The 71,874-nt window shown below is 41.7% G+C and overlaps 5 protein-coding genes across 8 annotated transcripts in view; 4 read left to right on the forward strand and 1 right to left on the reverse strand.

Annotated features, from left to right (window-relative positions):
* The window catches only part of LOC122049562, a 16,702-nt gene extending 15,697 nt beyond the window's left edge, over positions 1-1,005 (forward strand). The window contains exons 7-8 of one of the 2 annotated variants that reach the window (XM_042610938.1): positions 1-694; positions 781-1,005. The exon at positions 1-694 is cut by the window's left edge and continues 134 nt beyond it. In XM_042610938.1, the coding sequence (XP_042466872.1) occupies positions 1-694; positions 781-793 (707 nt within the window). In that variant the 3' untranslated portion in view covers positions 794-1,005. The remainder of the gene's footprint in view (positions 695-780) is intronic. The other variant, XM_042610944.1, reaches the window with a different exon arrangement.
* Positions 1,006-17,866: 16,861 nt separating this feature from the next.
* LOC122049578 (probable Histone-lysine N-methyltransferase ATXR5) lies at positions 17,867-24,458 on the forward strand. Of its 2 annotated transcripts, XM_042610951.1 has the most exons (6): positions 17,867-18,396; positions 18,475-18,555; positions 23,281-23,507; positions 23,583-23,683; positions 23,776-23,988; positions 24,091-24,457. In XM_042610951.1, the coding sequence occupies exons 1-6, from the start codon at positions 18,063-18,065 to the stop codon at positions 24,248-24,250; spliced, it is 1,116 nt and encodes a 371-aa protein (XP_042466885.1). In that variant the 5' UTR covers positions 17,867-18,062; the 3' UTR covers positions 24,251-24,457. The 2 variants fall into 2 exon arrangements, with proteins under 2 accessions (XP_042466885.1, XP_042466893.1); XM_042610959.1 differs by lacking the exon at positions 23,583-23,683 and having other exon boundaries at positions 23,789-23,988; positions 24,091-24,458.
* Positions 24,459-26,537: 2,079 nt separating this feature from the next.
* Positions 26,538-30,379, forward strand: LOC122049594 (probable LRR receptor-like serine/threonine-protein kinase IRK). The gene is made up of 2 exons (XM_042610967.1): positions 26,538-28,407; positions 28,493-30,379. Exons 1-2 carry the CDS (start codon positions 27,032-27,034, stop codon positions 29,955-29,957), a joined length of 2,841 nt encoding a protein of 946 aa, XP_042466901.1. The 5' UTR covers positions 26,538-27,031; the 3' UTR covers positions 29,958-30,379.
* Positions 30,380-66,316: 35,937 nt separating this feature from the next.
* On the forward strand, positions 66,317-67,021 carry LOC122026014. Its single transcript, XM_042584708.1, has one exon. It carries the CDS (start codon positions 66,317-66,319, stop codon positions 67,019-67,021), a length of 705 nt encoding a protein of 234 aa, XP_042440642.1.
* A 4,443-nt stretch (positions 67,022-71,464) lies between these two features.
* Positions 71,465-71,874, reverse strand: part of LOC122038581 (transcription repressor OFP2-like) — a 1,626-nt gene continuing 1,216 nt past the window's right edge. The window contains exons 1-2 of one of the 2 annotated variants that reach the window (XM_042598418.1): positions 71,826-71,874; positions 71,465-71,704 (exon numbers count right to left, since the gene is read on the reverse strand). The exon at positions 71,826-71,874 is cut by the window's right edge and continues 1,216 nt beyond it. In XM_042598418.1, coding sequence (XP_042454352.1) covers positions 71,614-71,704; positions 71,826-71,874 — 140 coding nt within the window. In that variant the 3' untranslated portion in view covers positions 71,465-71,613. The other variant, XM_042598493.1, reaches the window with a different exon arrangement.

The raw sequence follows: 71,874 nt of genomic DNA on the forward strand, positions 1-71,874 counted from the left end.
TGGAACACAGCCCCCCTGCTGGTGTGAATGATGATGCCACCGAGGAAGAAAAGATCACTTTACAAAAGTGGCGAGATGATGATTTGAAGGTTAAATATTATATGATTGCATCAATGTCTGATGAGCTTCAAAAGCAATATAAAAACTTATCACACGCATATGAGATTCATGTTCGCTTAGACAAGTTGTATGGTGCAAAATCTCGTATTAGAAGATATCAGATCTTAGGGGATCTCATTCAGACTCGCATGATAGAGGGATCTTCAGTACATGATCATGTTGTAAAGATGATCAATATGGTGGAGAAATTAGAGGATCTCGGAATTGGTATGGACAGCCACTTGTACATTGATTTAATCTTGCAGTCTCTCCCAGAATCATTCAGTCAGTTCATAACCAACTTCCTGAAAAATGGAATTGAGACATCTTTGCGTGGACTTCTAAATATGTTGAGTAATGCTGAGTTGACTACCAAAAGAGAAGCATCTGGCATGCTAAAAGGTTCGTCCAAACCCAAAGTTGTAGAGGAAAGTTTCCAAAAGAAGAAATCACCAAATATTAAAACTGAGATCAGGATGACCAAGCCACGTGTGCAGTCTGAGGCAAAATGTTTTCATTGTGGTAAACTTGGACATCTGAAGAGAAATTGCAGACTATATATTACAAAGCTAAACAAGGAAAAATCTAGATCCAGGTATTTGTTGTTTAGTTCAGCCATTCAATGATTATATTATATATTTTTCGTTTTTAATATCGAATACAATGTTCATACTTGCAAAGGCTTTGTAGGTGACGATAAGAGGAAGCTCTCACTAAGTAGTCCTTCACGTAGCGTCATCAAAGGTTATTTAAAAGCAAGCATGCAGTTATACACTCACGTGCTTTCTTTTGCTCTGTAACTTTTGCTGTGTACATAAAGTAACTAGAATATTTTCTCTACTCTCAAGTTATCTAATTTTTTGTTATAATGATTAGAAGAGAAAAAAATGAAAAGATGTTCCATCATTAAAGTCTTTTTTTTTTTTTTTCAAAAATAAAATAAAATAACGCTGAACATGTACTCATGGTGGTCGTTTTTTGTACTATTAAACTAATCGAAATGCGGCTTGTCTTCGATAAAATTAGAAAAAGAAAAGCAGATATCTCAACTTAATGGAGGCAACATTTAAGGACACATTATTATATATAGAAAAGGAGTCCATAGGTTGCTTCGACCATTAAGTAGTCTTTGCTTTAATTATTTCAGGTTTATCCTTTCAGTCATTGAGATCAGCCAAAATTAAAATCAATTTAAATTATTTGTTTTATTAATTAATGCTTTCTTTATTCTTTACACCAATATTATTGTTTATAACTTGTCACAAGCATGTTAAAGATTGTAGATTAGACAACTTGTCACAAGGCCAAAGTGCCAACTACAAAGTATTCCTCATTGTTTCACATTAGAACTGTTGTAGAAATCAAAGGCACTATATGGAAAGATTAACAGCTGCAACCTAACCTAACTCATTCCTAAATGTAAATTCCTGTGAGTATGTTGGTCGTGTTCGTGTGTATGTTTTTTTTCTTATCAAGAAAAATATCATGTGGACAACACAATTTATACTGATTTTAATCATATGACTGCAGAGTAGTTATGGTATCCAAGCATTCATTTCATAAATCTTCTACCTCCTCTATTCAAATCGACATATTATGTATCTTCAAGACTTCAACCATCTCAATCTGATCCCCAAAACAAAACTAGTTTTTTTATCATTGTTTTCCCCTTCTATTATTTTCTCTTCCATTCAATCATCAGCGGCATTCAACTCATTAATTTAGATCCACATCAAATACAATACTTAAGAAGATGATCTTTTTTATATTGTTCATATTAGCTTGCCTTTAGTCGGGATGTAAATCTCCGGTCCCTGTGTAACTCACCCCATTTGCCACATGCTCGCTCAGGATGTTGTGATTTACCTCCTTCGTGATGGTCTTGGGTCGGATGCGGCGGGGGCGAACGATTTCATCTTTTTGCCACATATTAGCTTGCCTTTGATTATGACTTTGTATATTTCATATACCATTGCATTATTCAACTAATGATAAGGTGACACCTTGAAAATAAATTAATTAAGTTAATGGTAAAAATTCAAGTACACGATGCCATATATATATATATATATATATATATAATTTAGGTATTCAGTTGTTACGGTTTGTTAATTTTGAAAGTGATTTATGATTGATTTAGTTTTATCAAAAATTTTTACTGGCTATTAGGTAAATTGAGAAGCATAGATAGGTTTTGATGAATGATACTGCATCACTAGTAATTCGAATTCTTCATGTGTATGTGTTTTGGATAAGATTCAAACTCTTATTGTCTAAGAAACATGTCCTATTACTTACCATTGGTAATGTGTTGTAGATGAGATTCAAATATTCCTTATCTAAGAACATGTCTTATCACTTACCATCACACTTGGGGTCATGATGCCTCAATTATCGAATCCTTCAATTATTAGATCAATACTTGCTTGTCCCTGATCCATTTACCTCTTATTAAAGAAGTTGAAGAAGATTGGAACTATCCATTTACCTCTTATTAAAGTTGAAGAAGGTTTGAATACGGGTGGAAAAAATACTAAAAATTTGACATATTATATATACTATATCGAATATATCGAATTATACTGATATTTTTTATATATCAAAAATTTTGATACAGTATTATCTCGTATTAAATTTTTTAATATTGATATCATTTTGAGATTTAATATCAGTATATCGTATTGTTATTAAAATTTTAATATAAATAATATGAAATTATACTATATCGAACCACCTAAGTTTAAATTCTAATTTATTTGATAGTTGAATAGGAGAAAAATATCCGCTTATTATTAAAAAAACAAAAGTTAATAAATATAATTTTTTCTCAAATATAAAATAATCCTATAACGAATCACTTTTATGATATTTTAAAGATTACTTTTTATCTCACCGAGTCTCTTTTATTGAATTTATTTCATTTGAACATTTAAATATAACATTTTATAAAAATTAATATTACTCAAAGATTTTTTATAAATATTTTTTATAACATTTACGAGGCGTTATAATAAATTTAATATTACTTAAAGATTTTTGATGAATATTTTTATAACATTTATAAGGCATTATAATAAATCACAGTAAATATTTATGATGATTTGATACAAATTGAATGTCTAGTTAGGCCATTAGAGGGGGAGGGGTAAATAATCTTAAAAGAAAGTTAGAAATTTTTTAATTTTTAAATTTAGTAAAGATACAATATTAATTAAATAATCAAAAGAAAATACATAAAAATAACTAAGAGGACATTAGAATTACTTGGTTTCAACTTATATAGTTATTAATATAAGACAAGTAAAAAACTCTAAATTTTTTTTTCATTGAATGTAGAGAAGCCTCTTATCATCTTTGAAAGCTTAGAAATACTAGAAAATTGAATACATTGATTAATGAATAATTCCTATCTCCAGAAGGTCTTTTATAACCTTTTAAAAAAAGTTATCGTTGTTTGGAGACGCCTCTAAAAGTATTTAGGATGCCTTCAAGAGAATAAACTTTTATCCCTTTTTGAACGGTAGCTTAACTATTACTGATTGGTTGGAGGTGCCTCCGAACTTACTCAAGGCGCCTCCGAACTTGCTCGAGGTGTCTTCGCACCTTTTTGTCCAAGGCACCTTTGCACCTTTTTGTCCAAGGCGCCTTAGACACTCTTAAGGCACCTTTGCCCCTTTGGTTCGAGGTGCTTCGATACAAGTAAGCCATCTCGAGTCTTCAATATCAACCTTTAAGTTGATATTCTTCTATCTTGTTTGCTTAGGTGATGTTTCGGTCATGCGGAATTGAGCTCATCTGAATCCAATTTTGATCTTTTCCTTGAGCAGACTTTCTCCCGGCTTCTGTCCCTCGAGTGCATCGCACATCTCTTCGTTCACCGATGTACTCTTTTGCAGCTTCTCGTTCCTCGAATACACTGAGCCGGTCAACTCGCTTCCCGTGCTATCCTTCACATCCATTGCGTCTTCCACTCGACTTCTAATATTCTTAAGCTCCTGTATACTCAGACATAAGATATCAACACTGCAGGATCTAACTTAATCGAGTTGACCACATCAAACTTAACCTGAAATACTTATAATCTCTTTATTTTTTATGTGCATCAATCCAAATTAAGTTAGGGTAATAAACAATAAAACAATTTAAGAACATAAATTTACAATTTATTACAAGTAGCAAATTTGTAATAAGAACAAGTAAAAAACAAAAATTTTTAATAAATTTTATACTACGTACCTCCGCTTAATTTAATTCCTCTCCCTTTTGATCATATAAAAAAATATTAGGAAAAATAGGAAAACTATGTAAAAAATATTGAAAATATTCTTTGAGGTTTTAAAAAGATTTTTCAGTAATATGACATTTTATTAAAAATAATTATGACAAAAATATTTTTATTTCGATCAAAATGATTATTTTAAAAAAATAATTATTTTTTAATTTAAATATTTAAAAATAGGTTTTTAATTAATTTTTTTAATGTTTAAAATACAACGTTTCGTAGCTGAAAAATTAGATATCTTAAAATTTATCTATGAAACAAAATTAAAATTTAAAATTATATTTTTGATAAAAATTCATAAAAAATTAGATAAATACTAAAAAATCTTGAAAATTTTTATTCTAATAGAAAATCTAATTATTTATTACAGAAAAATTAAGTGTTACAAAAATAATTTTTAATTTTAAAAATCTGATTTTAGTTAATAAAATCATAAAAAATAATTACTGATAAAAAATTTCAAATTTTTTTATACTAATAGTTAATACATTTGTCCACAGAAAAAAATTTCAACCGAAAACATAAATATACGAACTAATTAATTTTGTATGTAATATTAAAAATTAAAATAAATGAAATCTAAAGCATGCATAAATTAACTTTAATCATACTAAGTATGATTTAGAAAGCTAATATAAATTTTCTACTGGATTTATTAAAAAATTTATGGATATTATTTCTAGTTACTTTTTTTAATTAGATCCTACACCTAATATAACAATTAAGTCCATTGAAATTTAAAAATTTTAAACATGCATTATTCTTTTTAAAAATTCTATTTATTCTTTTAACTTATAATTTTTCATTTGAATTTTGTCAAAAAAATTCTAATTAGCTCATTTTGTTTTCAAATCAATATTTTCCTTTATTGCTATTATGGAGCTCCTCCTAGATTTATTAAATTTTTTAAATTTAATGACATTAAAATTGTTGAACTTATTATAAAAGTGAATAGCTTTAAAATTATTAAAATATTAATTTAATTTTCAGTAGAGATGATTAATTATAAAACAAAAAAGTTTAGGTAAATATAGACAAACTGAAAATGTATTAATTAAAAATGTAAAGGTGGATTTTGTAGTCATTAATCTTTCTAAATATCAAAAATCATTTAACATTTGATATTTTGAATAATTGTAAAATTAATGTTGAAAATGTCTCTCATTTTAAATTATTTTTATAAACTACAATAACTTTTTTACTTTTCTTTAATCTAACTTTTTATATAATATTGATCCGGTGGTAAGGTAGGGTCGACCCGACAGAAGGTCAAAGTGGTCAACGTCCTAGGCAAGCATCCAATCGGACGAACTACCTTCCCGATCAGCAGGAATAGTAACCGGTTCGATACTTCGACAACTCGGTCAGACACCAAGCTTCCGACGCTCATAAAGCTCAAAGTAGAGAGGGACGAAGGTCGAGCGGTCATCCCGCTCGGCTAGGCAGTGAACGCAACCTCGACCCGGCAGACAGGGCTCCCTCGCTCGACAGGGTGGAGTTGGACAGTAGATCATTGGCCGAGCGGACGCTCGGCCCGACCATTGTATCACCCTAACAGTAAACCCTAAACGACTCTCCTGCCCGACCCAATAAAAGACAAAAAGGGTAGTTGGCGATATCTTCCTAGGGGCCAGTGTCATCGACAGGCGGCATGGTCGGCGACATGATCAGACAAAGAATCGTACAGTGGAAGCTTCCACTGTCACGTCAGGGATATGCGCAGGCTGTTAAGGTATGACGTCAGACACCCTTTCCTGACACGTCCTTTCCAGGTATGCTTTGAGAAGCGTGCACATCTCGGGAAGCATGCACGCGCCTCCTGGGAGCCATATATAAGGATCCCCAGGCTTAGACGGAGGTATGTTCACTATTGTAGCTATAGTTACGCTGCTGCTCCTTTCTTCTCTACTTCATTCGCTTGCCGCCGGTAACTGACTTGAGCGTCGGAGGGTCATCGTCAGGGAACCCCTCCCTGGCTCGGCACTAACGACTTGTGGTTGTAAGCTTAGCTCGTTGGAGGTCCACGTCATTTTCAGTCAACACCCAGTCAACATGAGCGTCAACTCCCTAGCGTCCGTCTACTCACTCTCGGGCAGGATCAAATTTGGCGCCGTCTGTGAGAACCCACCTGAATCCGAGCCGAGGAGATGGAGGAAGCTGGACGTCTCCACACCGTGACGCCCCCTCCTCCTACAATGTCATTCTAGGCTGACCGACTCTCAATGAATTCTGAGCAGTCGTCTCGACCTTCTGCCAGAAAATCAGGTTCCCGGTGGAAGATCGGGTCGGAGAAGTAAGAGGAGATCAATCGGCTGCTCGGCGCTGCTACGTCGAAATGGTCAAAATGGAAGCAAAGTCCGCTCGGAAGATGCCCCGGCTGAAGGTAAGTGCCATAACCGAGAAGCCTCCTACGTTAATTTATGAAGAAAAGGAAGAAGTACAGATACATCTGGGCCGAGCAGAGGCGACAACCTTCATAGCATTCGACCTGGAGGCCAAGCAGAAGGCCGAGCTGATCAGATGCCTTCGATAGAATCATGATGTCTTTGCATGGTCAACGCACGAGCTACCCGACATTTCCCTAAGCGTCCCGCAGCATGAGCTCCACGTCCGACCAAACGCTCGACCGGTGAAGCATAGGAAGAGGGACTTTAGCGCAGAGCAGAATCTGATTATTCGGGTGGAGATTGAGAAGCTACTGGAGGCCGGACACATACGCGAGGTTCAGTTTCCGAGCTGGCTCGCCAATGTGGTGTTAGTCTCCAAGTCAGGCAATAAATGGAGGGTCTGCTTCGACTTCTGGGATCTTAACAAGGCATGCCCAAAGGACTTCTATCCCTTTCCTAGGATAGATCAGATGGTAGATTCCATGGTCGGGTGCGAGCTGATATGCATGATGGACGCATATTAGGAGTATTATCAAGTGTTGCTCGCCCATGAAGACCAAGAGAAAGTCAACTTCATCACTGCCGACGATACGTACAGCTACAACGTAATGTCGTTCGGCTTAAAGAATGCAAGAGCCACCTACCAGAAGCTGATGAACAATGTGTTTCGGCGACAGATAGGCCGCAACATGGAGGTATATGTCGACAACATATTAATTAAATCCCTCCGAGCTACTGATCTCTGTGTAGATATCAAGGAGACCTGCCAGACCCTCCGGGCGTACGGAATCAAGTTAAATCCTCAGAAGTGTCTGTTTGGCGCAGAGAGTGGGCGCTTCTTGGGATATATCGTCTCCGAGCGGGGAATTGAGGCAAACCCCAGCAAGGTGAAAGCACTTCAAAATATGCCACCACCAAGAAACTTGAAGGAAGCTCAACGTCTCACCGGTCAGATAACAGTATTATCACCATTCATCTCCAAGTCGTCCGACCGGAGCCTTCCTTTCTTCAAGATTCTACGCCGAGCCGCCAAGTTTCAGTGGGACGAGGAGTGTGACCGGGCCTTCGAGGAACTCAAGGCGTATCTGAACTCACTACCTGTACTAGCTAAGCCTACTACTGGTGAACCACTTCGGATCTATCTGTCTTCGACCGATCATGCTGTCGGCTCGGCGCTGGTTCAGCAGAACGGCGAAGAACAGCCAGTGTACTTCTTGAGTCATATATTAAAGGATGTTGAATCTCGCTACACCGGTCTTGAGAAGCTCGCATTTGCACTGGTGCTCGCCGCTCGGAGGCTCCGTCCTTATTTCCTTACTCACACTATCATTGTGATGACCAACAACCCTCTTGGAAGAGTCCTGCTCATCCTAGAGGCGTCCGTATGGTTGATCAAATGGACAACAGAACTCAGCGAGTTCGATATCCAATATCAACCCCGAACGGCCATCAAGGAGCAGTCCTTGCCAGATTTTGGCATGGAGGTACAAAACCCTGAACTCGACTCGATCTGGAAAGTATATCTGGATGGGTCGTCCGCTCGGCAGGGTGGTAGGATCGGCATACTGCTTATCTTACCACAAGAAGAGCGAGTGCAGTTGTCAGTTCGGCTAGAATACCGAGCAACTAGCAACGAAGCTGAATACGAGGTGCTTATAGCCGGCTTACAAGCCGCTCGGCATGTCGGCGCCGACCAGGTTCTTATCCACTCTGATTCTCAATTAGCCGCTCAGCAGCTGAGTGGAAGATTGGAGATCAGTAACACGCGGCTCAAGTTGTACGTCGAGACCTTTGAAAAGTTGAAGGCAAACTTTCAAGAGGTAATCATCTAGAAGATCCCCCGAGCAGAGAACCAAGCGGCAGTTGAGCTGGCCAAATTGACGAACTCACTCTCGTCGATTGCCATTACTTAGCCGATTGAGCAAGTATCTTTGGTGGCGCACGTCGATCGGATGGAGGGGCTCACTTTCCCTAGCGATTGGAGAACGACTATAGTAGAGTTTCTACAATTAGGAGCTACGCCGTCCGATTGGGAAGAAGCTCGCTTATTGAGAAAGAGAGCCAATCGTTTCACCCTAGTCGGGGACCAGCTCTACAAGAGGGCCTTCTCCAGGCCATTGCTTAAATGCGTTGGATCGGGGGACGCTAACTATATATTGTAAGAAGTACACCAAGGCTCCTGTAGAGGGCATCCGGGCGGTCGGTCGCTAGCAAGGAAGATTCTGTTGGCCGGGTACTTTTAGCCGACTCTACAGGAGGATGTCGCTCGTGTTAGGGTCGAAATGTAGCTAGAGGGGGGGGGGGGTGAATAGCTCGTCGCGCTCTTCGTGCTTGTCGTTGCTTGCTCCTTGATGATGATGTGCAGCGGATAATACAAGAAACAAAAACTACAACGCTAACACTAAGGATTTACTTGGTATCCACCTCAAGAAGAGGTGACTAACCAATGATCCACACACTCACACACCCTCCACTATGAAAACACTCCTTTACGGTAACTACCAAAGGCGAAGAAGCCTTACAAGCTCACAATACAACAATAAGAAAGAAAGAAGCAAAATACAAGTAAATCTTACAAGATTACAATGAAACCCTAGCTTCTTCTTCTTGTTGTTGTAACTCGCCTCTTGACTTGGATGTGCCTCCAAGAACCTTCAAGAACTGACGGTGAGGAAGAAAGGATCGCTGTGGAGCTTTGCTGTGATTGCCGTGGATAAGAGAGGAAGTCGTACACAGAAAAATGCTCGCCAAAGGCTTTATCTGCGTCAACGGTCGAATCCCAATCGATTGGATTGCTCCCAATCGATTGGGGAGGCTTTGGATCGATTGTTCGATCGATCCAGAGCGCCTTTGTGCTCTCTGGAATCACCCTGAATTGATTGCCCGATCGATTCAAGGCTTCTTGTGCGATTTCCAGCGCTCCAATCGATCGCCCGATCGATTGGAGGCTTCAATCGATCAATTGATCGATTCAGAAGCTTACTGTTCGCTCAGAAACTCTCCCAATCGATTAACCAATCGATTGGGAAAGTTTCAATCGAACCACCGATCGATCCACAGCTTTTCTGCACAAAATCGCGTCGCCCAATCGATTGACCAATCGATTGAACCCCCTAATTGATTGGCCAATCAATTGGGAAGCAGAAATCTATGTAGAGCTTGAAATTAGCTTCGTTTCACATCTGAGATCACCTCATTCCGATATCCGAGCCAAAAGTTATGACCTTCGGAAGTTTAATACGTCCGAACTTCCTAGTTCCATGCCAACTCCCTATTGGACTTATGACCGCTAAGAATTCGGTCAACTTTTGACCCATCTGGATTTTCTCTTTGCCAACTTTTCGTTGGACTTCTGATCACCAAGTATGGTCTTTCTTGACCCACTTAGATTTACCGTCTCATGCCAAGTGCCCGGTCCTCCATGACCCACTTGGACTTTCACCAGATGTCCGGTCACCCTTGACCCATTTGGATTTCTTCGTGCCAAGTATCCGGTCAATCTCTTTGACATACTCGGAATTCCCAACACCAGATGTCCAATCAACCTTGATCCATCTGGATTTCCTGTGCTTGGCTTCACTCACCAGGACTTCTCATCTGCCTGGCTTCACTCATCAGGATTTTCCTTCTGCCTAGCTTCACTCACTAGGATTTTTCATCTGCCTGGCTTCACTCACCAAGACTTTCACTTCTGTCTAGCTTCACTCACAAGGTCTTTCACCTGGCTTCACTCACCAGGATTTTCCAGTCAAGTATCCAGTCAACCTTGATCTACTCGACTCTCCTTCATATTTGAACTGGTGAACGTTGACCAAAAAGGGAATTGTACCAACAATCTCCCCACATGAACAATTGCACCTACAATCTCCATGTATTGTCTCCATGTATTGTCAAACATCGAAACCCAACATCAAGAATCGAGCTTGACCCAATTCAAGCTCAGTCAACCAGGTCAACCTTGACCTAGGGAATATTGCACCAACAGCTCGGACAATAGCTAACTGTTTGTCCTACCAGAAATACCACCACCTCTCGCACCGGTCGATCGAAGAAATGAAGGCGTCCACTGTGTCATGCCCGTTCGACCAATGAGACATGAATATTGTGGGACCCTTCCCCATGGCGACTGGGCAGCGAAAGTTTTTGCTCGTCGTGGTAGACTATTTCTCCAAGTGGGTTGAGGCCGAGTCGCTAGCGAAAATAACCGAGCAGATGGTCCAAAAATTCATCTGGCAGCATATCATCTGTCGGTTCGGCATTCCGCGTCGACTCGTCTCAGACAATGGTAGACAGTTCGCCGGACGGAAACTCAAAGAGTGGTGCAAGGAGTATGGCATCCAGCAGACCTTCACCTCCGTAGCATACCCTTAGAGCAACGGACAAGCTCAAGTCGCCAATCGGGAGATCTTGCGGATTTTGCGAGTTTGGCTCGACCACATCGGAGGGAGCTGGGTGAACGAGCTCCCCGATGTGTTATGGGCAATCCGCACGACCCCTAAGGAAGGCACGGGGGTAACCCCGTTCCACCTGATTTACAGTGGTGAAGCGACCGTCTCGGTTGAGGTTGGAGTCGAATCCAATCGAATACATCACTACAGCGAAGACAACGCCGAGTGGAGGCTTCTGGAGCTAGACTTTGTGGATGAGACGCGCAACAAAGCAGTCGTTCGGCTGATGGCTTATAGGCAGAGGATGAGACAGAACTACAATCGACGAGTGATCCCGATGTCGTTCCAGGTCGGTGACCTCATGTGGAAGAAGGTGAAGCCGGTCGGCGACGTCACTAAAATAGAAGCTCCGTGGGCCGGGCCATTCACAGTCGTGGAGAAGCTCCACTCAGGCGCTTACTACCGAGAGGACGAAGACGGGCAACAACTAGAATGTCCTTGGAGCGCGAACCATCTCCAGCCGTACTGAGCTGGATGAAAGGTGCGCCAATGTGATTGAGGTGTACTCTCCATTTTTCCTGTTTCCTTTAAGTGCAGGATTGAAATGAAAAATGAAAGGTTACCAAAACTCTCACAAGTAAACCCCGGTCTTCACCAAATCGTCGAGCGGCGACGTTAAACCCAGGTCTCCATCGACGGTCGAGCTGCGACCTTAAACCCTGGTCTTCACCAAATCGTTGAGCGGCGTCGTTACACCTAGGTCTCCATCGACGGTCGAGTGGCGACCTTAAACCCCGGTCTTCACTAAATCGTCGAGCGACGACGTTAAACTCAGGTCTCCATCGACGGTCGAGCGGCGACCTTAAACCCCGGTCCTCACCAAATCGTCGAGCGACGACGTTAAACCCAGGTCTCCATCGACGGTCGAGCGACAACCTTAAACCCCGGTCATCACTAAATCGTCAAGCGGCGACGTTAAACCCAGGTCTCCATCGACGGTTGAGCGGTGACCTTAAACCCCGGTTTTCACCAAAAAGTCAAGCGGTGACGTTAAACCCAGGTCTTCATCGACGGTCGAGCGACGACCTTAAACTCCTGCCTGAGACGTTAAAACCCAGAGTTGAGCGACGACTATAAATTCCAGAGGTATGATCCTAGCGAATCTACTAATAATGAAAGTATGGTCGTAACAGCCGATCGGGACTATACAGCCAAATACTAGCAAAAAGACAAGATATGAAGGAAGATCATAAAAGGATTTCATTGATAATAAGTCAAATATTGCCGAGCGGTAGGAATACATTCAAGGCTTCCAAAAAAATATTCTCCCTACAAATCCCTCGCTCACTCGATATAGTCAAAGGCCTCGTCCGGAATGGAGTCGAGGAGCTGGGCGCGGTTGACATCACTGTCGGACAGGGCGTCGGAGATGTGGTCGTTCGCCTTCAGCTGGCTGAGTGTCGTGTCGATGGCCATCTCAAACCATCCGACAATCCGATTGGTCCCCTTTTTTAGAAATTGGTCCGAGCGGAGTTATTGTTGCCTCAGGACCACGAAGCGGCCGGTTCAGCCTCCTGGTAGGCTGTTAGTGCAACGTGGGAGGCCTCCAGATCCTCTTCAAGGCACTTCACTTGATCTTGAAGCTCCGCCTCCTTAGCCGAATGACTCTCTAGCTCGGCAACCAGGGAGTTCTCCGCATTCTTGAGCTTCTCGGCCAACTGCCGAGCCTCCTTGTTCTTCTGTTCCAGGTCGGTGATGGCCCGTTGTTTCCTTGTAGAAGCTAGATCGAGTTTCTAGTCGTAAGTCTTCAATTGAGCTTCGATCTGGCCTAGCCTACTAGCCTGGTCGGCAGACTTCTGCTGCTCCGCCGATAGAAGTTGTTGGGCCTTTTCCAGGCCGGTCTGTAGACGAGCGATCTGTGGCCCCTGGGAGGAGGAGGCTTCTCTGGAAATCTTGAGCTTCTTCAGCTCGTCCTCCACTTGAGCCAGCCGCTGACACATAGTAATGTTCTCCACCCAGAACTGCAAGCAAACATTAGTGCCGATCGGAGGTAACTTATAAATTGATAGTCGAGAATACTAACCCCGATGGACATTTCTAGATGGCTATTGGCGAGTGCGCCAGGGGGTTTCACCGTCGCTCGTGCCCTTGCTTCCTCCCAAACACGAGCGAGCCGACCATGAATATAGACCTGATGTTGGGGAGAGCTTGGCTAGTCGCTCGGCGCAAGAAGGCCCTCCGTCGGCAGGTGAAGCGTGGCGGTGATGGATTGTCGCCCGCTCGACGCCGATTGAGAAGAGGCTGTCGGGCCGGAAGCTTGAGCAGGAGGGACTGGAAGAATGGCGGACCGTGTTATCCTCCGCCTAGCCGGAGGCAGGGAAGTGATCGGCTGAACGACGAGCGGCTCTGGTAGCTCAGCCAAAGACGACGTCCGATCAGAGGAAGTAGCCTCCACTGTTTCAGGAGCGGGCGGAGACGGGGTGCCTCCCCTCGCGGAAGCTTGTACGGTCGAGGTGGCGGAACGAGAAGGCATGCCTGTTTGGCATCTCTTTCGAGTGAGTGGTACCTCATCGCCCGAGGACCCCGAGCCCTCAGTACGAACGACGGGTAGCACTTCTCGGATAGGGCGCGGGTTGGCTGCTCCTCCTACGTCGGGTGACCGTTCGACGGTTCCCTCGCCCACAGTTGGGGTCTCCCCAACCGTACCCTGTTGAGAGCCGACGGGAGTCAAGCCAAGCCGTTCCATCTCCTTGGCTGCGGTTGCTTCAATCTTGACTTGCTTGGCCTTCATTATGCCGGTTGCCCGAGCGCGCATCATGATGTCGGCTACAAGAGAAGAAAAGAATCAGTTATACTCAAAGGAAGAAGGTTGAGAAATTTCATACCTAGGCTACTCGGGAGCTTCGTTCGGATCGGACTCAGCCTGAACACGTACATCACGCCCTCCGACAACAACTTATGGATGTCGAACTTCAGGTCGGCCAGCATGTTGGCAGCATGGAGGTAGTCCGGTCGGGTCTTGTACTTCTTCAAGTCCGGTTGAGGGGGAAGCCCGACCTGCCATTTGGTCCGGAAGCTTGGCCGCTCGGGGAGTCTCAGAATGAAAAAGTATTCCTTCCAGTGTTTGTTGGAAGTTGACATTTTGTCAAAAAAGATCAGACCGATGCAAGATTGGAAAAGGTAAGTGTCCAGCTCGGACTGTTTGGGATAATAGAAGTAATGGAAGACTTGAGGGGTCAGTGGAATGTTGTTCAATCGGAACAACACTACCATGCCGCACAGCAGGCGGAAGGAGTTAGGGACAAGCTGGGCGAGCGGGACACGGAAGTAGTTGCAGACCTCGGTTATGAAAGGGAGGGTGGGAAACCGAAGGTCGGCCACGAATTGGTCTTGGAAGAAACAAATTGTGCCGACTGACAGATCATTGGGCTGGTCAGACGGGGAGGTTAGGACTATTTCATGGTCAGAAGGGATGTCAAAGGCGTTTATCAAGCTCGTGGCGTCGCCCGCGTCGAACCGAGTCTCCATGGCATTATACCAGAGATCGGGAGCTAGGTCGGAAGGCTGAGAAGAACTCGCCATCGCCGTGAAACTGAGAAGCAAAGAGCTCGACGGACGAAGGGGGAGAAAAATGCAAAACAGACGCTGGACAGACGCTGGAACAGTGGCGAAAAAGGAGCAGCAGAAAAGCAGCAATGGAGAGGGAGAGGGAAAGCTTACCAGAGGAAGAGGACCAGTGATGTAAATGAGCCGAACCGAGCCGAACAGTATCAGGCTCGAGCTTGGCTCGTTTAAGTTATATTCGAGCTCGGCTCAAGCTCGAATCAAGCTTTTATCACAAGGCTCGAGCTCGGCTCGTTTTAGAATTATCAGGCTCGCGAACAGTTCGAGCTCGGCTCGTTATTAGCTCGATTATCAAAATTAACGAGCCTAACTCGTTAAGCGAGCTCGGACTCGTTTTCGGGCTCGTTTAGAGCTCGTTTTTGGCTCGTTTTAGAGCTCGTTTTATGGCTCATTTTAAGGCTCGTTTTAGAGCTCGTTTTTTTGGCTCATTTTAGAGCTTGTTTTTTTGGCTCGTTTAAGGCTCGTTTTAAGGCTCGATTTAAGGCTCGTTTTTTTGGCTCGTGAGCCTATAAACGAACATGTTCGCGAGCTCACGAGCCGAATATCCTTAAGCTCGAGCTCGGCTCGATAAAACTGTCGAGCTCGAAATCGAGCTCGACATCAGCTCGATAAGATAAACGAACGAACTCGAATGAGCTTTTTACCGAATCGAGCTTCGAATAGCTCGCGAACTGTTTGATTCATTTACATCCCTAAGGACCACCGTAGGAAGCAGGGGACCGCCGTAGCAAAGAGCCAACGTTCGCCGGAGCAAGCAAACACACAATCGTCGGAGCACACAACAGATGCAAGATGATGGAACAGAAGCCGACACCGCGACTTTATAAAGAATGGCTCGGCCGACCGGAGCCGTCCGATCTAGGGCACGGGAATCGAAGTGCACATCCAGCCGCTGAATTCGAACTGCCAAACATCACATCAACAACTGTCACCTCGGACGTGCGGTGGCTGCAGGGGCGACATGTGACGTCCTCCCACAGGGCAGCATTTAATGGGCATGGGCGTGTGCTCGACCTTAATGGGGGTGATTTACGCGTATTCCGAGGAGATTTGGTGACGTCAACACTGACCACCTGGCTCACACCCCTCCGGGAATGATGAGGAAAAAATATCCAAGTACAAAGGCTCAATGCGCCGACCGACACAGAAAGATCAGTCCTACATGGGACGATCGGGATTCAACCCACCTATTGGCTGATCGACCAATCAGTCACCGACCAGACTACTTGTCTAGTCAGTCGGACTTGCAATCTCCTTCGACTAGACTTGAGGGGGAGACACGTGATCCGGTGGTAAGGTGGGGCCCACCCGGCAGAAGGTCAAAGTGGTCAACGTCCTAGGCAAGCGTCCGATCGGGCGAACTACATTCCCGATCAGTAGGAAGAGTAGCCGATTCGACACTTCGACAGCTTGGTCAAACACCGAGCTTCCGACGATCATAAAGTTCAAAGCAGAGAGGGACGAAGGCCGAGCGGCCATCCCGCTAGGCTAGGCAGTGGACGCAACCTCGACTCGGCAGACAGGGCTCCCTCGCCTGACAGGGAGGAGCTGGACAACAGATCATTGGCCGAGCGGACGCTTGACCTGACCATTGTATCACCCTGACGGCAGACTGGCCGAGCGACTGTCCCGCTCGGCCTAATAAAAGACAAAAGGGCAGTTAGCGATATCTTCTTAGGGGCCAGTGTCATCGACAGGCGGCATGGTCAGACAGAGAATCGTATGGTGGAAGCTTCCACTGTCACGTCAGGGATATACGTGGGTTGTTAAGGTACGATGTCAGACACGCTTTCCTGACACGTCCTTTCCAGATATGCTTTGAGAAGCGTGCATATCTCGGGAAGCGTGCACGCGTCTCTTGGGAGCCCTATATAAGGACCCCCTAACTTAGACGGAGGTATGTTCACTACTGTAGCTACAGTTACGCTACTGCTCCTTTCTTCTCTACTTCATTCGCTTGCCGCCGGTAACTGACTTGAGCGTCGGAGGGTCATCGCTGGGGAACCCCTCCCTGGCTCGGCACTAACGACTTGTGGTTGCAGGCTTAGCTCGTTGGAGATCCACGTCATCTTCAGTCAATACCCAATCAACGTGAGTACTATTTTCTCAGCGTCCGTCTACTCATTTTCAGACAGGATCAAATATAAAATAAATTTAGATGATAATGAATGCAAATTATGCAATAAGTTCTTGCATTTTATTACTGACTTTAAAAAAGATTTTTTTTCTACATTAATTAGTTTATCTCTATGTATTTTGGTTTCATTTATGATATTAGTTTTTTTATTAAATTAAACTAAGTTTTTTTACATCTAATTTTTGATTTACATGATATACAATTTAAGAAAAATCTGTAAAAGGAAAATAGTGTTGATATACAAAAGTGGTATTCAAATTGGTGAATAATATAACAAGTGCAGATTAATATAACAGTTACTTAATTCTTTACTGAATTTAAATTTTAAATTTATATTTGACTACTTTAACTTCAATCAATTTTTTAATGATCTATTAATTTTGCCCTATTAAAATAATCTTAAATTTAAATATTATTCCATTTGAACCAATTTGAGAAAGGAATAAAGTGCACTTTAAACATGTAAATTTAATTATATTATGTTTTATATGAATATTAAATTTTATTTTATTAATTGGACTGCCAAAACTTGTAGGTACAATTTTGGCACCTTTCAGAAAAATGAGTGCATATGAAAACGCTTTTAAAATTCCTAATATACATCTTTTTGTATTAATTTATTAAAAAGTGAATCAGTTTAATAAAATTATTTATTTTATTGCAATTTACATTTAAATATTTCCAGTGAAAAATATCTTTCTAATTTTAAATGAATATATTTTAATTTTACCTATGAATAACGAAACGTTGAGAAAGCAAATTTTTATCAGCATTTTTATTTAAATAAAAATTTCAAATTAATACTTATCAGAGACGATTATATGAGGTAATAATCAAAATAGAGGGATGATTCTGAAAACAATTTGGAACTTTTTCTTTTCCACCCTTTTTCACCGAACCTATCAACCAAGCGCACGTTAGATAATACAAACATCGCATCCTCCTGCGACCTTATCGTGCGCCTTCTCCCAACTCCCGCTAGCACCCCTCCATTTCCGCACACAGACATCTCCCTTCTCTCCAGGTTATTTCCATTTTTGTCTTCTCCCTCCCTTCAAATCCATCGGATGCCCCTCCGCGCTGCTTTCGATTCGGTGCGCCTCTGATTCCCACGGGTCCATCGATCGCCGTCGGGTCTTCTCTCCATGGCCCCGCCTTCATCCTGCTCCGCCGCCGGAAATAGGAAGTCGAACTGCCGCGTCCGGAAGCGCACGGCGGCGCCTTCCCCGTCCGCGCCGAAGAAGTTTCGTTCGATGGAGGAGATAATGCGGGTAGCTTTGCCTGCCGCCCCCGTCTCCGGCGAATACTACGTGGACCTCCGCTGCCAGGAGTGCCGATCCGGTGATCGAGAGGAGGAAATACTCCTGTGCGACAACTGCGACCAGGGGTACCACCTCTATTGCCTCCGGCCGATCGTCGTTAGAGTTCCATCTGGGCCCTGGTTCTGCCCTAGCTGCGTAGGAGAAAGATCGATTAAAAGTACATCGACATAGCTATTATGGATTTGAGGATGAAAGGAATAAGGATATTGATTCACATTTTATCTGTGGATTCCAGGGTTTCCGTTGGTGCAAACAAAGATTATTGATTTCTTTAGGATTCAAATGGCCAACGACGAGAAATGTTGCCCCTCCCAAGGTGATTATCTTATTTATCAAACTGATTGTGTCATTCTCAACGAGGATGTGTTGTTCTTAGTTTTCTTTGGCTATTTTCCCCATGTAATTATGGGAAGAATTGTACCTTAGACTTCCTTGTGCCTTTCTATATCTATCTATATTTTTATTTCCGTCGATATTTGCTCTTAATTTAATGGGGTTCCTTCCGGAGTGGCTCCTAATTCGTAGGCGCTGCAGAGAGTCCCAGAAATGATGGTTCACTAGGATAGTGTAGGGTGAATTCTGACAAATTAAACTGTCTATGAGTTGCTGTTGTCACTACGGAGGTAGAGGTGTGTTGTTGTGCTAGCATATGTAAAGGAGACAACAATCTGGTTGTTTGCTAGAAACAACATACTGTACAGATGAGTAAAGTTGTGATCGACAACTATGGTGGTTTCTGTTTGTAGTAATGTGTGCAGGAAGTAGTGCTTAACGAAGAAGTTAGTAGAAAATTTACTAATGAAGAGGAATATCATACAGGTCACATTGACGAGGGGTACAACTGATTGTTATGTTTCCCTAGATTAATTAAACCGAAGGCAAATACAGAGACAATGGTCTGACTGTTCAAGTTAATGCCCATTTGTGCTAGAGACATTGATGCTGGATCTGACTATGGGTTGCTCAGGTGGAGTTTGCTGAAGTCATCTCATGATGTGATGGATGAGCTACACAGAAAGAGTAAATGTTTGCTGGTTGTGTGGAATGACTTGTGCTATGTGCTGTTTAGTAATGTATTTGAAGGCTGATGATCACTGTTACACAATTGTTGGTGGCGCTCTGTTGAATCAAGTTTGTATTCCCTGTTTCCTCCTGCAGTCGGTGGTAGTGATCTTGCAGTTGGAAGTCACTGGCAAAGCTCAATGAGCTACTTGTATTATAGTTGAGGGCGATAAGTGGTAATGACCACAACCAAGAAGACCAAATGGCTGGTTGGGGCGGTCGAGGTAGCTTGTCTGAAAGTGCAGGATTAAGAAGTGCTAGATGGGATAAAGGGTAAAATAAGTTGTAAGAGAAATGAATTTTGGAAAGAAGGAAAACTTTTTGAAGTTTCATTGCCCTATTAGAGGGGAGAGGTAACATGAAGATTCATATCCTTTGCGGAGGAGATGAAATTATAACAAAGTAAATGGTTGTGGGAAAGAGAATAGGTGATTGAAGGGAATATGAGGTCATTTAAGGCAACATGGACCAGTCAGTAGTTTGTGTATAAGTGGATAAGAGAAAAAAAGGAAAAACTATAGTTGCCTACTTACCTTAGAAATTTATAGAAAAGAAAATCACACAAAAATCCGTAGTCACCATATATGGATTGCATTGAAAAGACACCTAAGGTAAGGTTTTGTTGATACACTACAATATGATAATTTTGCTTGCACCATATCGAGTAATTAGAGCGCAATCGCAATCTTCATAAGTCACTTTCTCTATAAACTCAAGTTCGAAGTTTTGAAGAGAGAGTCCCCGCGCCATTCAATCATATTTACGAATTCTATGTCCATGCCATGTTGCTTGGTGTTATGAGTAGGAGAGGTAAATAATCAAGTGTTGTTATATCAAGGTTGTCTAATTATGGGTCATATCAGGTATCCTAAATTTTCAAATTGTTAACCTAGTAATTCATGAATCATAAGGTTTAGATGAAAATTTTAAAATATGTTAAAAAAATAATTCTACTTTATTTAGAATAATTTTTCTATCTAAAATTTATAAAATGAAGGGATGTTTAGATGAAAGTAAATTGACGTTTTCATAAAGCTTCATATTTTCCACTAATGACAATCTGCAAATTATTATTTAATTCATTCCATTAAATAAAACAAACAATAAGGAATTTCCTCTTTAAATGTTTTGCACATAGAAAAGTCTTTATCATTAAATAAACAAGATTTATTCTTCTCCGTCATTGTTAGGTGAGGAATCCGTGTTGACTATGGTTCATTTTGTGTCTCCAAGTGATAAGATTTTTTGTTTTATCATGATTTTGAGATTTCACTCTATTTGTCCTTTATAATCTATTATAATACTAAAAATGGAACAACTTTTAGCTCTCTTCGAAAGTCTTAGAGAGTGCTCATTCTACCATAAAGGGCAGCCCGATACACGAATGTGCTCGTTCTACCATATAATATAAAATTCATTATTTTCTTTCTTCTTTTATAATAAATTTGGTTTATTTTCTAATATATTCGGGTTGATAGTTTTTAATGGGTCCCCTCGGGATGGTTTAGTGGTTAGGGCATGAGGTGTTGCCACCATGAGGTCTGGGGTTTCAATCTCGGTATAGCTAAGTAAATGCCTCCCTTATGTGTTAGTCACTATTCTAAAGGCTAGTAGCCGCCCGTGATTTACCTCATCTGTGTTGGCTCTGGGACGGGTTGGTGGGGGCGCTGGGGGCGAGAAAGACCACTATCACCACAAGAGTCGGAGAATCTTTCTCCCGATTCACCTTTCCTCCCATGTGACAAAGACGGGGGTACCGTCCCAAGAGTCCATCCATCCCCTAGATCCCAAAGCGTATTCGCCTTTTGCCACCATTTGATAGTTTTTAATGGGTTGCTTACTTTTGATTGGTTTTATTTCTTATTTTTAAAAGTGTATAAAATAAGATTCATATCCAAATATCCAATCGTATTTAATATAGCCAAATCATCATGATTCTTTTCATTTCTAGTTCATATAAGAATCATACCGTGATATGTGAATCACAACGGAAACGAATTGTAAATCATTAAATGTTCATAATTGTAGTTATATTGTTAAATAGACTTATTAGATTTAAAGTGAATTATTGGAGTAAGTTGACTCTGATTAGTTAGGTAATTTACTGAGTTATATAATAAATTACTTGAATTAATTATGTAATTTAGTGAGATTTATACTCATATAACAAAAGTTATATGCTATTACAATTAAAAACTTGAGTCGGGTTCCAAAACCAATTCGCGATGCAAATTTTATAATTTTTTTCTTGATGCAGGAACTGATCTACCAAAAGCCAATATAACCTGAATTTTCTTGGTTCATTTCCAATTGAATTTGGTATCCAGTTGGATTAGGTTTGTTGCCACCCTAAGACTAATTCAATCACGACCATATTTAGCCACAAATTTAGGATGGCTATAGGGTGGTTATTGAAATATAGTACTGCTGATTGTGATGACCTGCGAATTTCTGTTGGAGTAAATTACTCAGATTAATTAGGTGTTTACCGAGTTTTATACTCATATTAGGAAAGTTATATAATTTATACAATTAAAAACTTGAATTGGAGATCCTAGTCTCATAAAAAGAATTTCCAATAACTGATCCACCAGGAACTGATATAAGTTGAATTTTCTTGTTGAGTTGGTTCTCATCAAAAAAGGTATTCATTGGATCAGGTTTTCTTGCCCACCCGTTGGATACACCCTATAATGACAACTAGAATTCAATGGCGAACAAGTAGAATTCATGAATATAGGGTGGCTCTAGGGTGCATGTTCAAATATAGCTCAGCTGGTTGTGATGAACAGCTGGGTGTTTAATAGCTAATAGTTTTTTATTGAATATTCTTGCTTAAGTTATATGTATGTATTCTCAGACAAACTATATTTGTTATTAAATATGCTTTTGTACTGTTTAGATTCAATCTACACCAGTTGTGACATTTACAATGGAAAAATACAGATTGTTCGAGTTACTTGAGTCATATGTGTCTGTGCCATATGATTGTTTTTTTGATATGTTCACAAAGAAACTATTCATGAAACTAGAAATGGAATGTTCCAAGGGCCTCATGATAATATATGGGAGTACATCTTAAACAATGCTTTGCCTAGAATTGCATGAGTGCAAGTGTGAAGTTGGAACTCAAAATATGAGGTATCTCCCCTTTCTTAGGCATGGGAAAGTCTCTGATGGACAAAAATTGGAAATCAATGAGAAGATTCAAAATGGTCGAAAGAGAGGTACAAGGCCTCCAAAGATATTCCTTTTCATTTAATCATGCATATTGAAGCATCCTATGTCATGAAATCTTTCTTCATGAATATTTGAAAGTTATGAGTGTGTCATTTTTAGCAAAGAAAAAAAAAGAGGAGAACTCACTTGTTAGGACACTTCAATCCTTGTTAAAATCCAGTGTTAGACGACAATTTAGGTATGGAATACTGGACTGATTTTTCTGGCATCTGATCATGGATACGATTCTATCTTTGCATTTTGAATTATTGTCCTTTTTATTACCTCTTTGGTTTTACTTTATTGCTCAGGTTCTATACAATGTATTTCATATTATCCTCAAAATTGTAGTGCACTCATTATGCCTCGGCCGAGTTTTCCAGCCACAACCTAATGTATTTAGGGTCATTTTTCTCAACTTCATGCCCTTTATGAGTTCTCTATTTATTTAACTGATAATTGTTACAACAATTGCACATTTCGTCATCATTTTATTTGTAATTGAAGAGGATTTAGTTCCTCAAGGGTAACCTAACAACACATCATGCAGCTTGGTTTATCAATGACCATCAGCGTTACTATCTGAATATTCCCAAGCATTTACAAACTATACTTGCTTGGCCTTTAATATACCTTTTGAGTAGTATTGATCTATCACTTGTTTTCTAAATGATGTTTTCATTGAGAAGCTTCAATCTCTATTTGTGTGGCTTATTTGTATTGTCTACTATGATGATATTGTGAAACTGGTTTTTTGAAGATGGAAAGAAGCGCAAGAGACGTTCCATAGTTATGTACAAGAAGAGAAGACGACGATTATTACCATTTAATCCTACAGAAGATCTTGCTCTGCGACTTCAACAAATGGGTTCTCTTGCTGCTGCATTAACAGCAATGAACATGGAATTCAGTAATGAGCTGACTTATTTACCTACAATGGTCGATAGATCTTCTAACCAAGCAAATTTAGAAAAAGGTGGCATGCAGGTACGAAACTCTTTCCTCCTAAAAAGAAAAACTCGTTTGCCCTTAGATATTCAAGACGGTATTATTCTTCCAAAGGTCCTTCCAAGGGAAGATAAAGAGGCATTAGAGCTTTGCAAAACAATGAATAAAAGAGGAGAATGTCCTCCTCTCTTGGTAGTTTTTGATCCAATTGAAGGGTAATTTTGTTGATCAAATACTACAACCGCAGTTTCAGTTTAATCACTGTCTGAAAGTCAGAAAATAAAATAAACAATTTTAATTAATACAGGTTTACTGTTCAGGCTGATGGTCTTATAAGGGATATGACACTTGTAGCTGAGTATACGGGCGACGTGGACTACTTGAAAAACCGGGAACACGATGACTGTGATAGCATGATGACGCTTCTTCTAGCTACTAACCCTTCTGATACTTTAGTGATCTGTCCTGATAAACGTGGAAATATTTCTCGTTTCATTAATGGTATAAACAACCATACTCGGTAAGCTCTCATCTTTCTTCCAATCCGCCACTTTTTTCTAGTGCAATGCTCATTACAACTTCTCAGATCCTAGACTTGCATCTAACACTTGATTTTCTGCAGGGATGGTCGGAAGAAACAGAACCTTAAATGTGTAAGATATAATGTAGACGGTGAGTGCAGGGTATTGCTTGTTGCTTGCCGTGATATATATTGCGGAGAACGGCTATACTATGATTACAATGGATATGAGAAAGAATACCCTACTCACAATTTTGTCTAACATCTGATTACCTCCCTAACATGACTATTCTAACCTCTTCTTGAGCTTGTGGTATGGCAGGATCAGTTTTTTGCACGCCAAATTTGTGTGTATATCACAGCTCTCCCGTTTGCAACTTCTTGATAGATAAAGTACCTTCAACAATTTGTATACATTTTTTTTAGCAATATGGACATATAGTTCTATTTAAGAGGCAATTCAAATTCATGTTCGTATAGTTCGCTGTCATTCATGTTTACACCAGTAGCAAAGCATATCGTATCGTGATTTGGCACGCTATCAATTTGGTTTCATTGTTTCCAAATTCCATTTAGGAGGACAAACCCTAGCCAGTAAAGACAAGGTACAAACCCATTAAGCTTTCTAAGCTGGTTTAGAAAGGGACTACTGTCTATATCTATGCCCATCCCCGACCAGATCGGTCATAAGACTGGTTTCATTGGATGCTTTTAAAAAGGAACTTCTAAATTATTAGAGTAGATATTTCTTTATTTTGGGTCTGAAGATATAAAATAAATAGAAATTTGAAACATAACTAATATAATTTACTATTATATTGAGCATCTGTGAAGATATTTAGATTTTATGCAAATCTTACTACTTAAATAAAACACCTGAGGAGTTTCACCTAAGCAAGGCGAATCTAACCAAAGGCTATCCTTTTACCTGTAAGACAACTATCCTAATTTATTTGAGGTGAGTTTATTCGAGGGAAAATTTATATGCAATCCCTAATAAAAAATAAAATTTTGCATGCAATTTTTATTTTTACTTCATAGTTAAATATAATGGATATTAATTTACTTAATTATTCTTGATATTTTTAGGTATAAAAATTTAAAATAAATAATTATTCTTAAATTCAACATATTAAATTAGAATTTAGTATATTTTTTTTTATCAAATTGAGTATGACTTTGAAAAATATGTTAGATTTTCTTTAAATGATATTGATGGAAAATATATTACATTTTATTTAAATGATGCTGAATTTAAAAGAAATTATATATTAAGTAGAAAAAAAGTCGTGTTCAATTTTGATAGAAAATATATTTGATTATAGTTTAAAGTGCTGAATTTAAGAGTAATTATACTCATTTTTAGATTTTTTTTATACCTAAAAAAATCTAAGAGACAATTAGAAGCCGTACTCACTTCGATAGAAAATATACTCGATTCTAATTTAAAGTACTAAATTTAATAGAAATTATATTCATTTTTAAATTTTTTGTACCTAAAAAATATGAGAGATAATTTTGATAGAAAATATACTCGATTTTAATTTAAAGTTGAATTTAAAAGGAATTATACTCATTTTTAAATTTTTTGTATATAAAAAAAATTTAGAGATAGTTAGATAATGATATTTGTATGAAGGAGTTGAAATAAATAAAATTTTACATGTAAAGAGTGGAAATAAAATTGTTTGACATAGGAATTTTCTGTAAAGTTAATATTGTGATTAGGAATTTTTTTTTCTAATTTACTGTTTATTCAATTAATTTTAAAAGTGATTGGAAAAATTTTCAGATGGATTTCTAATATTTGAATCTCTGCTATCTAGGCAATCTGTCCATCACTTACTGTGTCATTGTAGTCGCAGGGCGAGGAAGCTCATTTCCAAAAACACAATGATCAACGTCGATCGAAATCTTCCACGCGCAGCGAGCATCGTCGAGAGTGAAAATTAGAATGCCGGGAGGCCGCGAACCATCTACTCCCCTCTCTCACAAATCTACAAATCGATGGCATTTAATTTTGCCGGGCGATTTGGGAATCCGAGCCACGATCCAGACCACTTCGGAGGCAGTACGGACGCGGGGGCTTTTATTACGAGGCGCATGCCGACACGACCGCGTTTAATGCGATGCCGCCGCGGTGGCTCCGAGGTGGGCGCATCTCAACGACCTCATTTATTGCTTCTGCCTTACTCGCGGCTTATCGAAACGGATCGGAGACCGAGGACCCGAACCCGACCCATTCTGCTAAAGCGGAAGCAAAAGCGAGCGTGCAAATGTTGCACTCGATCGCCGGACCATGGGCTCGGCGTTGATGGCTCGTGCTCCGCAAGACAAGCAACCGTTATCATAGCGTCGGCCTCGTCGAGTTGTTCGGCGACTCGTCTCGCTGCTCATCATTGCTCCAAACACCAGCGTGAGTTGAACTCGGAGGGAAAAATAACTTCGAATGTATTTATTATTTTATTTTATTTTATTTTTTTATTTTAAGAAAGAAGGAATACTCCCATTCTCGTTAAGTCTCACTCTCATTTTCATTGCCAGCGCCGGTTTTGTTCGATAATGAGACTTTTGGTTCTTCATTAGGTAGCATATGGCCTATAGTTGGGAATCATTACACGGAATGCTAATCCTCCACCGACCACGCGGATCGACAGTAAGTTTGTTAGGTTAGATTCAGGTTTTCGGTAGGAGAAGAGCTGGAAGACTCGAGTGCTTATGCTTGGAATAATTGCCACAACAACATGTTCAATCGATCAAAAGCTCAAAGCAAAGCATAACAGAGCCCAGCAGAGCAGAGCAGAGCAGAGCAGACAGAGCAGAGCATCATTAAAGATAAAGAAGAAAGGAAAAGGAGCGAGCAAACAACCCCGCCCTCTCCTCCTCTTCCACTCCGCTCCTCCTACTTTATCAAGGACGAGGGACACCGTCAAGCATTGTGCCCCCATTTCTCAACTTTCACCGAGCTTTTCCCCTCGATGCCTACTTAGTTAGCAGGCCATTCAAGGAACTGGCATTGCGCCATTGTTGTTTGTAGCGGAGGATGAGGAGTCTTCTTTACTTTCTGGGCCTGCTCCTCTTGCTCTGGCCGCCGATGGCGCAAACCGCCCCCTTGAACGACGACGTGCTCGGCTTGATCGTCTTCAAGGCCGACATTGTGGATCCCTTCTCCAAGCTCGCGTCTTGGAATGAGGACGAGGACGACCCCTGCGCCTGGACCGGCGTCAAGTGCAGTCCGCGGAGCAACCGGGTGACCCAGCTGTCTCTGGCCGGTTTCTCCCTCTCCGGCAGGATCGGGCGCGGCCTCCTTCAGCTCGCCGCCCTCCAAACCCTTGACCTCTCGCACAACAATTTCTCCGGGAGCCTCCACCCCGGCCTCCTCCAGATCGCTTCCCTCCGGGCCTTCGACCTCAGCGACAACAACCTCTCCGGGATGATTGCGGATGAGTTCTTCGACCAATGCCGGTCGTTGAGGTCCCTCTCGCTGGCGAATAATGCCCTTTCCGGAGAGATTCCTCGGAGCATCGGCTCTTGCTCCACCTTGGCCGCGTTGAATCTGTCATCGAACCGGCTCTCGGGTTCATTACCGAAGGGGCTCTGGTCCCTCTTTGCTCTTCGAACCCTAGACCTTTCCGACAATGCCCTTGTTGGAGAGATACCAAAGGGAGCCAGTCGATTGTATAACCTAAGGTCCATCAGATTGAGAGGAAACCGCCTCACCGGCCGATTGCCGGATGACCTAGGCGATTTTCCACTGCTGAGGCATCTCGATTTCAGTGCAAATTTGCTCACGGGCGACCTTCCTGAATCCATTCGGAAGCTCTCCTTGTGCCGCCATTTGAGCCTGGGCTCCAACCTCTTCGCAGGTGAAGTCCCATCATGGATCGGAGCAATGAAGAACTTGGAGTTCCTCGATTTGTCTTCCAATCGATTTTCCGGCCGAATCCCCGAGTCAATCCGTGCTTGCAGAAGCTTGAAAGACTTGGATTTGAGTGGCAACTCGCTGACCGGAAATCTACCACCATGGATTTTTGAGTTGGGGCTGCGGAGGTTTTCAGCTTCAGGAAACAAATTGAGTGGATTCATTCCAGGAGGAGATGCCGCTGCCGGTGGCCGGACTCTGAGCTACGTGGATTTGTCCGGGAATGGTTTCTCCGGCGGAGTTCCTCCCGCTCTTGGTAACCTTCCGAGCCTGAGATTCTTAAACCTTTCTAGGAACTCATTTTCAGGCTCCATACCTCCTGCTCTTCTGGGGCTGGAGACAATGGAGGTTCTCGACATTGGCATGAACAAGATCAACGGAAGCATTCCAGTCGAGATCGGGAAAGCAGTGTCCCTGAATGTGCTGAGCCTCGAGAAGAATTCTCTCGCCGGAGAAATTCCAGCACAAATAGGGAATTGCTCTTCCCTCAAATCTCTGTGAGTAGTTAATCCTTTTCGCCTTTTGTCTTATTGCTGTCTTCCTTCGCCTTTGTCTGATGATTCCTATGTTTGTTTCGTTCAGGATATTATCGCAGAATAATCTGACAGGTTCGGTACCTTGGACGATTGCCAATCTCACCGACCTTGAGATCGTTGATCTTTCGTTCAATAATCTGAGTGGCAACCTCCCCAAGCAGCTGTCGAATCTCGCCCATCTCACTTCCTTCAACGTTTCCCATAATCTCTTCTCCGGCGACCTCCCCGCCGGAAACTTCTTCGACACCATCTCTCCTTCCTCCGTCTCGAACAACCCCGATCTCTGCGGCTCAGCGGTGAATCGCTCCTGCCGCACTGTGCTCCCGAAACCGATAGTCCTCAATCCTAACTCATCCACTCCATCTCCCAACGCCACGCTCTCGTCCGGCGACATTCGCCACAAGAAAATCATACTCAGCATCTCCGCTCTCATTGCCATCGGAGCTGCCACTGCGATTGCTCTCGGCGTGATCACTATCACCATCCTTAACATGCGGGTCGTGCAGGCAGCCTCCCCTGGCTCCCGTTTGGCTGCTGCCCCCGCCCTCTCCGATGGCTACTACAGTGATTCTCCTACAGGCGATGTGGCCTCTAACAAGCTCGTGATGTTCTCAGGGGGCGACACTGTTTTCACTGTCGGAGCTCATGCAGTTCTAAACAAGGACTGCGAGCTCGGTCGCGGCGGCTTTGGTACCGTCTACAAGACGAATCTCCAGGATGGGAGGCCTGTAGTGATCAAGAAGCTCACAGTTTCGAGCTTGGTGAAGTCGCAAGCAGATTTCGAAAGGGATGTTAAAAAGCTAGGAAAACTAAGACATCCTAATCTGGTGGCCATGGAAGGTTACTATTGGACTCGGTCCTTGCAGCTCCTCATATATGAGTATGTGTCGGGTGGGAACCTATGCAAGCACCTCCATGAATGTTCCAACTCAAGCCCCTTCACATGGCGAGAACGCTTCCATATCATTCTTGGGATTGCAAGGAGTTTAGATTACCTGCATCGGCAGAATATTATCCACTACAACTTGAAGGCAAGCAACATCCTCGTTGATGGCTCAGGCGAGGTCAAGGTCGGAGACTATGGATTGGCCAAATTGTTACCGATGCTCGATCGGTACGTGCTTAGCAGCAAGATTCAGAGTGCTCTTGGTTATATGGCGCCGGAGTTTGCATGCCAAACAGTGAAGATAACTGAAAAATGCGATGTCTATGGATTCGGAGTGTTGGCCTTAGAGATCATCACGGGAAGGAGGCCTGTCGAGTACATGGAGGATGATGTGGTGGTGCTTAGCGATGCGGTAAGGATTGCGTTGGAAGCAGGAATAGTGGATGAACTAGTGGATGGGAGGCTTGGTGGAAAGTTTCCGATGGAGGAGGTTGTGCCGGTCGTTAAGTTGGGATTGGTCTGTACATCACAAGTTCCTTCGAATCGGCCTAGCATGAGTGAAGTTGTTCATGTTTTGGAGATGATCACATGCCCGCAGGAGCATCCAGATGAAGAACTCACTTGAGCTTATAGCCCTTTTGCCTACTTCTTTACTTTTGTTTTGTTCTTGATAGTTAAGATGGAGGGAGCTAGCACATCAGCAAGGGGAAATGGTTCTAAGGCGAAAAAGGAATTTGGCATGCTCGTAGAAGAAAAGATATGCCGTGTTCCTTTTCGTTAAGAGGAAAGAAAATGGGGACTCAACATGTTCGTGTTCATTAGCTCTCATGTAGCTTGTGCTATTGAAGAAGAACAAAAGGGAGGGAAGCATTCCAGAGTGAAGCTGTTTTGCTAGCTAGCTTTTTTTATTTTGATATATCTGTTTATGTTGCTTTCTTATGCATCTTCTTGATTTCATTCTGTTTTGTGATTTCTATTCCATGTCTTCTTTTATTGCTATTCTGATGTAGCAATGCAAAAGAATTCAAAATTTCTTCCCTCTCTATGTACATTGAAAATTTTGAATGCTTGGTTGACTATGGAGAAAATGTGTCATTCAGGCGGGCAGAAGGTTTTAGTTTTCTTTATCCACTTTTGGCGATTTGATTTACGAAAAATTGTGGCAAAAGGAGAGGATGATTTCTGTTTCTTCTTAACTAGATAGCATTGCTTGGCAATTCTCTTGCTCCAATGCCACTTCATTACATTTTTGTATAGATGCACTGCAAGTTCCATAATATATATCATTATTTACTTACTCAGGCAATGTTAGAAATGGAGTAGATACCGTTCTTTTGCTAAAAACTTAAAATAGTAGTTGTAGTTAGACGATAGAATTATAGCTTTCAAAATAATGATGATGAAAGAAATTATTAATATAATTAGTATATACACATCTCAAGTAAGATTAGATGAATACATCAAATTTAGATTTTGGGGTGATTTAGATGAGGTATTATAAAAAATTCAGTCAATTGAAAGAATTTTAATAAGAAGAGATCTAAATAAGAATGTAACCGTGACAAATGAAGAATATGATAAGGCGCGTAGGGATTATGAGTTTGGAACAAGAAATGAAAAAAGAAAAATTATATTAGATTTTGTATATAACATATGACCTTCTATTAGTTAATACGTTTTTTTAAGAGAAAAGAACACTTGGTCATGTTTAATAGTGTGAATAATAAATCGTAAATTGACTTTATTAGGGTTAGAAAAATAAAAGAAAGATTTGTAAAGATTGTAAGGTTATTTTTAAATAAAATTTAATTACTCAATACAGGTTAATAGTGTTGGATATACGCCTTAAAGATAGTATCAATAAAAGAAAAAAATGTATAACTCCTAAAATTAAGTAGTGAAAGTTAAAGGATGGGGAGCAAAATATATTTAAGGATAGTGTAAGAGTATAAGTCTTAGGAGAAATATATGACGACTCGAATATGATATGGGATAAGATAGTATAAAAGTTTAAAAAAAAAAAGTAGCCAAAAGTGTATTCAATAAGTTAAAGAGACGTGCACTACTAAATAAAGAATTTTGATGGTGGAATGAGAAAGTGAAGGAAAAAAAATGAATAGCCTGTAAGATCAAAATGTGTGATGGAGGGGGAGGGGATGAATATCGTTCGTTGAAAACCTTTTTTTTCTTTATATGAAAAAACAAAGAGATACACAGTAGAAAATTAAAAACAAAAACTCTGTCGGTTATTTGGTTCGTAGTCTAGTGACTACTACTCCAAGGCTCATGATCCTTTGGACTGTTTCGACTAAGAAATTCGCTAATCTTTTCTTTCCAAGGATCTCTTAGAGCCTGAGAAAGCCTTGTATAGATGGTATAGAGAATAACACAAGTCGTTATTCTGTACAAATGAAATATACACAAAATAAAGTTACCAACAACTTAGTAATCACAATTTGGTGTATGTTGTTGGTTGTCGATGAAGCACAAACGGATGAATTTTTGTTGGTTTCTTCAGTTAGATCAACGTCTAAGATTGCCCCCATAATGAGGACTCGTCCTTACCATTCTTCTTTTCAGAAGAACTTCTTTTCTCTAAATTTTTACTTTACTTACCTGTCAAACATCTAATCTAGCTGATTTGTTTATACTTCCTCTTGCTTAGTGTATGATTTGTTGGTGCAACCTTAGGTCAAGGTTGACCTGGTTGACCCGACTCGAGTTGACCTGACTCGAGTTGTATTTTGATGTTTGACAAGAACAGAAGAGTTGTATTTTAATGGGAGATTGTTGGTGCAACCTTAGGTCAAGGTTGACCTGGTTGACCTGACTCGAGTTGACCTGACTCAAGTTGTATCTTGATATTTGACAAGAACAGAAACTTGGGAGGTTGTGGGTGCAACCCTTGGTCAAGGTTGACCTGGTTGACCCGAGGTGAGTTGACTTGGCACGGGAAAAGTCCAAGCAGGGAGCTTGGCACGAGAGAAAGTCCAAGTATGGAGACTTGGCACGGAGAAGTCCAAGTATGGGAACTTGCCAAGTGGAAGTCGGAGAGGGCTCGGTAGCTCGTTCTCCGGACTAGGTTAGAGAGGGCTCGGTAGCTCGTTCTCTGGACCGGAAGTGAAAGACGGAGAGGGCTCGGTAGCTCGTTCTTCGGACTAGGTCAGAGAGGGCTCGGTAGCTCGTTCTCTAGATCAGGAAGGCAGATGGAAAATCCTGGTGAGTGAAGCCAGGTGAAAATCCTGGTGAGTGAAGCCAGGTGAAAATCCTGGTGAGTGAAGCCAGGTGAAAGCCCTGGTGAGTGAAGCCAGGCAGATGGAAAGTCCTGGTGAGTGAAACCAGGCAGTTGGGAAGTCCTGGTGAGTGAAGCCGGACAAGGAAAAATCCAGATGGATCAAGGCTGATCGGACATCTGGTGTTGTGAAGGTCAAGTAGGTCAAGGGAGTGACCGGATACTTGGCACGAAGAGAAAAGTCTAAGTGGGTCAAAGGGATTGACTGGACACTTGGTAGGGAGTCTTAGCAGGTCAAGGGAGTGACCAGATGCTAAGCATGAGATACCAATAGGTCAAGGTTGACCGGATATTGGTTTGGAAGGCGTGGGACTTGGTTTGGGCAAAAACCAAGAGCTGGATCGATCAGTGGATCGATCCAGTGATACACTGGGTTATCTGATCGGTCTGGTGACCGATCAGTAACCAAACAGTATGCTACTGTATGTTATCTGATCGGTCTGTAGACCGATCAGAAAGCGAACAAAAGGCAAAGAGAAAAGGAGGGGATCGGTCTGTGGACCGATCCACATGCACCCTGATCGGTCCACAGACCGATCAGGGACCTCCTGGACCGATCAGGATGGAGCCTGATCGGTCCAGGCTTAGCCGTTGTGACACAACGGCTAGATTCCTTTCTGTGTCTTCTTTGTCTTCTTTGCAGGTTCATATAAGAAGGCTACTACAGTGAAGGCAAAAGAACTTCTTGCTGAACGCTTCTTGCTCCTGCGATCTGAGCTTTGTTGAGCTCTCCATTGCTGAAGCTTCGCGTGAGCTTTCCTGCTAGTTTTCTAGCTGCTGTTGTTGGATCCGAGAAGTTGTTGCTTCATCAGGATTCCAGTCGACAACGAGAAGGCAAGCAAAGGGTTTTACATTTCGATTGTTCTTGTTTGCTTTCTCTACTGTTGTACTCCTTATTGCTGTTGCAAAGAGTTTGTGGCGAGGTTTCTCCACCCAGAAGGAGTTCATCTTAGCCGGTTATCCGGGGTCTCATCCACCGACGGATTGATAGGCTTCGTCCACCTTACGGACACGCCGAGGAGTAGGAGTATCATCTCCGAACCTCGTTACATCGTTGCGTCTAAGGTTTGATCATCTTCGTTTCGTTTCTATTGTTTTATTTCCGCTGCGCTAACTTGATTTGTAGAAAGAAACGCAAAATTGGGGTCGGCTATTCACACCCCCCCTCTCTAGCCGCATCCGAAGGTCCTAACAAGTGGTATCAGAGCAAGGTTGCTCTTCGTTGGATTAACACCCGGGGGAGCACGAGCTAGAGAATGGAGTTATTTGGAGAAGACGTCACGATTCCACCCTTCTACGATCGCGACGACTTCGCATTTTGGAAGGTAAGAATAAAGTACTTTCTTATGACTAACCTAGTTCATTGGAGGTGTGTGCAGGTAGGGTTTACTCATCCGGTGGATAAAGACGGAGAAACCCTAGAGAAGAAAAAGTGGACGAAGGAGCAAATCCACCAATCCACAATCAACGATGAGGTAACGAAAATTCTTGAATTTTCATTACCTAATGACATTTTGTGTAAGGTAGGTGGATATAACAATGCCAAGGAGTTGTGGAACAACTTGGCCAAGTTCCATGAGGGAAGCTCCACTTCAAGTCATGAAGAGGAGTCAAGTGAGCTAAGTAGCTCACTTCATGGAGGCATGGAATTAGAAGTTGAGGGCCACTCAACATCTAAGGAAGAAAAGGAGGAGAGTTCTTCTTCAAGATCGGAGCAAGAAGAAGAAGCTTCTACCTCCGGAAGGGATGAAGGAGAGAGCTCATCCTCAACCCTAGGTAACTCAAGCAATTTAAGTTCAAATAAATTACATATAATGTGCTTTGAGTGTAGGGAATTTGGACATTACAAGAGTAAGTGTCCAAAGAGGATTAGGAAGACTCCACCGGCGCCAAAGGTCAAGGAAGCCGGAGTCCCGATACGCAAGGGCAAGGAGCACGTGGTGTGCTTCCAATGCAAGCGAAAGGGACACTATAGGAGCCAATGTCCGAGGGGGAGGCAACCTCACAAGGACAAGAAACCAAGCACGTCGATAGGGGGAGCTAAGGCAAACCCTAAGGTAACCTTTAAGGCTCATTATTGCAATTCTAATAAGACACATGCTAGTAGTTTTATTGCAATTGCTAATAATGATAAGCATGTTAATTATAGGAATCAATATATGTGCTTAGGTGCTAAACATGTTAGCTTGAATAAGGACAACTCTAGAAATGTCAACCCTAGGATTGACTCATCTAAGGTTAAGGGAAACCTAGATAGGAATCCCAAAACTACTAGACATATGCCTAGGAGTACCTCAAAGAACAATGACAAATTAAAACTTGAGGTATTAGAAAAGGAAAATCAAGTCTTGAGGTCAAGACTTGACACTTTAGAAAAGACCCTTAAAAATTTAGAGAAGTCAACTCTAGGGTCTAAGGGTCAAAAACCCAAGTCCAAGGACAAGAAAGGTTTGGGTTACAAACCTAAGTCCCAAGTGGTCAAGCCCACTTACCATGATGTTCCATTCGATTATGGAACAAAATCTAGGACTAGGAAGACCATCACCAAGGTCACAAGGGGAGTCACCCCTAGAGTTGATCTTGATGAGTCCCAAATGACCAAGGCTTCAAAGCCTAGGAGGGTCATTAGGAGGGTTGCTAGGGAAGTCATCCCTAGTGAATATTTAGTGAACCCAATGAGCTCAAATAGGTATTGGGTTCCTAGGAGCGTGATTTCATCACGCTAGATGGTTTAGGGTGTGCCAACCTTACTTGAATAGGTAGTTAACCTAATCATGGCAAAAGGTGGCACTTTAGGAATTTTCAAGGTGTAATCAAGCCTTGAAAATGAAATGGAAAGTTATTCCTAAGATGATTAGCATGTGCCAACCATATTCGAGGAATTCTCTAGGGTCAATCTAATTGGCACATAGTGATCTAAAAATCTTTAGTATATGATTTTAGGTCTATTACACTTAGGAATATGGAATTTATGGCAAAATGATCAAAATTATCAAAAATGGCAACTAAGGCTAGAATTAGGTATTTTCTATACCTTTATATATTATTTGCCATGTATTGTTTGTTATATGCCATGTCATGACATCATATTTAATTTATTATCATTTGAAATGTCATGATAATACTTAGGTTAGCTATATGTCATGCCTTATTTAAGTTTCATACTTTATGGCATGACATCATGACATTGGCACATGTTTTTACTTATGATATCATTATATGCCATGTCGTCATCTCTTGCATTTATGATCAACTAAATTGATTTAAGGATAAAAACACAATTTGATATGGAAATCAAATTGTTGTCTAGAAAATGCATGAGAACTTAGCTTAAGATGACCTAAACCCATATCTCACATCAAAATTGACTTGGATGTGTTTGATACACCTTATATGTGTGTGAGATATTAGGATCATGAGTTAGGATCAAGGTGCATAGTTCTTGTACCTAGATGAGCCTAATTCAAAATGGAGGATTATAGGGAAAACTTGTGTACAAGTCATGTACATATAGTTCTGAGATTATGGTCCTAAATTAATGGGTTTAAAATCATTTTAAAATTGATTTGAAAAACCTTGATGAAGCTTTTCTAGTGATAGCATTCATCATTGAGCAAGTTGATACAAAGTTGAGTTAAACTTGAACTATTTCAAAGTTTTTCGAACTTTGTATCAAGTTTTGAAAATGGAAGTTATTTTCATAGAAAACTATTTTTTCATGATAATATATGTTATGAGGAATGTATCCTCAAAATTTCACAATTTTTGGAATTTTCTGTAATTTTTTAGGGGGTTCTGAATTTCGGGAGGAAAAAAAATCAGAAATCCTTATCAGGCTTTGTGGACCGATCAGGAGGTTCCCTGATCGGTCCAGGGGATGCTGGATCGGTCACTGGACCGATCCAGGGAGCTCTTGATCAGTCTGGTGACCGATCGGGCGTGCCAAAATGTTGATTTTCGACTGTGTTGTCTGAAATTTCGGCTGAAAGTTAAAACACAGTTTGTGTTTTGGATTTCTAAAGGTTTGAAACTCTCCAAGACATTGTTGGTGCAATGGTCAAGGGGGAGTTAACCTTTAGGGGGAGTTTTACCTATTAGTCAAGGGGGAGTTGACTTTTAGGGGGAGTTTTTACTCTAAAGACTTGAGTGATATGGAATTATCACTAAGTTGATTGTTGACTTTAGTATCAAGGGGGAATTTAACGGTTTCAATGAAAGGTATGAGACTTTCATTAGGAATAAACTCTTGATCTTGATTCATTCTTTTTGATGTGTGTCAAAAAGGGGGAGAGTGTAGGTTTAGGGAGAATGTTCAAGGAAGAACATTAGAAAACCTAAGTTAGGTTATGGTTTTGTCAAACATCAAAAAGGGGGAGATTGTTGGTGCAACCTTAGGTCAAGGTTGACCTGGTTGACCCGACTCGAGTTGACCTGACTCGAGTTATATTTTGATGTTTGACAAGAACATAAGAGTTATATTTTAATGGGAGATTGTTGGTGCAACCTTAGGTCAAGGTTGACCTGGTTGACCTGACTCGAGTTGACCTGACTTAAGTTGTATCTTGATATTTGACAAGAACAGAAACTTGGGAGGTTGTGGGTGCAACCCTTGGTCAAGGTTGACCCGAGGTGAGTTGACTTGGCACGGGAAAAGTCCAAGGAGGGAGCTTGGCACGGGAGAAAGTCCAAGTATGGAGACTTGACACGGAGAAGTCCAAGTATGGGAACTTGGCAAGTGGAAGTCGGAGAGGGCTCGGTAGCTCGTTCTCCGGACTAGGTCAGAGAGGGCTCGGTAGCTGGTTCTCTGGACCGGAAGTGAAAGACGGAGAGTGCTCGGTAGCTCGTTCTTCGGACTAGGTCAGAGAGGGCTCGGTAGCTCGTTCTCTAGATCAGGAAGGCAGATGGAAAATCCTGGTGAGTGAAGCCAGGTGAAAATCCTGGTGAGTGAAGCTAGGTGAAAGTCCTGGTGAGTGAAGCCAGGCAGATGGAAAGTCCTGGTGAGTGAAGCCAGGCAGTTGGGAAGTCCTGGTGAGTGAAGCCGGGCAAGGAAAAATCCAGATGGATCAAGGCTGATCGGACATCTGGTGTTGTGAAGGTCAAGTAGGTCAAGGGAGTGACCGGATACTTGGCACGAAGAGAAAAGTCTAAGTGGGTCAAAGGGATTGACCGGACACTTGGTAGGGAGTCTTAGCAGGTCAAGGGAGTGACCAGATGCTAAGCATGAGATACCAATAGGTCAAGCTTGACCGGATATTGGTTTGGAAGACGTGAGACTTGGTTTGAGCAAAAACCAAGAGCTGGATCGATCAGTGGATCGATCCAGTGATACACTGGGTTATCTGATCGGTCTGGTGACCTATCAGTAACCAAACAGTATGCTACTGTATGTTATCTGATCGGTCTGCAGACTGATCAGAAAGCGAACAGAAGGCAAAGAGAAAAGGAGGGGATCGGTCTGTGGACCGATCCACATGCACCCTGATCGGTCCACAGACCGATCAGGCCTCGAAGCCAACTCTCACAGAGAGTTGGCTGATCGGTCTGGGGACCGAACAGTATAGGGCCTGATCAGTCCACAGACCGATCAGGGACCTCCTGGACCGATCAGGATGGAGCCTGATCGGTCCAGGCTTAGCCGTTGTGACATAACGGCTAGATTCCTTTCTGTGTCTTCTTTGTCTTCTTCACAGGTTCATATAAGAAGGCTACTACAGTGAAGGCAAAAGAACTTCTTGCTGAACGCTTCTTGCTCCTGCGATCTGAGCTTTGTTGAGCTCTCCATTGCTGAAGCTTCGCGTGAGCTTTCCTGCTGGTTTTCTAGCTGCTGTTGTTGGATCCGAGAAGTTGCTGCTTCATTAGGATTCCAGTCAACAACGAGAAGGCAAGCAAAGGGTTTTACATTTCGATTGTTCTTGTTTGCTTTCTCTACTGTTGTACTCCTTATTGCTGTTGCAAAGAGTTTGTGGCGAGGTTTCTCCACCCAGAAGGAGTTCATCTTAGCCGGTTATCCGGGGTCTCATCCACCGACGGATTGATAGGCTTCGTCCACCTTACGAACACGCCGAGGAGTAGGAGTATCATCTCCGAATCTCGTTACATCGCTGCGTCTAAGGTTTGATCATCTTCGTTTCGTTTCTATTGTTTTATTTCCGCTGCGCTAACTTGATTTGTAGAAAGAAACGTAAAATTGGGGTCGGCTATTCACACCCCCCCTCTCTAGCCGCATCCGAAGGTCCTAACATGATTGACATGATCCACTATGACTTTTCTGCAATATCAAGTTAGCACAATAGATAGAAGAAGTAAAATAGTATACTTCAATTTATCAAATACACTAGTCCGGTGACTGGAAACCTTATTTTGGTCATAATTGTTTAGTGTTTACTACTCTAAGACTTTTTATTACATATGGTTCACTCCCTTAGGGTTTTCCTTTGCTTGGAGTTCACTCCTCCAAGCATTCTCACTACCTAGGGTTCACTCCCCTAAGGTTTTCCTTTTGCTTGGAGTTCACTCTTCAAAGACTTCTTACTTCCTAAGGTTCACTCCCCTAGGGGTTTCCCTTTGCTTGGAGTTCATTCCTCCAAAACTTCTCACTCTCTAAAGTTCACTCCCTTAAGCTTTTCTTCTTGCACAGCATCCGCTCACGCGTTACCTGCTTAGACTTTCCATTTACTAGCCATCCAGTTAACCTTGATCTGACCAAACTATCCCTTTGCTAGTCATCTAGTCAATCTTGATCAGATTAGATTTCTCACTTGGCTAGATTAACCTTGACCAAACTCTATTAAACGTATTGTTAAACAAACATCAAAACCATGAAAGTTGATTGCACTAACACAGCTTATAAGAAATTATATATTTATAAAAATAAGAAAAACTTAAAAAAATATATAGTAGTCAAGAAAGAGGCTAAGAAAGCAATGAATAAAACTAAAAATAAAACTTTTGAACACTTATATTAAAAATAGGATACAAAACAAGGGGAAAGAGACATTTACATTATAGCTAAAATGAGAGAGAGGAAAATAAGAAATCTTATTCAAATAAGATGTATTCAAAATGAATGTAATAGGTTACTATTGGTGCAGGGAGCACCAGACGATCGAACTTGTGTTTTGATAATGATAAATAGTTTAAAGTTAAGTCGTCTTATTGTCTAACAAGTTGAGCTAAGTGTGAAGGAAAATCCTAAGTAATCTTAGGCAAAGGAAAGTCCTAGTTGTGGTTATGCAACAAAGTCCTGGTTTGGGGGACTGGGCGAATTCTTAGCAGGTCGAGGACATCAAGCGAAATCCTAGGGCAGTGAATTTTAGGTGGAGGTCCTGGGGATCGCGGACACCAGATGGAAAACTAGACGAGTTGGGGAACGGATGTCCAGCGGAGAAGTCTTGAAGCCTCAGATGTTGAGCAAAAGTCCAAAAGGTCTGGAGGACCGATCTGGTAAAAGGTAAATTTCTCCTGAGAGGAGTATGTGAGGGTGCATTCCCCGAAAAGGGAACAGTAGCATCGGTCGGACCTAGAGTTTTAGCGAAACTCAAAGTTAGGACTGGATAGTCTGAAGGTTGTCAAATCTTATCGTTCTTTACATATTATGTGCTTGAACTAACCTTATTTTGTAGGAAGTTGAAAAATGGGCAAAATAGGGGTCCGAGCGCCCAAAAGAACTCCGGACGCTCGAGATGCCTTCGCCGGGCAGCATCCTGGAAGAGGGCCAGGCACCCTCGCGGTCCGAGTGCTCGGACGACCAAATATCATCTGTTCATCAAGCTAGAGTGCGAGGATTGGTCGGACCTGCATCACGGTGGGGGTCCGGGCGCCCAGACGTGGATAACTTTTGCTGGATCGAGTTTCGACGAGAGCACATCACGCCAGCATGGTCCAGGCGCCTGGGAGGGGACCCTGGCGCCCGAAATAGGCTATAAAAGAAGCCTTCACAATGACATTCTAAGCAACTTTCGCTTCTGTGCGCTGCTCTGATAAAGCCTCTACGATGCCCAAAAGTTGTTAGGACCCTTGGTGACCGGCTAGAGAGGGGGGGGGGGGGGGTAAATAGCACCCGCACAAATAAAAAAAATACCTTTCTCGTACAACTAACTTAATTAAAGAACACTTGCATTAAATAATAAATAAATTGAAAAGCAGAGGCTCAGAGGTTTTATTTGGTTACAACGGGGGAGATTGTTAATCCAAGGAATAGAGTAGCACTAGTTTCTCCTTTAATTGGAGAAGCCTCTTTAAAGCAGTGAAAGCACAGAAAATAAGAAGCTAAACAAAACTGAGATGTATACAAGTGTTGTTGCAAGAATGCTTATTGTTCTTAGCTTCTTGGACCAAGGTTGTATTTATAGCCTTGGTCGGGGTGCCTAGAATGGTTTCAGGTGCCTGGAGTGGGATAAAAACTTATCCCCGATGCAATGATCAAAGACCACATCGAAATGACTAAAACTTGAGTTCCAGGTGCTCGGACTGCTCTGGGCGCCCGAAATCGTTCCAGGTGCCCCGAAGGTGAAAAGTCAACTTTTAGTTGACTTTCTCTCCGGGCCTCTAGCTTCAGCTCCGCTTGCTTCGATCCGAGTCTTTCACTCCGGCTCGACTCGTTTGGGTAATTTCGGCCATCCGGAATAGGGCTCATCCTAACCCAACTTCCGGCCTTCTTCTCGAGTAAGCTTCCGCTCCGGCTTCTCGTCCCTCGAAATCATCGCGTGCTTCCTTCTTGTCTACCAGCGTACTCTTCCGCAGCTCTTGATCTCTCAGACACACCGAGCCCGTCGGCTCTCTCCCGTGCCGTCCTTCTCGCTAGTTGCGTCTTTTGCTCGGCTTCCTGTCCTCCTGAGTTCCTGTACACTTAGTGTAAGACCGTTAGATTCGATAGAGGGGGGGGTGAATATCGATTCGAAAATCTCGAGTTAAAACGCAGCGGAAAAGTAAAGAAGTAAAGAGATGACACTGTTGATTTTTACTTCGTTCGGAGCCTGTGACGACTCCTACTCGAAGGCCCGTACTCCTTGAGTACTTTCGTTGGGCAATTCACTAGCAATTCGGATAATTACAATTTACGTACAGATATTGCTAATGAAAAAGAAAGAAAACAAAGCTAACCGACAAACAATGAATTAAAAAGAGAGCCGGAGTGAGTCGTCGGAGCTTTGTGAACGTTGTTGGAGCGCAGAGCAGCAGAGTGATTGGACTCAGAGTTCTCAGAAGACTTGTGTATTGAAGCTCCTGCCTGGGGCTTCTTTTATATGCTACTCCGGGCGCCTGGATCCCCTCCGGGCGCCTGGAATGTGACGTAGCACTCCCAACCAGCATGCTCCAAGTGTCAACGTCGTCCTGGGGATAAAATTTGCCTCCAGGAACTCCTTCTCCTGCAAAACAGTGTTAGTCCGAGGCAAATAACCCTGACACAGTTTGTTAGCACATTTACAGTTCAACAGAAAATTAAAAAGAGTATGACTTAGATTCCGTCTTTCCGAGACCGGAATCTAGTCACGATCTCGACTTAGATATCCGAAATGGATCTAAGCCGGATCGACGCCTAATGTTCCCTTCCCGGGAACGCGTCCTCGCAGTCACTCCCCTCCAATGACTTACCTCACTTACCTGCCAGACGTCCGGTCAGCCCGTCGACCCGTCTGGACTTCTTGCCAAGCGTCCGGTCAGCCCGTCGACCCGCTTGGACTTCTCGCCAGCTATCCGGTCAGCCCGTCGACCTAGCTGGACTTCTCGCCAAGCGTCCGGTCAGCCCGTCGACCCGCTTGGACTTCTCGCCAGCTATCCGGTCAGCCCGTCGACCTAGCTGGACTTTTCCTGCACACTTGATAAAAGTGTCAGACAACAACACAACTAACTTAACCCATTTGTCATTCATCAAAACCTGGGTTAGACCGTTAGTGCTACCCGCACCAACACTTAGACACTTGGTTAAATACAACAGGACCTAACTTAACTTGTTTGATCACATCAAAACTACCTTAGGGTACCAACAATCTTTCTCTTTTTGATGTGAGTAATCCAAGTTAAGTTAGGGTAAATCAACATAAATTAAAAGTAATAAATTTTGCAATAAAGTGTAAAAATTGAAAAAGTTAAGTGATAACCATGATTTAGCTATATTATTTTGATTCATAATGCATATTTTTTATGGTCTATTTATAGCTTAAACTCACATATACATTACATTTTGTAATTGCATTTGATTTTGGACTTAATTGCAAATTAGCTTATTTTCATGCTATTTGATGCTAATATTTGATTATGATTTTGTAGGCATCAAAAGGGTCATGGACCTGATCAGATCAGACAACATTTGCGATCAAATCTAGGGCGAAATGAGACGATCAAGCTCCAGAACAACCATAGCCGTTCATTCAAGAGTGGAGCAGATCTACACCATCCATTGAAGATCTGGCTCATCTAATGAGGAGTAGATCTGGACCGTAGATGAAGATCCAGAGATTTTGATCCAGATCCAAGATGATCTAGCCGTTGATCAAGCCCAGAAACAATCTGGACCGTCTGATCAATTTTGAGGAGGTTTAAAAGCCGCGTGAGAAGCTACAGTTCCCTGAGCTCGGTTCCTCGCGATACATCACTGTTTCTTCATCTTCTTCGTGAGACGGCTGAAGCTCCCATTCACCTCTCTAGATCCAGATCTCGATCCCGTCTTCAACAGCGAATTCGTGGTCTCTCGGCAATCAGCGAATGAAGTTGAGATCGCGATCCATGGGCGTTCTCTAGATCCACGACAACATTCTTCTGCAATCCATTTCCTCCTCAGATTCATGGGCGTTATCTAGATCTGAGGCTTTCTAGCGTTTACGATGGCTAGCTGGAGTTCTCCTGAAGCTTCCGTAATCGTTCTACTCCCACATAAGCTCACAGCTTTGAGACCGAACTGATCATTCGGTTTTGAGCTGTGATTTTTATTTCTTCCTCTGTTCTTCACGCAACGAGATCGCGAGCCATAAGGGCATTCTCTGCGGCTCAGCAATGCTTGTATCCACTGGCTGAAGGTTCCTGAAGTAGCTGTTGAGAGCCATAGGGTGTTCTTTGAGGCTCCTTTGCAGATCAGCAAGGAGAAAGGATTGGATTTAGGATCTGTGTTTGTGAATGTTTTACTTTTCTTGCAATTAGTTTGAATTCTTATGAACATGCTCAGATCACCAGATCTGATTTCCTAGCTTTGCAATTCCATTTCTGATTTCATTGTTTGCATCTTTGATTTCTTTATATTTTGGTAATCCAAACCCCATTCAGCTATTTAATATGTTGGCAATCTGATTTAGGGTCTTGACAGCTAAAGCATGCATTAGTTGTGTATTCATTGCATTGTCGAAACTGAATAAAATCTGAAATACGCACAATTCCATTCATAAGCTCAATTTGCATTTGTTAAATGTTAGCTTTAGTTTAGTTTCAATTAATGAAATCAGTAACCCTTTGTTTTATGCATTTGACGTTTTGTGAATGTGTTCATTACTGAATGTTGAATGTACCTTGTGAGCTTTGCATTGTTAACCTATGTGATATGTGGTTGATTGTGAAGTGATTAGATAATTTGTTAGTGGAAGAATTCGATTCAATGATACGGAATTGATCATAATGAGTTGAGATGAAGTGGAAAATGTTGGAATAAGAAACACATTTCTTTGAGCCATTTTAAATTGTTCTAGAGCACTTTTGAGGATTAGATGCACTCAAGTTAAACTAGATATTTTGATTGGAACCAATTCAAGAATGCACACACACTTATTAGTTATCCTTGGAAAAATATGACTTGGGACTCGTTACTACAACACTTTTCTTCATTTAATTGAGTTCCAATCTTTATCAATTTGAGGTGCCTCAGGACATGTAAAAAGGCCGACACCGTTAAGCTACCTCCCCCTAAACTTAATCTTCCCTTTTCCTCTTTGATCACATAAAAAATGAGGTATCAAAAAAAATCTAAGGGTAACTTTTTAAAAAGTAAGAACGTTTAAAGTTTTAAAAGAAACTTTGAATTTATCAAGAAATGACTTGACAAATTTGTGAATCTTAACTACAAGTCTAAGTGAATAATTAAAATAAATGAAATTGGAAGCCTTAAGATAATTTTGGAAACCTTGAAATATTTTATGAAAAAAATAGAGCATGCATTTTGACAGGCAAAATATTACATTTAGATAAACATTTAAAGTAATTATATTTATCTAAGTAAAAAATCTAATAGATTTTTTGACAAATATTTAACGCAGTTGACTGTTTTATTAGTAAGTCCACTAAGCATTCATTTAGGAAAAAAACAAATATATATTTTCAAAATTTATAATTTTAAATATTCTTAATATTTGAATATTTATATTTAAATAACTCAAAGAAAATTCATCAAAAAAAATTTCTTAGATGAGGATAACTCTTGCAGAATAATTAAAAATCTAAAGAATTCAAATGATAAAAAAAATTGAGATTTTTCCTTAAGATGAATATTGAATTCTTCTTTCTAAAAAATTTGGATCCATTTTATTTTGAACACAAGTTAAAGCAAAAAAAAATTCAATTGCAAAAAAAAAAAAAATTTAATACACGCATGATTTTGGAATCTAAAATAGATTTTTTTTCTACCGGATTAAAAAGAAATTTTTTAGGTACATGCTTTCTTGACAAATTTTTAATCTATCCATTGAGAAATTTAAAATTTTCAATTTAGTCTATTATAATTTTTAAAATTCGAAGCAGAGAATTTTGAACATGTAGAAACTTTTAAAATTTGTATTTGTTCTTTTAACATTTCATTTTCTATTTTTAGTTTGTTGAAATTCTCTAATCGACCAGCTGTTGCTAGAGTTCCTTTTAACTTTGTATTCTCTGTTAATAATTTTTTATTTTCAATTTCTAATTTGCAAGCATCTTTCGATAATATTTTTTTTAAGTTTAAACATTTGGTCAGGAGGTAGATACTGTACCTGACTTACTTTGTCGACTTCTGATACTCCCCCTATAGAGCTACTTTCCTTTGAAGACTCTCTCTCTTCATCGATGTTCATCTGGGATGAGTTTTTTGTGTCCTCATGAAGGAATTCAACTATAAGGGTTGTCCCGGCAATTTCTTCGGTCTCGAATTCTTCTGACGACAACTCGGTGTCCATCGAGGAGTTGAATTTGACTTCAATTGGTTCTTCATGGAGCTTCAAGAACTTTTTCCAAAGTTCTTTCACACTTTGGTAGTTGCCAATTCTATCGAGATTCTCCACCAGTAGTACACTTATTAGTTGATATTCAGTCTTACCGTTTAACGTAAAGTCGCCGCGCTGCTTTTTGGTCCAAAGGTGTTTTTCAATTTCTTCTCCGTTTGTGTTCATTGGAGCTTCATCACCATATTTCATTATTAATAAAATATTAAAATTTATTTTAAGAAATACCTCCATTCTCTTTTTCTAGTTCGTAAACTCCCCCTCGAACTTTGGTGGGTAAATGCTTGGTCCGACCATCTCTTGTGTTTCGTTCGACGATTAGTCCTCCTGAAGCGAACCTTGCTCTGATAGCACTTGTTATGACCCTTGGCGGCCTGCTAGAGGGGGGGGGGGGGCTAAATAACCCCTGCACAAATAAAAATAAAAATACCTTTCTCGGACAACTAACTTAATTAAAGAACACTTGTATTAAATAATAAATAAACTGAAAGCAGAGGCTCAGAGGTTTTACTTGGTTACAACCGGGAAGACTGTTAATCCAAGGAATAGAGTAGCACTAGTTTCTCCTTTAGGCAGAGAAGTCTCTTTCCAACAGTGAAAGCACAAAAAATAAGAAGCTAAACAAAACTGAGATGTGTACAAGTGTTGTTGCAAGAATGCTTGTTGTTCTTAGCTTTTTGGACAAAGGTTGTATTTATAGCCTTGGTCGGGGCGCCTAGAAGGGTTCCAGGTGCCTGGAGTGGATAAAAATTTATCCCCGATGCAACGGTCAAAGACCATGTCGAAATGGCTGAAACTTGGTTCCGGTTGCTCGGACTGCTCTGGGCGCTTGGAATCGTTCCGGGCGTCCTGAAGGGGAAAAGTCAACTTTTAGTTGACTTTCTCTCCGGGCCTCCAGTTTCGGCTCCGCTTGCTTCGGTTCGGGTCTTCCGCTCCGGCTCCGCTCGCTTGGATGATTTCAGCCATCCAGAATAAAGCTCACCCGAACCCAACTTCCGGACTTCTCCTCTAGTAAGCTTCCGCTCCGGCTTCTCGTCCCTTGGAATCGTCGCGTGCTTCCTTCTCGTCCGCCAGCATACTCCGCAGCTCTTTGTCCCTTAGATGCACTGAGCCCGTCGACACTCTCCCGTGCTGCCCTTCTCGCTAGTTGCGTCTTTTGCTCGACTTCCTATGCTCCTAAGTTCCTGCACACTTAGACACAGAGTTAAACACAATAGGACCTAACTTAAATTGTTTGATCACATCAAAACTACCTTAGGGTACCAACAAAAGCTGCTCTGACAATAACCATGTTCATGATCTAATTCTCCAAGTCATCGGTATTATTTGTTACTGTTAAAGTTAATTGCTTAATTGTAATTGATGCGGTGATAAAGGGGGCCCAATAAGTGCGGGTCAAAGGACGGAGATAGCGGCCGACATGGAGGTTTAAGTCAAGGAGGTCAACGCCAGAGAACCAAGGAGCTTACCAAAGGGAGGCCGAGCGGAGCTCTCCTGCAGTGGTCGATCGGGAATGCACCTCTCGATTGGCAAAGGGTTGGTCTAAACAGAATGTTCGTACAGCTAAGATCATCAGACACTCATCATAGAGAAGAGGAGCGTTGGGATGATCGGAGTGTTAGTCTGGTCAGGCAAAAACATGCTACTGAGTCGAGTCACCGTAGGGAAGAGCAGCCGAGTTCGACCGAGCGGAGGAGTTCCCAATCGAGTGGCTATCTCGCTCGACCGAGCAGAGGGATTATTGATGTATCTCTTAATATCCTTCTGGGAGATAGTCCCGCTGAAACAAGACATGATTAACAGGCGGATCGTACAATGGAAGCTTCTACTGTCTTGTTAGGGATATGCATGCCCTGTTAAAGTATGATGTTAGAGATACTTTCCTGACAGGTTCTTTAATACGATAAATTAGAGAACGTGTCCATGCCTTGAGGAGCGTGCACGTCACCCGTTGGGGGTGCTATATAAAGGGGGTCCATGCACCGATGGAGGTACGCATTATTCACTATTCACGCTTGTGCTCACTGTTGCTCTATCTTCTTCCATTTTTTCAGTGACTGACTTGAGCGTCAGAAGGCCAACGCCGGAGACCCCTTCCTTGGCTCAACACTGAGGTTTCTTGTGTTACAGAGCAGAGCGGATTCTTCACGCAGTCAACCCAGAAGCCACATCCCCAGCCAGCCATCTCCATGATTTTTGGACAGGATCAGTAATCATTACTATAACTTTCCGAATTGATAGTGATTGCCCAACGAAAGCAATCTACAACCGCGAGCCTTGGAGTAGGAGTAATCACAGGCTCCGAAATAAGTAAATCTTGATGTGTTAGTGTTGTTTGCTTTTCATTTCTATCTTTATTCCGCTACCCTTATCTCTTCGATTTTTGTTTTAAAACAAACGTGAAAGCCACGAGCACTATTCAACTCCCCCTCTAGCGCGCATTAATCCTATAGTTACTAGTAAACGATGATGAAATAAAAAAGTGATGAAAAATATATTTTCATCAATTTTTTAATAAATATTTAGATGACTAATTTAACTTAGATAATTTAAGCAAGTCAAATGAATATAGAAATTTAACTTTTAATCAAAGAATTTAAATTTCAAAAGTAGAGTCAGCTTTAAATTAATGGAATGCAAAATAAAAAGCAATTGGAGTAGGTTATATTCCGATAAAGGTATGAAAATACCTTGGAAAATAAGGTATTGAATAACTTACATAGTTATTCAACCTGATATTGAAAACTAAAAAAATATTTGATCATGGATGGTAAGTACTCTAGTTCTCTTATATAAGAATAAATAAGACATACAAAATTATGCAAATTATAAGGATATTAAACTAATGAGTTATACCATGATATTTTAGAAAAGAGTAATAGAAAAAAGACTAAGGAAGGAGACTACTGTTATGAAAAATCAATTTTGATTTATGCCTAGAAGGTCGACAATAAAAGTTATGCATCTTCTTAGGGAACTAATTAAAAAATATCAGGACAAAAGCAAGATTTACACATGGTATTCATCAACCTAGAAAATATTTATGATAGAGTCCTAAGAAAAATTATATGGATAATTATAGAAAAGTAATGCGTTAGCACAATATATATTGAACTAATTAGGAATATGCACGATGATGTAGTGAAAAGAGTGAAGAATTCAAGCAGATTAATTGAAATATTTCCCATAAAGATAGGGTTACATCAAAAATCAACTATAATTTTTTTACGCTAATCATGGATGAACTCACTGGACATATCAAAGTATAGTACCATAGTGCATGTTGTTTGTAGATGATATTATTTTAGTAAACGAGACACATGAAAGAGTAATGCTAAATTTGAATTTTGTCGGGAAATGTTAGAAGTTAAAGGTTTTAGGTTTAATAGAGTAAAAACAGAATATATGAAATTTAAATTTAGCAATATTAGACATAATGAGACGATTATTAAGATAGGAGATGATGAGTTGTTTGTGTTGGGACCTTGACGTCCGCTAGAGGGGGGTGAATAGCGTCTCACCCAAATCGTCGCTTCCTACAATGGTTAGTGTGCACAGCGGAAATACATGATAAACAGTAACAATAGAAAGCAAACCTAACACGTTGATTTAACGTGGTTCGGAGATAAAGCTCCTACTCCACGGTTGTCCGTAAGGTGGACGATCCCGATCCGTTGGTGGATGATTCCCCGGAGAACTTCCTGCTAACTCGCGTAGCTCCTTGTGGGTGGAGAAACCTCGCCACAACCTCGTACAAGCACGCTAGATCAATTGGGCACTTGGAGACTCTAATTAGGGTTAACCACCACTAATTTCGTCAACTTCAACCAAGCTTCCAATGCTTGGTTATATAGGTCACGAGTTAGAAAACCCCGCCTACCAGTCGACTGCCAAAACATGCAGTCGACTGCCCTTCGTGGAAATTCAACCGTTGCAGCCCAACGACTCGATACCAACCCTCTGTTCGCTACCAGTCGACTGCACCAGTCGACTGCACAGTCGACTGATGAAATCACCAGTCGACTGCTACAATACTGCTATAGAAACGCTACAGTACTGCTACAGCAACCCCTAATTTTGGGATTTTACCCCCGAGTACATTCACTCAGCACTCGTTCTCGCCCGACCAACTTAGACCTAGCCTTCTAGCCTCCTCCATCAGCCTTGTGTCCCTCGGATGCCTCCCCATCCTTCACGTCTTGCCTTCTGGAGCTTCTATCAGCCTTGTCATTGTTGTCGGGTCTTCCTTTGCCAAGAGGTCGCACCTCCGGGACGTCATCCATTGCCAAGTCGCACTTGGACTTACGTTGCCAAGACTACATGCTTGGACTTACACCACCAAGACTCATCCTTGGACTTTCCTCCTTTGCCAAGATCACACTTGGACTTACGTTGTCAAGACTATATGCTTGGACTTACACCGCCAAGACTCACCCTTGGACTTTCCTTGTTGTACCTGTATCCTGCATACTCACAATGCATATCAAATACAACAATAAACCTAACTTAAACCTTTGCCCAAACATCAAAACCTAGGGTACCCAGATTGCTCCAACAATTTATAATTGAGAGTTTTAAGTATTTAGGATTATTTTTACAAAAAGATGGAGGGATTGAGAGAGATATCTTATATATAATATAGATAAGATAGTTGAAATAGAGGAGAGCATCATATGTTCTTTCACTATAAGAAAACAGGGCTTTAGAGACAGATTTCTAAAATAGAATTAAAATCTATTTCAAATTTTAATAAATCAGAAATAAATTTACTACAGAATTATTAATCCATTTTAATTAAATAAAATATAATATAAAAAAGAAATTTGAAATAGAATTTAAAATGAATTTGTTAATATTTTTTATAAAAAATTAAATACACATTACAAATGAATTTTTGAAATAGAAATAATTTTTTCCCCATATTTTTATAAATCAGAGATTCATTTTCTACTTAAATCAGTAATTTATTTTACTTTAATAAAATATGATATTAAAAAAGAAATTTGAGTCAGAATTTAAAACGAATTCAAGACAAAATAATATATAAATTTTTATAAATAAAATAAATATGGATTATAAATAGAATTTGAGACTTTTTGTTAAAGAATTTATTTAAAATTTAATGAAGATAAATTTATTTTATTTTTAAAATTATAATGTATAAATAAAATTTGAGATGAAATATGAAATAGATTTGAAATAAAATTTTATATAAATTTTTAAAAATAAAAAATATTAAGTACAAATAGAATTAAAAAAATTAAAAATATCATTTAAAATATAAAAAAATTGGGATAAGAAATTATTTTCTAAATAATAAAATTTGTGATGAAATGGACTTGGATTTATAAATTTATCTCAATATTCATAAATACTATAGGCTTTTTTTCCTTAAAAATTTATTAGCCCTCGTTAGTTTTTTCTCAATAATTTTTTTTTACCTGAGCCCTCTTCGTAACATAAACCCAAATAATTTTTTTTACCCGAGCCCTCTTCGTAACATAAACCCACCCTTTCCTTTCTTTCTCTCGTCGCAACAATTTTGTCATTCTTGAGGATTTTCTTACTCGACTGCCTCATGCTGGCACGAGGTCGTACGTCTCTTGCGGCTGCGTGGTCGCATGACTCTTGCGGCCGTGAGGTCACCATAGTTGCGCGTGGCCGCTTGTGGTCATGCATGGTTGTTCACGGTTGCCTTAAGCTCAAGGTGATGACCTTGCATGGATTTTGGTTGTAGCTGAAATTGGAGATTTCCTAGGAAAGCACCATAGATTTAGTTCTACACTATTGGTCAACTCCAAGGTTTGTGGTTTCTTGGTATACCTTGATATGCTGTATTGCCTCAGCACATATCTTGCTTTGTTGCCTCGTATTGTTGCATCAACATTATAGTGGTGATAGAAATGCTTCTCTCTTATTTTTTGATATTCATTGCATCACATGATTCAGCTATAACTTATGACTAATGTTTAGTTTAATTTCGTATTTCTTGAATCAATCTTTGCAAGTATGTTGTAAAAAAAATAATATAGAACAATGTTATTTCTTAATATAGAAACTAGTTTTCATTAGATAAAAGGTGATAGACATTCCGTGTTGAATCATTGAATTGGTTTAGTGGTTCCTCTCCTATCAGTACTAGACAACTACAATGCAAGGTAAATACTATATGTCTTTTAAACTTGTTAAATTGCTTTACTGAGATATATGATTCTAAATTTTATAGATTGTATTAGAATATAATGTCAATATCAAGGTTGATGAGTTGGTTGGTGTTCCATATGTAATTTCATATATTTTGATTAAGATAGTAGTTTTCTAAAATTGGTTTTTTAAGAATATGGTGACTCATGACTATTGTGAAGTATCTATCAAAGTAATTTATATATCCTTGGTTCAAAATTCAAACTTCAAGAGTTTTTTTTCTAGTTAAATATAATTAACAATAGAAATTTACTATTTGGTCTGACATGATCTTGTTTCTATGGTACATGCAGCATTTCAAGTGGATTAGAAAACAATGATGAAGACAGTTTGGTTGTGCATCTTTTGGGTTTGTTTAGTTGTTGGAAAATTTATAGCTTTCTATTGAGACTAAGTGTATGTAGGTTCGTGACTTATTTTGGACTCTCAGGATGAAAAGTGCTTTCCCATTTGTTGAGAGTCTTTGAAAAAAGGTAAATTCGCTATCTTAATGACCCTCAGTACTGATCCCATGAATATGAAGGGAGGTAAATATAGGTACATAGATGTTAGACACATGGTGGGCCAAACCCCAGGTCATCAGTTCCTGAGAATCTACCTCTGATCATTACGCTAGAGATGTCATGTACCCACCGTTTGTGCTACGTCATGTGGGCTTATTAAGGGGCTTTGGGAAAAAAAATGTAGATCGCTACAATAACGACTCTCCTAGTACCGACCCCACTGATATGAAGGAAAGTAAATGCAGGTGCACAGGTATTAGACGCATGATGAGGTAATGTTGAGGGGCTTTGAAGATTGCAAGGATGGAAGATAAGTCTAAGACTTGGAAAATTAGTTAGGATAATGAAATTAGAATCAATTAAAAATATAATTTGTTGATCAGAATGTTGTTAATGATAATTTGTGAGAATATAAGAATTATGGCCTAGACTCAGGTGTACATTTCTAAAAAATTAATGTCGTTACATATTAATTGTCCTAAGTTTAAATATCTCATTTCTCCACTAGGTTGTTGTCCAAATCTAAATGGAGATAATATAAATTTGTACTATTGGTAAGTAGTTATTTTTTTCTAATATAAGTTATCTCATTGCCTACTTGTTTTTATATTTATTAAACTTACTTGTTTCATGTTTTGATTTGCTAGATTGTCTAAACAAGTTTGGTTGATTTGTTAATTCGTATAAGAGAAGTAATTCATCTTATGGAGTTCGAGAGAAGGGAGGGCAAAGGGAAGAAATCATAGGCATGCATGCTATTAGCAAGAGGATAGATGAAGAAATTATTGAAAGTAAAAAAATATTAGAACTTGTTATCACAGAAAATAGATAGAGGGAAGAAAAGCTTATCGAGTAATGTAAGCAAAGCAAAGAAAATCTCAAGGAGAAAGTTTGAAAAATGATTTAAGAGGTAGAATATATAAATTATTTATATTTAGGAGGATCTGGTTCTTGTGACCGTGATCGTGATAGAATGTAAAGATTAGATTATGTGAGGTGAGATTTAAAAATGTATACATTTACTTAGATTAAGTAAATATTTATTTATCTCAATATTAATTCTATGATACTTTTGATTAGAAATTAATTATTTTAAATATTTTTACTTTATTTGATATGTACAAGTGTTTCTGGTAAAGTAATATGTAGATAAGAATATAGAAATATAATATAATAAAAAATTAGCAATAAATGTAAAAATAAAATTATAAATGGATTTATAAATAGAATTATAAATGGATTTATAAACATATTAAAATTATTTTTGATATGGTATTTAAGATGGATTAATGATTAATTTAAAATAAAATTTAAAGATAGATTTTATATTTGAAATTAATTTCATTTAGTCAATTTAAAAATATATTTATAAACGACTCTCTAATCCGTTTCTAAATTAGAGACGAAATATTTCCGTCTCCTAAATTAGCAATGAGAGGCTTTCAATAATAGATCTTAGAGGTGGAATATTCTGTTTCAAACATTTTTTTAGAGACAAAAAAGTGTCTTTCAAAGACAAATTTTTTCATCTTTAAAGTCCTATTTTTTTATAATATTTGTGATTGTAAAGTACCTCTAAGATTTAAATGAAAATTTTATAAAATGATGGTTAAATCCCTTATGTTATATGGTGTTGAATGTTGAGCTAGAACAAAAAATGAAAGTTGGAGGATGTTAAAGATGGATATGTGGACATACAAGCATGAACATGATAAAAAATAAAAATATATATTAGAGAGAAAGTTAGAGTTGCACCTATTAAGGAAAAACTCTAGAAAACATGTTTAAGATTCTATGATCATGTACTTAGACAATCAATAAATGCTCCAGTTAGAAGATATGAAACTATGACGAATGTGCATATCAAACGAGGAAGAGGAAATCAAAAAAGACTTGGTTTGCAACCATAAAATGAGATAAAATTTATTTAAATATAAATAATGATATAGTAGGATGATGTGGGGAGTAAATCGGGAGTTTCCACATATGCTGAAAAGGTCAATAGTCCTGTTGAGATGGAGGTCAAAGTCTGGATGGGTCAATCTGATTGCCCTCAGTTGGGCTATCCAAGACGAGAAGGGTGACCATTCAATTCGGATAAATCTTAGGGCTCACCCCCCGACAACCTGCTCCACTTAGTCAGCTCAACTTCTTGATTCTTCTAGTTGGTTCACACGACTCCAGGGGCTCAACTCCCTTGCCAACCAGCTCCACTCACTCAACTCAACTCCCTGATTCCTCTAGTCGGTTTGCCTGACTCCAGGGGCTTAACTTCCCCGACAATTAGCTCCGCTCAATCAACTCAACTCCCCGACTCCTCTAGTTGGGTTGACCTACTCTAGGAGCTCAGCTCCTCCAACAACTTGCTCTGCTCAACCAACTCAACTCCCCATTCCTCCAGTTAGTCCACCCAACTCTAGGATCAGCTCCCTCGAAAATATGCTTCGCTCAGTCAGTTAAGCTTCCTTGACTCTCCTAGATGAACCGACATTAATTATAATCTTCAAAGGCCAACGTCCTACTTAGCTCCATTCGGACTCGCCGACTTAACACTATGCTCAGTTTTATCGACGTGACAAGCCTGTGCCATTCAACCCATCCCTACCGACTCGACACATTCCTCCTTGACTTGGCGAGCCAAACACTTTGACCCAATTAATTCTATATCTTATGGGCTTGTGACAACACCATAATTAACCTAGCATGTGAGCTGTTAGGGAAAGTGGGATGGTATGATTATATAGATACAGGATATGAGCAATGTGACTATACATGAAGATATGATGATGTGACATTTTTTCTACTGTGACATGACATCCAATTAATGAGAGAATATCATTTCAACAGTATTATAAAAGAAGCCTATATCCGTGGGCCAAGGTACACATACACCCACCTATAAAATTACATACTTAGAACTACAGTTCATCTTCTTATTTTCCCCTTGTCGAAAACCTTACTTGAGTATCAGAGTGGTTGAGCTGAGGCACTCCTGGCCTCTATTTTAATTCTCTTTTTCTCCTCTTCTCTCTCTGATCTGCTTTGCTACCACTTTCAACGATCAACCTTCCTTGGCATTCAACAACCTAATCAATATCGAAGACAACTCACTGATGACTCATCCATCAGTGATCTTAGATAGGAACATAGGGGATAGAGTCCAATACTATAGAAAGAATTGATGCGGTGATGAAGAGGGGTCCCATCAAAGGTAGATCAAAGCAAGGAAGATTGATCGACGAGGAGGCCGAGGTCAAAAATGGTCAAAGGCCCTAGTCAGCTGACTGGTTAGCCGACCGATCAGGCTGGATGACCAGATAAATGGGAAGGTCAGTCGGCTGGGGAAGGACGTCGAACAACTCGCCCAATGACGGCAAATGGAGTCAAGAGGTAAGCGACAATCCATGACAGGATAGTCTCGCCGACCGGACAACATTGCTGGTCGGATGAAGGTAATCAATAACAGTCAAGAAACAAAGAAGGAGATGAGCCAGTAGATTCGAGGGATACGACCGAGCGGGGGTGCCCCAACTGAGCGGACTCCGATCGGCCTACGGTGGGTCCCACCTACGTATCTCATCGTATCCTTTTGGAGGTTTGCGCCACTACCAAAGGAGTATGTTCCACAGGCAATTGGTATTTTGAAAGTTTCTAGCCTGTCATATCAGAGATATGTATGTTCGCTTAAGGAAAAATATCAATGACACTTTTTGATTTGTCTTTTCATAGGACATGTGGGAAAATATGTGTACGCTTTGAAATACGTGCACAGATACTATAATGACGCTATAAAATGGGTTCCCATCTACAGGAAGAGGTATGCGCAACTTCACCATTCTACACGCTCTTAGCTACAATATTTCTACTGCTCTTTACATCGCCGGAGACTGACTTGAGCGTCCGAGGGCTAACGTCGAAAACCTCTTTCCGATTCGGCACTGACGCTTCTGTGTTGCAGGATTATGTGAAATCTTCGCTTCATTAACTTTCAACCCATATTCCTAGCTTGTCAATTTTTTTTTTTTTTTTTTTTTTTTGGCTTTCAAATAGATCAAGATTTATTTAATCAATTCTATCAAATAGGATAAGATTTAGTAGTTATTATTGTTGTTATAGCAGTACTAATAGTAGTAGTATTTACGTTGACAATATTCCAACAATATGTGATGATAAATAGAGCACAGATAAGCTATTTCACCATCTCAATCAATACGTTTCTACTTAGGAATTAGATAATGCTCGATCAATTCCATTGTATTAATATTCTCACCAGACCAAATATATTTTTGCGCTATTTAAAGGAGCTAAAATTGATGGAGTATCTCTTTTCTCCTCCACAATCATTTCCACAATAACCCTGACATAGTTGCAGAAAATAATTATAAATTTAAATTTGAACTTTTTGTTAATCCACAAGCTTAAAAAATATCGTAAATTCTGCTAAGCATATAATAATAATAATAATAATAATAATAATAAAATACATTCCATAATTAATGTAACCATCTCATATAAAATCCAGTTTTATATTGCAAAATAACTTATTTCTTTTAACCAATTATCTTTCATTATGTCAGAGAATAATTTACATGAAATATTTTTGAAAATTAATCAGTCTCGTTCTAGTAAACTGTGATGAAACAATTTGATAAAGTAAATTAAACACTTTATCATCCTTTGAAAAATTTTCATTTATATATTAAAGTAGATTTTTTATTTTTTTAAAAAATAATTTTAAAAAAATTAACTAACTCTATGTTTAAAAAATGTTTTAAAAATCCTTGCAAAACTTAAACGGGTATTACCTTGTTTATTTTTATCTTTTAAATTTATTATTTCAAACTTTTTATTTAATTATAATTACATATATATCATATTAAACCTCCATGGTTGTACATAGTAGTAAAGCAACGAGAGGAATAATAAAAATACTAATATTTGAAATTTAAATGGGATGAATGTACATAAATTAAATTCACTTGATAAGAGTGATTGCAAATTAACTACACACTTAATTTTGTCATACAAACGGATGCATACATTGATGAAATGCAAGCAACATGACAAACGCATAGAGGCTATAGCACAGTCTGTTCCTACCTATCTAGTATCTACTTAATTTATAAAACTTGACCCACTTCATCATCATGGTTCGACTAGTAGCTATCAATATGCATTATGAAATATCATATAATTATTTGGTGTAGTTGATATGGTGATTAAATTTAAATTTTGATAAAGTATAAAAGGATTAAAGTTAAATGTGTTGTGTTTTTCTACTAAGTAGGTAGGATTTGATTGGTCTAACACTAGATTAAAATTCAGCTAGGTCTGAAGGACATGATAATCAGTATAGAAGTTCAGATAGATCAAGAAATAACCTGATATTTGACGGAAAGTTCAGCTGGATCCGCGAGACTTGACAGTTGGCAGAAATCCAGTTGGATCTGTGGACCTGATAACTGGCGGGAAGACTTGGTGGAACAAAGAAGAGTCAAGCGATTCTGCATGGTAAGTAAAGTAAATCACTGGAGGAAAGTGTTCCAGTGAGAACGAGTCGCAATTGGGGACTTTAGGCGCATGTCCAGTTTATATCTATTTTGGAAACCTAAACTGAGACCATGACTAGTTTCTGCTATTGGAAAGACAGAAACTAATTATTATTGTGATTTTTATTGTGCTAACTTTATCTTGCAGGGTATACTTTATTTTGTTAAACTAACACATTTCACATGGTGAAAAGAGTACAAAATACCTCGGATGAACAGTATCTGAGGCATCTTCCATGCGAAGGAAGATGCCTTGAGTTGAGTAATGAAAAGCGCTTTGGAGAGGTTTAAAGGTGTCTTTGGTCGGATAAGGTAGAAGGTTTCATCGACGATAAGAGTCAATTTTTGAGGGATAACAAATGGTGTTGAAGGCACCTTCAGTGATGTTGAAGGTGTCTTCCATCCCCTTTAAAAGTGCTACTCGACCAAGGCTTCAAACACACTTCTTTTATGAGCTTTTACGTAATCGTGTGACGTTCCGATTGTTTCGACTTTGTGCTGTTACTCTGCTATGACGCTGTTACATTCGACTACTACTGAGAAGTTAAATAACATTGAACTCGGTCCATTAAATCTATAAGTATTGGGTAACGAAGTTTTCTTGTATATTTAATTACTGCATAAAGAAAAATTTAACTTTCCTGCTACGTATTTTTAAAACAAAATTTTTTTTTAAAAAAAATCCTATAATTCACCTCCTCTCTAATGTACATAACGATCCTATAATAATTGTTAGTTAAGTCGAGACTCAAGTGGTAGATTTGTATAAATGACAAGAGTTCGAGTGGCGGCCGGTGCGGCCAGCTATGTTTCAATTGAATTATGTGTGACTCATTTCCTCTGATGATTTTTTTATTTTATTATTTTTTTAACAATATCATTTTTATCTCAACCGGATTGATATAAAAGAAATGGTCCTCCGTTCCTTCTGAATGCAAAGAAAGCCTCGAAACTGAGCTGGTCCAAATATAAGTGCACGTGCACGTTCACGGCGGTGATAGTACTAAATTATAATACTGTCTAATGGGACCAATATACATATGGTCCAACCAAGTCGATTTCCATGTGTATTTATTAGTGTATAAAAGTAATTTGAGGGCTCGATATTGAATTACTTTCTATAATTACATAATAAATCTTGTGTTCATGTGGTCCTCTGTACAAATTTACGGACCTCTAATTGCAAGTTGGCACATTGATGCTAATAAAAGGTTAATGAGTTAAAGGGTTTAAAAAGTTCTTCTAAAGTCAAAGACAGAGACCGGGAAATACGAGGAAAATTTGATTGACTAAGGCAGCTGGGCGGGACCAAGTCATGCACAATGGTTGTCGGTTTGTGTCAAGTTGATACTTCTTCATCTAGATGCATCCCTACCTATTTCATCTCTGTCTTATCTATAGACCAATGTGAGGCTCATAGAACCCAAAAAAAAAAGATGGAAGATGTTTTTTGTAAAGAACATCTATTAACATCCTATAATTCAATGGTAAAATTAAACTAGGACCATAAGAAAACTTCATATGACAAACTTTGAAAGGGAAAAAAGGATAAATTTGTGGGACTTTGGTATTCTATTCTTATTCAAGACATGGTTGATTATTTGCTATCGTTTACCGACACAAACGTCCAAGAGATGAAGTGAAAGGTGATCAAAATAATAGGAAAATGAGCTTGACTTTTGGGAGTAGTTTTTGTCGAGATTGACACATCAAAATAATTGCTGGACAAGACTTATTTTGATCCGTCTCTAACGTTGCGTCTAAATTAAGAATCGAACAAGACAAAGAGAAACAGAAAATAATTGGAGTTCATTTTGTCACTTCTTTCGACCACAAGTGGACAAAAGAGATAGACAGGGTAAAAAGATAGAAAGAAAGAAAAGCAGTTAAGTGAATGGATGTATTCATGTAGATTTGATTGACACGAGATATAAAGTACAGTAGAACATGTATATATAGTTGATTGAAGTAGTCATACGATCGACGTATGTGATAGATTGTTTGTGAGTGTTCTTAATTTCTTTTCTTAATGACGGTCTTTTTGATCTTTTATTTAAGAACAAAAAGAATCTACCCATTCAATTCATATAGTTAACAAGATATTTCTTCATCTCCTACATTGCCTATCAATTCACATGTATGTAATCTTCGTAATCCTCTGGATCTTGTCGGGCAAAGCAAAGACACATCTTGAAGTTTTGGTCCTTTTGCTTTGCTTAATGATTGCACAGAAACTTCTTGTTCCATTGATCAATAATGCTTGAGAAGGATAAGAGAAGAAGACGGCTTAAGAGGTAACTACTCGTTCACCGTACCCATACTGTTGGACATGTGAAGATTATTATTGGATTGCAGGTTTTGATCAATCTGCATCGAGTGGAGGCCAATTAGGCGATGATTTAATTCACATGTCCTTTCCAAGGGTGACTCACTGCAACAGTGTGTCTGCATGGACAGGAAAGGGAAAGGGAATGGGAAAGTGGTAACCTAATCGTAATATCTTTGAGCATGCAAGTTGGACGGGGACGCCTGAACTGCCTGTCATTTAATTCACGTCGGCGGATTCAACGGTGGCTGTCTTACGAAGTGGAGTTGTGAATTTAACTGTAAATCAGGAGTCAGGAAGAGCGAGTACCATGAAACGTGCTCCAGGGACCAGAGTTGGTTGTCGTCCCAACCACATGGCAAACATTCCAAGTGTGCATACGGAAAATCTTTATAACAAGGAATCATTTATTCATGCCAACTAACCTTCATGGAAACTTTCATCACCGCCATTAAATCATTGAAATCTACACAAATTAAAACAATTTAAACATGGAAAGATTCTTTGATGCATGAATCATGATACGGGGATAAGGGACTCACCCCATGGAGGGATAAAGTCACGGTAGAAGTCAAAATCAAGGCGTGATCAACTCCCCTACATCATCGGCAGATCGGATAACCCACTTGTTCAACCGAGATAAAAAATATCCGATCTAATATCATCATAGCTCGCCCACGTACCGAACTTCTGACGCTCAGAGAAGTATGTGTCGCTGAGGCACACGCCGAGTGGTCAGCCCGCTCGGACTTCCATCAAACATTGGAACCAGCAAAGCGGGGTCGCGACCAAGTAAATACATTCAGACATAGCTCCACTCAACAGCGGAGCTAGAATAGTGGAAGGTTGGCCGAGCGACCATCCTGCTCGATCCGAGAACGATAGCGTCCAGACGGCTGAAGGTTGGTCGAACGGCTCACCCGCTCGACCCAGTAACGGACAAAAGGAGGATCTGGCGATATCCTTCTGGGAGTCTGTGCCCTCGACAGACGACATGGTTGGTGGCATGATCAGGCAGAGGATCGGACGACGAAAACGTCCACTATCACGTCAGAGATATGTTCAGGTCGTTAAGGTATGGGTCAGGGGCACTTTCCTAACATATCTTTTCAGGAAAAGCTTTGAGAAGCGTACACACATCGAGAAATGTGCGTGTGCGCTCCCAAGCCCTATATAAAGAGGTCCAAGCTTCATCGGAGGTATGAGAGATTACTGTTACTACTATTACCGTGCTTATTTGGCTCCGCTTCCTTACTCCGCTTTCCCATCGGCGGTGACTGACTTGAGCGTTGAAGGGTCAACGCCAGGGAACCCCTCCTTGACTCGGTACTGACGTTGCTGTGCTTGCAGGTCCATCTAGTTTGGAGTTCACGCGCGGTCAACAGGAGCTAGCGCCACATCCCCAGCATCTATCGCCTCGACTTTCGGACATAATCAAATTTGGCGTCGTCTGTGGGAATGCACCTGCCTCCGAGCCGAGAAGATGGAAGAGACTTGATGACTTCACACCGTGGTGCTTACTCAAGAGGAGCTCGACATGCTCGTGCAAGCTCGAGCAGCAAAGATAGTCGAGCGGCAACAGCAGAAGGCGCTGGTCGATCGGCTGGCCCAGCAGGCAACATTGGCATCAGAGGCCGAGCGACACATGAGGACCGGCCGGAGCAACTCTCTATCTGGAGATAGAATAGAGGGTCGACCAGTACGCATGGGGAGGCACTGCCAGCATCGATACCTTTCCACGAGGTTGTGTTCCAAACGTCCTCGGAAATCGCTCAGGCGAATCAAGAGCGGAGATCCTTGTCTCCCGAACCGATTAACCGCCAGTTCTCCGAAGCAATACTGCAGGACCCACTGTCAAGGCACTATGTTCCACTGGCGATCAGAGAGTATAACGGGTTGACTGATCTGGATGATCATTTGGGTAAGTTTGACAATGCGGCAACACTTCACCAATACATAGATGGGGTGAAGTGCCAGGTCTTCCCCGCCACACTCTCCGGCTCGCCACAACGCTGGTTCAGGAGACTGTCGGATGGATCGATATAAAGCTTCAAGGATTTCCCAACAGCCTTCCTACACCATTTCGCGAGCAGTAGACGCTACCAAAAAATGAGCGTCAGTTTTTTTTCTTTGAAGCAAGGACCAAGAGAGGCTCTCCGAACGTACATCCAGCGCTTTAACCAGATAGCTATGGATATCCCTTCGGTTTCATCTGAGACTATGATGAATGCATTCACCCAGAGGCTCGTCCAGGGATATTTCTTCCGGTCGCTCATCAAGAAGCCACCCCGAGACTATGACCACATGCTCAAGAAAGCTAATGAGTACATAAATGTGGAAGAGGCCCAGGCAACGAGAAGGAAAAAGGCACCGAATGAACCCTCGGTGCCGACTGAGTAGCCACCAACCGCTGAGGGGACCAAGAGTCGAAAGGGTGCGGCCACATCAGGAGACAAGGGCGCATACTGTGCAGCATGTGACCTCCGGTCAGCCGAAGGCGTCAAAAGGTAAGGTATGGGTGCCTATGTTTTGTTCTTTCCACCAGTCTGCATCACACAATACACGTGATTGTCGCGGCTTGACGTCGATCGCCAGACCAGCTCCCAGAGGATATCACCACTGATCTCCCTCTCCCGACCGGCGACAGAGGCATCAATCTATCGGGGCGGCGGGATGATGCAAGAAGATCACCCGAACGATAATAGCATCATCAACGAAGGAAGAATGTTGATCATCCCCGAGCCTTTCGCGAGCAAAGCAGGCCATCCGCTCGGGAGGAGGAAAACAGAAGTAATGCCGCTCGGGGAGAAATAAACATCATCGTCGGCGGACCGTCTAGCGGTGACTCTAATCGAGCCAAGAAGTCATACGCTCGACGGCTGGAGATCCATGCAGTAGGCTGCAGCCGAGAGGAGGCGAGCGGACTTGAAATTAGCTTTAGACCCCGGGACCTAGAGGGAGTGGAAGTCCCTCACGATGACCCTCTCATCATGCGAGCGGTAATCGCAAATTATATCATTCATCGAATTTTCGTTGACATAGGGAGCTCGGTGAACATAATTTTCAAGAAGGCTTTCGATCAGCTCCAGATCGATCGAGGCAAGCTACTGCTAATGACGACCCTACTATATGGGTTCACGGGCAACGAGATTTTGCCGATCGACCAAACCAAGTTGGCCATATCGCTCGGAGAGGAGCCGCTCAGGAGGACCAAGACTACAAACTTCATTGTGGTAGACACCCCCTCAGCTTACAACGTCATCCTGCGCCGACCGACCCTCAATGAGTTCCGGGCAATAGTTTCAACCTACTGTCAAAAGATTAAATTCACGGGAGATGACCGGGTCGGGGAAGTCAAAGGTGACCAGTTGGTCGCCCGACGCTGTTATGTCGAGATGGTCAAGACCGAGGCCAAATCCGCTAGGAAAACTCCCAGCTAGAGGTAAGCGTCATCACCGAAAAACCACCTACCCTAGTCTACGAAGAAAAAGAGGAAGTCCAAATCCATCCCGACCAAGCAGAGGCAACAATTTTCATAGCGTTCGATCTGGAAGCCAAGCAGAAAGCAGAGCTGATCGCCTGTCTCTAGTAAAACTATGATGTATTCACGTGATTGACGCATGAGTTTCCCGGGATTTCCCCGAGCGTCGCGCAACACGAACTTCACACCCGATTAGACGCTTGGTCGGTAAAGCAGAGAAAGAGAGACTTCAGTGCTGAACAAAACCTAATCATCTGGGCAATAATAGAGAAGCTGTTGGAAGCCGGCCACATATGGGAAGTTCAATTCCCGAGCTGGCTCGCAAATGTCATGTTGGTCTCCAAGCTAGGCAACAAGTAGCGAGTCTGCATCGACTTCTGGGACCTCAACAAAGCATGCCCGAAGGACTTCTATCCACTACCTTAGATTGATCAGATGGTAGACTCCACTGCGGGGTGTAAGTTGATATGCATGCTGGACGCATATCAAGGGTACCATCAAGTGTCGCTCGCCCGGGCAGACCAAGAAAAGGTCAGCTTCATTACGGCCGACGGAACGTACTGTTACAATGTTATGCCATAAAGACTGAAGAACGCCAGAGCTACTTATCAGAGACTGATGAATAAAGTGCTCCGATGGCAAATCGACCGTAACATGGAGGTATACGTCGACGACATATCAATCAAATCTCTCTGAATTGTTGACCTATGTACAGATATCAAGGAGACCTGCCAGACACTCAGAACATACAGAATCAAGCTGAATCCAAACAAGTGTCTGCTCACCTCAAAAAGCGGGTGACTCTTGGACTACATCATCACCGAGCGGGGCATCGAGGCAAACCACGGCAAAGTAAAAGCATTACAAGACATGTCGCCGCCTAGAAATTTGAAGGAAGTCCCACATCTCACCGGTCAGATAACAGCACTATCTCGGTTCATCTCCAAATCATCCGATCGGAGCTTGCCATTCTTCAAGATACTGCGCCGAGCCACCAAATTCCAATGGGACGAGGAGTGCGACTGGGCATTCGAAGAACTCAAGGCGTACCTCAATTCTCTGCCTGTACTAGCTAAGTCACTTGTCGACGAGCACCTCTGAATTTACCTGTCGTAGACCAAGCATGCGGTCGGCTCGGCCCTAGTTAAGCAGAACGACGAGGAACAGTCGGTGTATTTCCTAAGTCATATATTGAAATACGTTGAGTCCCGCTACACCGGTCTCGAGAAGTTGGCTTATGCAATTGTACTCGCCGTTCGGAGACTCCGCCTGTACTTCTTCGCTCACTCCATCATCGTGATGACCAATAGTCCCTTGGGGAGAGTGCTCCTCAGTCCAGAGGCATCCGGACGGCTGATCAAATGGACGACAGAGCTTAGCGAGTTCGACATCCAGTCCAGCCCCGAACGCCCATCAAAGCGCAGTCCTTGGCGGATTTCGTCACTGAGGTACAAAATCTGGAGTCAGAAGCCATTTGGAGGCTATATGTGAATGGTTCGTCTACTTGGCAGGGGGTGGGATCGGCGTATTACTCATCTCCCCCCAAGAAGAGCGGATTCAACTATTCATTCGGCTGGACTACAAGGCAACAAAAAATGAAGCCGAGTATGAGGCGCTAATACTCGGCTTACAAGCCGCCCGGCACGTTAGAGCCATCAAGGTCCTCATCCACTTGGACTCCTAATTGGCCGCTCAACAGCTGACCGAGATGTTCGAGATAAGTAACACTCGACTCAAGCTCTACGCCGAAGCCTTCGAGAAACTGAAGGCCCACTTTCTGGATGTCGGCATACAGAAGATCCCCCGGTCGAAGAACCAGGCTGGAGACGAGTTGGCCAAATTAACAAACTCATTATTGCTGATCGTCATATCACAGCCGATTGAGTAAATATCTCTAGTGGCTTATATTAACCGGATGGAGGGGCTCATCTTCCCAAACGATTGGAGGACGACTTTGATAGAATTTTTGAAGTCGGAAGCTATCCCGTCTGATCAGGAGGAGGCTCGCTTGCTTAGGAAAAGGCTGAACGATTTACCCTGATCGGGGATAAGCTCTACAAAAAGGCATTCTCTAGGCCTCTACTTAAAAGCATTGGATCGGAGGACGCCGACTACATACTGCGGGAGGTATATCAAAGGTCCTGTGGAGGACATTCAGGCGGCCACTCATTAGCAAAGAAGATTCTACTAGCCGGATACTTCTGGGCGATCCTCCAGGAGGATGTCGCTCGGACGGTGGCTACATGTTTGTCTTGCCAGAAATATCATAATCTCTTGCACCGACCGACCGAAGACATAAAGGCATTCACAGTTTCTTGCCCATTCGACCAGTGGGGCATGGACATTATTGGGCCATTCCTCATGGCAACAGGTCAGAGGAGGTTCCTGCTCGTTGTAGTGGATTACTTCTCCAAATGGGTCGAAGTCGAGCCGTTGGCAAGAATAACCGAATAGATGATCATGAAGTTCATTTGGCAGTACATCATCTGTCGGTTCGGCATCCCGTGCCGGCTCATCTCAAATAACGGAAGGCAATTCAACAGTCAAAAACTCAAAGAATGGTGCGGAGGATATGACATCCAACAAGCTTTCACCTCCGTGGCCTATCCTCAGAGCAACGAGCATGCCGAAGTCGCCAATCGGGAGATCTTGCGAATCCTACGTGCACGACTCGACCATGTTGGAGGAAGTTGGGTAGATGAAATCCCCAGCGTGTTATGGGTGATCCGCATAACTCCCAAAGAAGGGACCGGGGCAACTCTCTTTCACTTGGTATATGGCGGCGAAGCGGTCGTCCCCATCGAAGTCGGAGTTGAATCCGATCGGATACAACACTACAGCGAGGACAACGCCAAGCGGAGGCGTCTGGAACTAGACTTAGTGGACGAAGCGTGCGTAAAAGCTGTCGCCCGATTGATGGCATACCGGTCGAGGATGAAGCAGAGCTACAATCGGAGGGTGATCCCAAGATCGTTCCAGGTCGGCGACATGATATGGAAGATGGTGAAGCCGGTCGGCGATGTCACCAAGTTAAAGGCCCCGTGGTCGGGACCCTTCAATGTCGTGGAGAAACTCTGTTCGGGCGCCTACTACTTAGAGGATGAGGACAGACGACGATTGGAGCGCTCATGGAGCGCGAACCATCTGCAACCTTACTGAGGCGTGTGAGAGGTGCGTCTTTTAACAGTTAATGTCTTTGCATCCCTGTACTTTTTGCATATAGGGCAAGAGTAAAAAATAAAGGGTTTCAAAGCTCTGTGTTGAGCGACACGACAAATCGTCGAGCTGCGACGTTAAACGCGTGTCCCCATCGACGGTCGAGCGGCGACCTTAAACCCATGACTTCGTCAAATCGTCGAGCGGTGACGTTAAAACGCGTGTCCCCATCGACGGGCGAGCGGCAACCTTAAACCCATGACTTTTTCAAATTGTCGAACGACAACGTTAAACGCGTGTCCCCATCGACGGTCGAGCGGTGACCTTAAACCCATGACTTCATCAAATCGTCTAGATACGACGTTAAACGCGTGTCTCCATTGACGGTTGAGCGGCAACCTTAAACTCATGACTTTGTCAAATCGTCGAGCAGCGACGTTAAACGCGTGTCACCATCGACGGTCGAGCGGCGATCTTAAACCCATGACTTCGTTAAATCGTCGAGCAGCGATGTTAAAACTGATGTAGCCGTAGACACGCCGCTCAGACAGACGTCCTCAAAGGCGTTATCCGTTCGGGATAATGCACATAAACAATTTAAGGAAAAGTATAAAAAAGAAAGCTTCATCGAACGGGCGAACATTCATTGAAAAAAAGGGGTGCACCGCCGAATGGGCAAGCATACATTCAAACTTCCAAAATCTTTTTTTTTACAGGATAGACGCTCAACCTCACTCTAGATAATCTAGAACGTCATCAGGCAGAGAGTCATTCAACTTGTTGTGGTTGATGACGTTGTCCATCAGATCGGCGGGGAGATGGTCGTCTGCCTTGAGTTGTTGTAGCGTCCCGTCAATGGCTAACTCGAAGAGACGAACGATTCGTCGAGCAACGTTATCCGTAAATGCGTCCGAGCGGAGGTAAGCCTGCTTCATCTCTTCAAACCGGCTTGGCTCGTTGTTTTGGTAGGTCGTCAAAGCAGCGCGAGAGGCCTCCAAGGCGTCCTTCATTGCTTTCAGCTCCTCCCGCAGGGAAGTCTCTCCAGCTGAGCGATAGCTCCGCTCGGCGACCAGGAAGTCTTCAGCTTCCTTGAGATTCTGGGCGAGATTCCAGGCCTCCTGATTTTTCAGCTCTAGATCGGCGATGGTTCAGTTCTTCCTCGTTGTGGCCAGCTCGATTTTCTTATCATAAGTGCTTACCTTTGTCTCGAGCCGGCCCAGCAGGACTTCCTGGTCAGCGGACTTCTTCCGTTCGGTCTCAAGGAGCCTATTGGCCTTTTCCAAGTCGGCCTTCAGATTGGCGATTGACGACCCTTGGGAGGAGGGCGCGCCGCTCGAGATCTTGAGCTTCTTAAGCTCATCCTCTACAAAGGCGAGCCATTGACACAGGGCTACGCTCTCCACCCAGTACTGCAGAAGGGCGGGAAAATGTTAGCGTCAATCGAAGGTAAATCGTGAATTGGTAGAAAAATGCATACCCCAGTGGACATTTGCAGGTGGCTGTTGGCGAGAACCCCCCAGGGCATCGTCGCTGTTCACTCCCTAGCTTCCTCCCAAATGTCGGCAAGCAGCCCGCAGATGAGAATTTTGTGGTCGGGAGTGCGCAGCTGGGCGCTCGACTCAAGGTAATCCTCCGTTGGCAGGTGAAGGATTGCTATCACGAACTGTCGTTCGCTCAGGGCCGATTGGGAAGAGGCCACTGGATCGGAAGGTTGGGCGACGTAGGGAGGATATCGGATTACAAAACCTTTCGTCGGGTCGGGGGTAGAAACGCGCCCGGTTGTGCAGCAATGGTCTCTCGCGGCAGCTCGACCAGGGACGATGTCCGATCAGATGAAGTGGCCTCTGCCGTTTTAGGGATGTCCACGAGAGATGAAGTACCTACCCGCTCGGCGATCCTCACCGTTGATGTGGCAGATCGGGAAGGCTGGTCCGCTCGATGCCTCTTGCGCTGGGAAAGAGGCTCGCCATCACCAGAAAACTCGGAGCCTTCAGTCCGGGAGGCAGGCTGTGACTCAAGGGTTGGGAGAGGCTCTCCAGCAACTTCGATGCTAGGTGTCTGGTCGGCAGCACCCTCGCCCACAGTGGGAGTCTTCCCACTCTCGGCGAGCGCACCTTCATGGGAGTCGATCGGTGTTAGGCCGCCGCTCGCCAATTCCTTTACAGCAACTGTCTCAACCTCGGCATCCTTAAGCTTTGTGTAGCCGGCCACTCGCGCTCGCATCATGACTTTGGCTGCAAAAGAAAACAAGAAATCAGTTAGACTGAAAGGAAAGGATCCAAGAAGTTCCATACCTAGGCCGCTCGGGAGTCAGGTGCAGATTGGACTCAGGCCGAAGATGTACATGACACCTTCCAGCAGCAGCTTATGGATGCCATATTTTTGACCGGCCATCATGGACGCCGCATGAAGATAGTTCGGCTAACTCTTATACTTCTTCATATCAGGTTGAGGTGGTAGTCCGACCTACCAGCGCGTCCGAAAGCTGGGTCATTCGGGAAGTCACATAAAAAAGAAATATTTCTTCCAATGTTTGTTGGAAGTTGGCATTTTATCAAAGAAAACTAGCCCGACCCGCGACTGAAAGAGGAATGTTCCTAGTTCGGGCTGCTTGGGATAATAAAATTAATGGAAAACTTGAGGGACCAAAGGAATGTTGTGCAGTCGAAACGACATAATGATGTCGCACAACAAGCGAAAAGAGTTCGGCTGGAGTTGTTGAAGGGGAACGCGGAAATAATTACAGACTTCGATGATGAAAGGGTGGATAGGGAATTGGAGACCGACCACAAAATGATCTCAGAACAGACATATGGTGTCGGTTGGCGGATCATTGGGCCGATTGGACAAAAAAGCCAGAATGATTTCGTGATAAGAGGGAAGCTCAAAAGCGTTTTTGAGGCTCTCAGCGTTGCCCGCATCGAACCTGGTCTTCATGGTATTGTACCAGAGTCCAGGAGCAGGGTTTGACGACTGTGCAGAGCTCGCCATTGCCAAAATACGAAAGTAAAAGAGTCCGAGGGGAAGAAATACGAGCAAAAAATACAAAGCGAGCACTGAAAGTAGCGGGGAGCGAAAAGTAAGGCAAAAAGATTGAAGGAGGGAAAATTCAGGAGGAGAAAGAGTCGCCGCCGATGAGATGCAGAAGATCGCCGGAGCATGGATCGCGCAGGATGTCGCCCGCAGCTTTTGCAGGAGATGCAAAGTGAGAAAAGGAAGCTGGCGTTGAGGCTTTATAAACTTTGAACTCGGTCAACTGGAGCCGTCTGATCTAAGTCACGGGAACCGGAGCATAAATCTAGTCGTAGAATTCAAACCGTCAAACGTCACATCAGCGCGTGTCGTTTCGGTGACTGCGACGACATTTTCTCATTGGTCCGCATTTAATGGACGTCATTAACGGGCATGGAGGCAATCTGCATGAATTCCAAAGAGATTCAGGTGACGTCAGCGTTGACCGCACTCGTTCAAAGACACCGAAGGAGAAAGTCCCAAGTACAAGTACTCGAAGAGCCGATCAACCTCAAGGATCAGTCCTATAGCCGACCGACACTCTTCGGCAGACCGACTGGAGTCCACTAGTATCCCGATAGATCGGCCAACTGATCTCCAGACTTTTTGTCCAGTCAGCCAGACTTGCAGCCTCCTTCGACTAGTCTTGAGGAAGATGCATGTGATGCGGGGATATGAGACTCACCCCAAGGAGGGGCAAGGCCACGGTGGAAGTCAAAGTCAATGCGTGGTCAACTCCCCTACATCATCGGGCAGTCAGGTAACCCACTTGCTCAACCGAGATAAAAAATGGCTGATCCAACATCATCATATCTCGGCCACGTACCGAACTTCTGACGCTAAGAGAAGTATGTGTCGCTGAGGCACACGCCGAGCAGCCAACCTACTCGGACTAATATAAAACCTCAGAACCAGCAAAATGGGGTCGCGACCAAGTAACTACATTCAGACACAGTTCCACTTGACACAACAGCGGAACTCGGACAGTGGAAGGTTGGCCGAGCGGCTATGTCGCTCGGCTCGAGAACGATAGCGTCCGGACGGCTGATGGTTGGCCGAACGACTCACCCGCTCGGCCCAGTAACGGAAAAAAAGAGGATTTGACAATATCCTTTTAGGAGCCCGTGCCCCCCGACAGACGGCATGGTTGGCAACATGGTTAAGTAGAGGATCGTACGACGGAAGGTTCTACTATCACTTCAGAGATATGCTCGGGTCGTTAAGGTATGAGGTCAGAGATACTTTTCTGGCATGTCTTTTCAAGGAAACCTTTGAGAAGCGTGCACACCTTGAGAAACGTGCACGCACGCTCCCGAAACCCTATATAAAGAGGTCCAATCTTCATCGGAGGTATGGGAGATTACTGTTACTATTGTTACTGTGCTTCTTTAGCTCCGCTTCTTTATTCTGTTTTTCCATCATTGATGACTAACTTGAACGTCATAATATCAATACAAGAGAACTCCTTCCTGACTCGACATTAATATTACTGTACTTACAGATCCATTTACTTTGGAGCTCACACGCGATCAATAGGGGCGCTACATCCCACCATCAATCGCTTCGATCAATGCACAAGTCTATTATTCATCGCAGCAGGTAGATTTGTCAACACTTCTTTTCACTTGTCCTTTTTCTAGACATTTATATTTCTCAGTCTCAAGGTTCTCCGGACTGCACGCAGTAATTAATTTGTGGGGTGAGAATTAAAAATTAACTTGTTCATTCGTTGATATTCATAGTTCAGAGATTATAAATAAATATGAAATAAAGATGGCGGTAGAGATTAATTTACAGTTTGATGTTAGTGAGATCGAACCAAATCCGCTGGAACACGTCGACGA

This window comes from Zingiber officinale, chromosome 1B, assembly GCF_018446385.1.
Source record: "Zingiber officinale cultivar Zhangliang chromosome 1B, Zo_v1.1, whole genome shotgun sequence".
Lineage (NCBI taxonomy): Eukaryota > Viridiplantae > Streptophyta > Magnoliopsida > Zingiberales > Zingiberaceae > Zingiber > Zingiber officinale.

Coding starts and splice junctions, on each gene's coding strand:
- LOC122026014 (XM_042584708.1), top strand. CDS start 66,317: ATGATCATGAAGTTCATTTGGCAGTACATCATCTGTCGGTTCGGCATC.
- LOC122049578 (XM_042610951.1), top strand. CDS start 18,063: ATGGCCCCGCCTTCATCCTGCTCCGCCGCCGGAAATAGGAAGTCGAAC. Junction 18,556..23,280: donor GAAATGTTGCCCCTCCCAAG/GTGATTATCTTA, acceptor GGTTTTTTGAAG/ATGGAAAGAAGCGCAAGAGA. Junction 23,684..23,775: donor GTTTTTGATCCAATTGAAGG/GTAATTTTGTTG, acceptor TAATTAATACAG/GTTTACTGTTCAGGCTGATG.
- LOC122049594 (XM_042610967.1), top strand. CDS start 27,032: ATGAGGAGTCTTCTTTACTTTCTGGGCCTGCTCCTCTTGCTCTGGCCG. Junction 28,408..28,492: donor TGCTCTTCCCTCAAATCTCT/GTGAGTAGTTAA, acceptor TGTTTCGTTCAG/GATATTATCGCAGAATAATC.